Below are 72,089 nucleotides of genomic sequence, written 5' to 3'. Positions count from 1 at the left end.
ATACAACTGCTAAGTAAGTGCAGAATCCATCGTTGGATAATTATGACAGTTGTGTTTACTCTCAAGAAAGCAATTTTTATGTACATGTACACGAGTTTGTAAAAAGTAACACGAGTAAAAGACATAGCTACACATAAAAAACATGACAGTATTACACATGATGCCACATATTTCAGACTAGATAATAAAATTATTGTTTATAACAGAAAGGTTATTTTCACAAACAAAAGTGAAAGTATCAGTAAAGAAATGCTAAAGAACTGTAATTTTATTTATTTTTATTTGCTAAATACAAGCCTTGCCCATGTTTGTTCTTTGCTCACATACTTACAGGTTACATATACACATCAGGACAAAGTATTCTTGAGGGGTTTTGTTGTTTATTTTTTCTCTAGCTTTATTTCCATCTGTTTTTAAAATGTAGTATTTTTAATTAATATGTCTGTACTTACTGCAACAGTACAATAAATCAGGGCTGAGTCTGAGTTGCTGGGATGTCCAGAGGCTGGTAACCTTGGTCAGAAATATTTGCATACACAGTGTTAAGTGTATCTTAAATTTTCAATGAACTGAATTTCCTGTAAAGTCAATGAAAAAAGAAAGTTGTTTATGTCATAGTTTAAAATATTTCTTCATTGACAAATTCCTGAGAGAACGTAAGGAATCTTCAAAATTGTTCTAATTTCTACTTCCTCATCTGCCTTTTCTTATGTGCCTCTATCATCTGTGCAGATTTCCTCAAGCAGAGATGTATAGTAACTATGTAAAGAGCCATGTGTAGTAGCTTATTAAGCTTCTTCCCTTTTGATGCATGAACATGGAACTCACCTGGTAATTAAGAAGAACCAGTAGTTTCATATAAGAGATCCCAGCTACCCTCTAGTCTCTGACTGTTGGGGGCCTTGGTATTTTTGGATTTCCATGTACCCTGGATCTGTAATTCGGTACCTGAATACTGCAACAGAGACATTGATACATCATTTATATATATCTTTTCCGACAGTTCCTCGTGAGAAATGAATCTAAGAATACTCTTAAAAACAAACAAACAAAAAATCTTATAATAATACCTGCTTGTCAGTCAGTGGTGAGTAACTAGGAATTTGACATGTGGCAGTCTCAGGGAGCTAATGCCAATCTAACAAGTTCAGATGCCAGCAAAGGATGCATGCAGAGGGCAGATGGCAAAATGCTGAAGATTACAATTTTATTTATTTATTTATTTATTTATTTATAGCTTTTCATTATTTGTTTGGTTGGGCTTTGGTTTTTTAGCTTTGGGCTTTTATCCTTGTATCAAACAAACTAAAAATTCTGAACATTTCCATATTTTCACTGAACAGCAACCCAAGAATCCAGAAAGTGAAAATCTTGGTGCAAAAAGCAATCAAATCTACATTATTTAATTTCATGGAAACAAAATGATTCTTACTATTCTAGACTGTTTTCTTCCTTTTTGAGATTTAACTCCATAGATCACTTTGTTTAAACTTCAATGAACTGTGTAACAATAATTAATATCTGAGCTTTCAGCTATGAAAGGAGGTAGACATTAATTCCTTTTTTAAATCTTCTGATGAGAAGAAACTGAAAAAGCTGATCAGGTTGCAGGAAAGAATTTAGGTATGCATCAAAGGTATTTTAGGCATATCCAAAATGAAGACCCTCAACATGCTGTATTAACTGATTCTTCCACTTCCTATTGACGATGTACTTAATGCCAACGAAATAATAAAATACCAGAGAAAAAGCATTCAGAAATAAGGACCTTGATAATTTATAAGATTAAGTTTTAACTGTGTCTCTATTTATCCTATCTGGTTACAGGCAAGGTTCATTGGATGGACCAATTTTTGCAATGAAGTTAATTGAAAACAGTGAAAACCCATTTGGCTAATGAAGTACCATGACTTCCTAGCATTCTGATGGCAGAAACTTGCTAGTGTTAGATAATATTCTTTCCTCTGTCAATGGGCAAAGTGATGGTTGTTTTATTACAAACATACTTCTAACTTATCAAACCTCAGCTTTGCTGAAAGCATTTTGAATTTTCCCATTAATTTCTTTTGGGGACTTAAGTTTTCCCCTTTTGGCTTTTTTGTACAATGGGAATCCTGTTGACATTTACAAAAGGTGAAGATATCAGTAAAAAAAAAAAAAAACAAAAAACCTTATGTTGCAGAAATTCAATAAAATAATGCATCACAGCTGAGTAGAATAGCTCAAAAAGAGCAAATAATTTCCTGTTTAGATATTGAAGGAAGATCTAGGATTTCCAGCACTTTAAAAAATGCTGCCTATAAAACATATAAACATAAAGAATATTTTACTTGTGAAAGTAGTGCATTTTATGTGAAAACAAAAAGTACTTATATTTAATAGGTCAACAGTGTTTGCATACACATTCTTGATATTGCACATTTTGTTTCAGTTCTACACAATGACAACTTTCTTGTCAATCACTGTCCAGGAATGCAAATAAGAAATTGCATCTGTTACTTGTAATTTCCCCAGTCAAACTCTGAGCTCTTTGCTTAACGTTTTCAACAATTCTAGCATGTGGTACTTGAGATAATCCTGAATCCAGTATGTTTTCCTGATGGCTAGATTTGCCTGTCACAAGTGTTTGCTTACCAGCAGTATCATATGAATGAAGTGAATTTTCACTGGAAGAAGCATATTGAAAACGTGTGTGTATCCTGCTTTGTCACATCTGTGTAAAGTTTCCCCCCTCCCAGTGCAATTGTTTTTACTTTCTTTTAATCTTGCAAAGAAATGTAAAAGTGGAATAACTGACCCCATGTTCAAAGTCATTGTCAGAGACAATGAAGTCATAGGCTTCTGTTTTTAATAATGTCTTGCAAAACACAAAGCATCATTAATCATATCAGAGGATAAAAGACACACAGATTTCCTAGTCCCAAACTTTCCTGAAGCCTTGAACATTTCAGTGTTGTAGATTCACACAGATAACATCCTACAATTCTGCACAGAAAGTTCAATCAGTAAAGGAAATGTGAAAAAAAAAGCATTTTAGTTTCACAAAAGATTATGTCCTTTCGTAGGTTTTCCTATGATCCCTTTGAGATGGATTCAGTTAAACTACACCTAGAAACAAACATTTATGTGTTCATATAAGAAATAAAACTGATAACAATCACACATTTTCAATATTCACGTTCTTACTTCCTTCACAAATACTTCCGCTTGTGGACAAGTCTGAGTTGTATCAGTTTTAGATGAATGGCAGAAGATAAGTCAGACTACAAATTCCTTTAAATATTAATCACTTATCCAACTGTCCAGATTTTCATATCAAGCCAAATTCTGCCAAATCTAATTACTTTCAGTTTTAAATAAAATTTTATCCTGAAAAACAGTCTCAGTTCATTTGTGCATTAAGACTTTGGGAAAATTATGATGCTCTAAAAGGAGAGAAATATAATGGCACAGTTGAAATTTGGCCCTCTCAAACTAAGTACATGCCAATTTGGATCCAACAGAAGAAATAAATGCAATGTTGTGTTTAAAGATATTTGTCTGTATTCAGCAAAAGGTTTGAGAAATGGTTTCATTCTGGCTTAAGTTTAAATGTGCTTAAAATACAATTATGTTGGGACTATGTTCTCAAATGAATGTAAACCAGTAATTAAAAGCCAAATATTTATTGTATACTTAAATGTGCATGAGAAGCAAGAAAGACTGTATCCTGCCTAGAGTTGCAGTTTACGTGTTCACATACAAAAGGAGCAAGTCTTTGGAGGGTATTCAGCCTCTGTGAAAGTCCTGGAAGATTGACAACTGATTTCAAGACAACCAAGATTTCAGTGGCACTAGGATGGATACAATAAAGAGTTTCTCAGCACTGTAAATAGTCTACAGAACTGAATTTATGGTGACACTTAGTGAGAGGAAGGGAGTGACAATGAAAAGTTGGAAGATTAATTACAATTTTGAGCAAGCAAATGATTCAGAAGTATTTGCACAAATGATATTCTCCTTCCCCATCATCCAGAAGTCGACACCTCAACAGTTTCAACCTAGCACCTTCCAGTATCCACATGCACTAGCACCGCATGCACCTTCTCTCAGTTTATTCTCTAGTGGCCTTCACTGACAACCTGATCTGTATTCGTGACTTTACAGCAGAAATGTGCCTAGCAGAGACAGATCATTTAGACTACAACATCCTACTCACATCTCTTCAAGGGGAAGGTGAAAAAGAAAACCTTGCATTCCACTGTATAAGGTGTCTGCTGACCATCCATAATACTATCTTGATCCAGACCAAGAAATTTGCAGGGAATGGAAAATATTCTTTTTAGTCTAAAGAACAACACTTATTCACTGATACAAGCCAGGAGTGCAGACCAGAAGTATAGAGGTTAAGTGTGAAGATTCTACTTATTCCCTCCAAAGAGTCAATAGAAAAGAAACTGAGTGTATTTAGGATTCAGTATATATAGTCACAGATTACAATTTGGCTGAATGTGCTTCTCTACATTTACAGCAACTTTTCTAAACATGGCAAAAAACTTCTACAGCTGTCATCAAAAGTCATAAACATTTAGATAAGGTTTTTATATTTATTTTCTGCTTATTCTAAGAAACTATTTAACAAAATACATAGTGACTATTAAAAAATAATAACAGGAATCAAAATTTAAAAATTTTAACCATAATTGTCCTCACTGAAAATCCAGTTCTTAGTATTGTCTTCAAGTGTTAAAGTAGCCTGTGCATTTTATGATCTTTTGTTGAGTCAATTTTTATAATGAGATGCTCTGAAGGTATAATAAGTAAATTACTGTAATAGATTTGTTGCCACGTTTATAAGATATACAAAGCAATATTTGGAAGAAACCACTTTCTTTTCTTTTTCTCATTAAGTTCATTAAAGATTTACATTTTGAATTCATCTTTTGGACTTGATGAATATTTTAAAAGCTATGGTTCACCTCTGATTGAGAAGGTGTGGGAAGAAGACTGGAATGCTTTTTCCACTAGCAGTACATTTATGACAATTTAAAGTGTACTCTGAATCACTTTTTCATTCAAGGCTAAGGAATATCAAAATCAACTATCAGAGTGAAGATGGGAGATCTGCTGCCACCACTTCTTTTGTCATATTGTTAAGTACTATTCATGAATATTGAATAAGTGTACTACACTTGCTTAGATGGTTTAAATAATTAAATTTCTTATGGCTTAAATGTGGTAAGGTACTATTACAGCAGGTCCTGATAATGAAGCTGTGCTGCTATCACATATGTGAGAGAGCTCTTTTTATTCTGAGTGTAAACAGAATAAATACAAAAGTATAAAAATACAATACAAATACAATACAAAAGTAAAAAAAAAAAAAAAAAAAAAAAAAAAAAAGGAAACAAACAAACTAAAAATGCCTCACCTGGGAGTATGTGATGTCTTATGTCTTTCTAACAGAAACTTTGAAATAAGGAGTGTTTTCTTTCACAAATTTTCTTTTGCAATATCTATGTAGAGGAATAGAGGAAATACATCACAGAATCTAGAGTGTCTTTATTTTTCCTTGTTCACTTCCTGAAAGCTAAAAGTAACTGAGATTCTGATTATTACCACTGTATTTCAATATTCCATAATCTTTCCCAAAAATAATAATAATAAAACAAAAAAATGTTCAAAAGGTTTAATACCAAACTTTATTTAGAGTGAGATAAAGTCAAGAGAATGAACGTTTTGAAGTATCAGATATATTTATCTTCTTTTGAGGTTAACTGTGCTTTTCTTTTTCAAATATAAAAAAATAAAAATAAAAGGAAGATTCTAAACTGCTTTTGTGTATGTTTACTGAATTTATCTGTGACAGAGTTGTTTTCTTAACACATGGTAAAATGTCAGCCTAAGACTATTACTTTTTTCTATAAATGCCTGACTACTACTTGATGATTTCTTTAACCTTGAACTGCGTAAATCCTTTCCAGGAGCAGAACCATTTAGTAATGCAATGATGAACATCTGTCTTTAGAAAAACTGTAAATTTATTTTATAGAGAAGAAATTCAGCATAGCTAATAAGTACGATTTCATGCTTTTAACTTTCCAGCTGGTTCTAGGTTCTGAAGTACAGTGAATTAGAAACTTCTGAAATCAATTGTAAGAGAACATGCTACTAAGTACAAAAGAAAAGGTTTCTGAGCGATAGCCTTGTACTTTACAGAAGTATTAAGGTGTTCATTTCTCATGGGTACCACTAATATTCGAGGGTCTGAGTTGTGCTGTACATCATCCTAAAACAATTTCTTAGCTAGTGTAAATTCTAAAGGCTGCAGAAACTATAGTGAAGTGTATTTTGAGATCTATACCACTGAATTTTTCATCCAGACTTTTCTAGCAGTAGAGGAGAACAATCACATCCAAGATGAGCATCATCTTGTCCTAAAGGATATATATAAATATTTTCACTCTTCTGATGGTAGGAGAGAAATGCAATTAGCCCAAATCTATCCCAGGGCCTGAAAAGTGGGCACCTACAGTTGGAGAATATTTCAGAGCATTGAGAATGCAGTACCCTCAGCTCAGTGTTCAAAGAGATGTGCAGTGTTTTAGTGGAGCAAGCTAGAGTAATGATAGCATTTATCTTAGCTCAGTCCTCTGGCATTAATATTTGCTTCCTTGCTCAGATTTCTACAAAATACTTTCATTTTTATTTTTTAAACTTTAAAATACCCTTTGAGCATGAGGAAAGTCACTGCAACCATTATTCTTAGTTTCTATTTTTATGTCTATTGGAGAATACTTGTAACGTCCAATGGTATTTCTAAGGAATCTTGTAATTTATCCTCGTATTATTGTAGGTGTCAGTGTATTGATCTTGACTGAGTTAATACACTTAGTCATGCTGCTCAATCTGCAGGATCATTACCCTAAATTTGTTGTCTTTGTTTTCCCAGAGGTGAGCTATCAATTAAGTGCATACTAACCAGAATAAAAGGATGGACCTGAGGCATTAGCACTTCCTTTCTAAAAAGGGAGCACCTGCTGAGTGCTCAGTGGTAAACCTGAAATGGAGGAGAGCATCAAAATATTTGCTGGATGGATACTTTGGGTAATGGGTGTCCATTAAGCTTAAGTGCAATTAGGGAGTGAGTGACTATCACTTCTCTAAATTCACTAAGAAAACATGAATTCTAATTAGCTTCAGGCAAAGGTGTAAGTTTCCCCAGAGGGATTTTAGGTCCATGTACAAGCTCCCAGTGGGAGACAGTCTGAACATCCTCCAGCAGGATGGAGATAGGTCTTTATTGGAAACATCTTTAACCCAACTGCTCTGCCTTCGATACCACAAATAACAGCACTTTTTTTCTTTTTTTTCTTTTTTTTTTTCTTCTTTTCTTTTTCTTTTTTAATAAATCCTGGTTTCTGCTTGAAAAAACAAACAAACAAACAAACAAAAAAAAAAAGAACAGAAGAAATTTTATGAAAATAGCAACATCATGGTCTCTGTAGTCTTGAAATTTTCCCATACACTTACATAGGTGATTTGCCTTTGAAAACTGAGTAAATAAATTAGTCATATGACTAATATAATTTTCAGATTATACACAAATGCACTTTCACTGCATTATTCTAAGCTATTTTAAGGGGCAGTTATGAACTAATTGTGCTTTTAAAGCTATTCACCCTTTATTTCTTCATTATACTTAAGTGGTATTTGAAATTTAGTGATTGTAAATCCAATGTTAACCCTGTTGTTGACTGAACCTCTACTCCACTTCCTTGTGAAAATGTCTTAAAAAAATATGCACCTAACACTCAAGGAATGGCATATCCACTCATTACCAAATGCTCTTAGCAACTTACATTCCTTTGACAAATCAGATTACTCCAGTCTAGCTTTCCAGAAACTGAAATTTCTCTCAGTTTCCAAAGGTGCTTAAGTATTTTATTTCTATGAACTCAGATATTCTGTGAAGTCTTTTCTGAGTTCTGTCTTTAAGTCTGAGTTCAGATACATCTTTTTCAAAAAGTAATAAGGTCAGCTATTGCCTAGGACTTTAGCTTTAGTAAGTAGTTATTTCTTTAGATTTAACAATTCAATTAGAGTGGTATTTAATCCTAATTTTGGTATTAAACTCTCACCCTTGCCTCAGTAAGTTTCAAAATCCTTGTTCTAGATTTTTACTACAAAGCACTATCAGAATGTTAGCCTCAGCACTCGTGGATCCACAGTGGACTCCATGTGTGTAACCAAGTGATTGCTTTGAAAAACTAAGATGATACAAGGCATTTGCCTTCCCTATCCTGGATTGATTCTGCCCTGGGTGGACAAATAGGAAGCATATCAATGGACTACAATGTCAGCAGGGGAATAGAAGCCAAATAAAAGAGTGGTTAAAATGGAGGAACTACGAGCTGGCTTGCTTAAGGCCACTCTTCAGGGATGATTCTTCACTCTCTACTTTACTTGTTGTAAAGAATAACACTTCCTCTTCTCCTTCCATGTCTGTCCCTTCTTGGAGCCACTGGTTGCCACCAATGTGTGTGTAATCTAACTCTGAACTCGACCTCTTCTTCTCCAGTACACTTTTCATCTTATTTGGGATGCTCAGTGTGCATGTTCTTCCCTTTGTGCATGATGTACTTACTGTCAGGAATGCGACAAGCCACAAATGTCCCAAGTTGATTCTATGAGAAGTGGAAGCATGTAAAGTAAAATGTACAGTAAGTTGCAAGTAACTGTCATTCTTTAAATGCTGTGGGGAAACAACACAATTATATGCATGAAGAACACCAGAAATTAGAAATTAGTTTTTCATGGGTGGAAAATACTTTCCCAGAGGCAATAGAAACCAAATAAATTAAAATGAAATACAGTAGTTCGGCAATCAGAAGGCATAACCAAATCTTTTACCTACATGAATTTTCTGATCAAACTTAATGTCTGTTTAGAAGGACTGCCAAAATAGTCCAACTTGTCTCTCCATAAAGTTATGTGCTATTCCTCCTGGAGTGGGTAGGAAAAGAGGAGTCAAATGAGACGTTATCAGGTAAAATAAATAGTTTACTGTGTTTTGAAATCACGGTCCCTTTATCTGACGGGGAATTTAGTCAAGAATTGACATTAAGAGCAGGAGGAATTTAAATAAAATTGACTTCTAGGAGGCCAGAAGGACTGATCTTTATGATTTCATCCCAAACCTGCAGCTCCACTGTTTTTCTTGAAAATACATTTTGGCTTCTTTCCATCTAAAACTTTTCCTGATCCACTGTATTTGGCACATTCATTTTCTTTGATGATTTTGGCAGCCATTAGACATTGCGAAAAGAAAAAAAAAAAAAAAAAGGAGAGGAAGGGAGTAGGGGAGGGGGAAAGGGAAGGGAAAGGAAAGGAAACATGGATATATTTAAGTGTAATTATTCTGTACTGTTATATTACTGATAGCAAAAGACATTTCATAAACAATAGATAGCATGAGAAAAATCAATAGAAAAGAGATTACAGCCTTCGTGATGGTGGTGGTGGTGGCTTTTTTGACTCAAATCTGACCATCTAATCGCTACTGGATGCTTGGTAAGTAAGTACTGGATGCCTAGTATTTCAAGTTACAGCTTTCCTGTTTCTAGTAGCTAACTCAAGCTTAATACATATGTGTTTTTTTTTTCCGGGTATAGATACAGCATAACTTTCATAAGGTCTAAGTAATTTCATTAACTACTTGGGAAGATCACTGTCCATACTAAAAACTGAAGAATTCATTTATCATTCAACATAAAGATGTGACATTGGGTCTTTTGTTAATGTCTGCTAAATATCTTCAGCACATTTCCATTTCTTGTCTTATCTATTTCTTCCTCTTTGTAGTGCTTGCAAATTCAGGATAAAGCTAGTATAAAAGGACCAATTGCTTGAGAGAGATACAGATGTGCATTAATCATGAAACATTTGATCACTGTTGTATTTCAGAAGCCTGTTAAGTGCTCTCCATTGATCTCCTGTTTTTCATTCATGAAAGACAAACACCAAATCTAAAATTAAAAGAAGGAGAAAAATGGTAAGTCTTTCATCCAAAGTATGAAACACTAGGACAACTGAGTCTAGGATAAAAACCCAGGTTCATCACATTCATCAGTTTATGAAGAAACAAAGAAATTGCAAAACACACAGAAAGAGGAGAAGGAGAGTGGCAACTGGAATATATCTAGAGATCAGAACTGCATTTATTATCAAGCATTTCTGGTGTATCACTGTCTTTTGAATGTGAGTACGAGACTCATACAGAGCACTCAGGAAAAATGAGTGTTTGTCTTCTGAAGTTCAAGTCTGTCAAACAAAAAGTAACCTCTCCAGGCAAGTACATGAATCGTTACACATCTACAGTGTTCCAATAAAGATTTTACATGAGCTAAGTAAGAAAAGCAATTCCAAGTTAAGAAAACAGTTTTAGAAAACCACAATGTTTTTATAATATATCTTGTTTTAATAATAGAGTTCAGTATAACCAAAATAAACCATAATTAGTGGAAAATCTAAAAGATAAAAATGAGCAAATCTGACAAAAAAATATCTGATGTCTTTTATGAAATACAATAAGTGAATATATCAAGATCCCATAGCAGGCTTTAATAACTTTGTGTTGCTAATCAGCTCCTAATTTCCTTGTTGCTGCCATTGTTTTATGGATGTAGTACTGCAGTCAGCAAATACTAAGGGTTTTAATCCAGAACTGAGCTCATATTCTCTCCATAGCAATCTAGCCAACTGTGCATAGTGTGTGGCATCTCTATAAGTATCCTGTTGATTATATGTAAAACAAGAGAAGATCAGTCAAGTAAAACATATACTACGTTTGGACAAAACAATCTGTTATTTGTGGTTTGATTTCAAATTGCTTTATTCAGGCTGCTCATTTTAAGAAACCACCTTTTAAACATCATCAGAGGCAAAAAATAATCAATTATATCCCAAAATATGGTGAAACTGAAAGTGTATTGAGATTTGCACAGCTATTTTCAAACTTATTATTTTCAGCTATGAGAGGATTGAATATTGTGTGTGTGTGTGTTTAAAATCAGTCATGATGATCTATGTCTTAAGTTAATTATTAAGAAAATAACTAATCAAGCCAATAATCTTTAAAATAATATCATTGCCAATTGAGATTCTCAGCAACTAAGAACTGCGGTGTGGCCAGCTAGGTTTTCTTGAGAGAAGCCATGCCTTATAACAAGTTCCTCAGAAACATCACTTGTAATTTTATGTGGAAGCCAGTAAGTATGAGTGAAATCTCAAAATAGCCAGTAGCCCTATAGATAAGAGAAAAATTCCTAAAAGCCAGTATTTTTTTATTTGATAAGGCTGCAAGAGTAGCCCCAACCAGACACACAGTTGGTAGAATATACACGTCATGATTTCTGGTGTAATGATGTGTGCATCATCTTAGAAACTCTACTGAAATTCTGTAAACGTCCAGCCACAGATACGCATCCAACTAAAATCTTGACATCTGCTACCACAAAACATCTACACTAGTAGCAGAAATTTTGACTTAAGCACCTAACATGAACTTGTCACCCTCCTTTTTTATGAATCTAGCTGCTACTAAAAATACTATAACAAGAGTTTCTTACTTAAAAATACAATACACTGAATCAGGACCTGAGGAAAATGTAATCTAATTACAAACCAATGATTTTGACATATAATAATTCTGAAAGAGAAATAACCAAAACTATATCATTTTCATTAGTGCTTTGCCACTCATAAGGTTTTTAGTTTGTTCTCATGTTTTTGTCTTGTTACATCTTTCCTTATGTCTGACAAGCTTGCTGAAGGCATCAAACGGAAAAACTCTACATGACTTTGGTAAACATATATGTATTCTGACTATGAACTCAGTAATGTCTCTCATTAAACTGCCATAAGAAAGAGCAAAGAGCTAACTTTAAAAAAAGAGAGAATGATTGTAAGTGGTGTCTTGCTCTGTGAAAATAAACAGTAAAAAATCTTTTAGGGATATTTTCCATGAATTTCCAGTGTATAATTATCAGCATCTTAAAGAGAGCCAAAATACAAAATCTTGGAAAGGAACATGTATTTCATATTTCCAAATGTGCTTTGATGTCTCAGTAGGAAACGTAACTAGTGTAACTCAACTTATGAATCATCTTTCAAGTTGTTTATGCTCATTTCTTCCTACTCTTTTCTTTTTTTCCCCTTTAATTATTTGTTCAATATTCCCACAGAGAAGTAGATGAGAGGGAATTTTTTATATAATGGGGACCATGTACTACATAATGAAATATTTCATAAGTGGTACACTCACTCTTGTCCTTCATAAGCGTTCACAAAGAATGGTCTTATCCTTCATAAGGCACATTTATCCAAAGTAAGCAATGTTCAACTCAAGGAGTGTTTGTTGATATATTTTTGAAAAATGCACATGGTCTACAAGAGAGATATTGCTCTGGATTACAACTAGAAGCTGATAAAGAGGGATATTTTCACAAGAGATGAGGAAAATGGTTGCACTGTGGTTATAACTCATGGTACGCTCATTAATAGAAAATCTTCAGATTTAGGAACAAATGCATCTTGTTGTTATTAATCTTCATTTGGAAGGAGGTACTAAAATAGCATGATAAGTGAACTGTTTGACTTTGTTATAGAACCAGTCAGGAATTTTTCAAAGTACTGTTTATTCATTTACCTGTTTCTCACTGAGAACTAACTCATGTATGTCTATGCAGCACTGCACTGTATCATCCAGTACATCTATAATATCTCTAATTTAAATGAAAATTAACCCTTTTTCCACACCAGTCCACTTTTGCAGTAGTTATGTTCTGTGTGTTTAGAAGCAAATTCTTCATTAGGTGGCAATTTGTGGTCAAGATGAAGATTATTCTGCAACTATAAATTGTAATATCTTTGAGGAAAAAGACTATTTCATACAGGACACACATAAGTTCAGTGATTATTTTTAAAACAAAGTCTTCTTACATAAAGTTGCATCTTTGGAAATATAATTCTTCACAGAATTGTGTTAGTTCTGCAGCAAATGTAGAACTAAATAATAAAAAAAAAAAAAAGTTTTGTCTGAATTTCCTATGCTACTACTTTAGAAAGATGAATATTTTTCTTTTTTAGTAATCTTCACATTGTGATGAAACACAGAGTACACATTCAAACAAAATATTTTAACTGAACAAAAGCAAAAGTTACCTCCTTCATTTTGTTTTTATAGAGAAGACAGAAATACTGAAACTTTTCCTAGAACAGTCTCAAAAGCTAATCTGTCAAATGACATTTTCATTCCCCTGACAGATTTGGTAGATTCCAAAAAATATTTGTTCAAGTCCTCCAAATTGTTTTACATATGTTCATATAAACATTATTTATGTTTAATTATGGAACTTCAATTATATGTAGCCTAAAATTTATCCAATCATATGCATAGGGTGTTTTTTCAAAATTTTAAAATTTTGTAAATTATGTACAAATGCCATATGAAGCTATATTTGACTTTTCTGTCACAACTTGAACACAAGTTCATTCAAATTATTGTTTAGCTTGTAACTATAATTAATCATATAAGGAAATTACATTAAGAAATCACTGAGTTCAGGTCAGTCCTACAATTCTCTGGTTTCAACTTTTTGCTTTTCATAATCTTTCCTTTAATCCCATTTCAGAATGCTATACACTACGAAGTTACCTTTTTATCACCTCCAACAGTATCAAGTTTTGGATGCATACAGGAACGTGAGAAACTTCATGATTAGAAATATCATCAGAAATGATAAATTTAAACACCTCAAGAATATAACAAGAATTCAAATATCTACATTTTGAGTCTATTTTTCTGCAGGTATATGAATGCAGCAGAAAAGCATTTACAGTTCCTTGGTCCTGCTGCAGTCCTCTGCCATAGCCAGATACTATATTGGGGCAAGAGCCAGATGTGAAACAGCTGCCCTCACCGTATATTCCTATATAAGGAATACCTTATTTACCCTGGAATGCCTTTTCTGGACTTGGTGTTCAGTAGACAGTCATAGTGCACTCCAAAATTTGACTGATCTCGATGATCAGGCATCTAAGAATGTGATTTATAAGCCACATTGTTAATATTTGTTTTCAGCTTAATGTTCGGGACAGCTCAGTTCCTTATAACTACAATGCAAAAAAACAAAACAAAACAAACAAAAAAAACCCCACACAACAAAACAAAACAAAACAAAACAAAACAAAAACTTCCTTGGAATTAATGTTTAATATGTAATTTAAGCACTTCACCTATCTTTAACTAAGTCTAGAATTCTGAATAAGTAAGTCAGGTATTTCATTCACACATATAGAGAGAATTTTGTCTTCTATATTTTTCCTGGAACAGTGAATATTCAGAGTGCTTATGGTGGGAAATATATTTATATATGTATGAAATATACTTCACAGTTTAAATTAAGAGAAACAAATGTCTTGAATTGTAACTTAGAGAATGGAATCAGAAGCTAGCTGCAGTGTGTTTGGAAACAAAACTCTTAACTAGGATATAATTTATCACAAGATAGATTGTTATTATTTATCATAAGTGGATCTGGAGTGATAACAGGAAAAAAAAAAAAAAAAAACACTCTAAAATTAGAAAATATTATACTGAACACTCAAAGGGACAGATTGAAAGATATAGCCCTTTTACTGCACACAGTATCGGTTTCACTTCCTGATGTAGCTCACTATAGATCTGGATTGGACAGAAAGACCTTCATAAGACTTTCTTGATCTTTGTTTCACACACAACAAAGCTGAAATTTCCAAATGGAATTAAAAGTATGAGAAGCCCATCTGTTAGACAGAAATCCTTATGGTGCCTTCCACATGGGGCTGAGATTCACTTGATGCAAATAACTATATAGCTGCTGTAATTAGCAAAAGTTTCTGACAAAATAACAAATGACAAAGTTCTCTTATTAGATTAAATTTTTACAGTCAGCAATTCAGAATATTTTATGTGATGTGACATAGGTCTTTTTGACCTATGCTTCTGATATTAATCCTTTGCACTGAAAACAAATATCAAACAAATATCATCAGATTTATTGGGAAAAAAATAAAAAAAATAAAAAAAAAATTAAAAAAAAAAAGTAGACTCCAGCCATTTAGTCTGAGGTGAAACTCTTGATTAAAAAACAAACAAACAAACAAAAAACCACTTTCTTCGTTTTTTTTTAAAATATTGATGTAATCATAACTACCCAAAGCCATCAAGTAATGAACATCTGAACATCAAGTTTACTGTCCTGGATGTACAACCTCATAAATAATAGTTTTCCTACTTTGCCATTTCAACTAAGTCTTATGTAAGATAATTTTATCTCATTCATACCTTCATACCTTTGTGAATTCATTTGGAAGAGAAAGACTCAAAATTAAGCTTTAGTTCCTTTATTTTTTCTAACTGATGGTCTACCAAATCTTAAAAAAAAATGTATTAAAAAGCGCTATGTACTCTGTTATGAAGTGTTGTCATAATGATTTTCATTTACAACCAAATTCCCTTTCAGAGTTTGTTTATTACTTTTAAATACCCTTAGATTGTTTGTTTGCTTGTGTTCATGTGGAGGAATTTCTGTATATAGTTTGGAGGTGTTTTCTGCATGGGAAGGTTACATGTTTTCAGCATTTTCATGAACTACCATCAGATGTCTTCCAGACCACTACTTGTTTCCAGAGCACAGACTGAGGAATATTGCATTAAAGGAGACATTTCCTTTTTACACTGAGGTATTCCAGGGGGATTTTGCACCTTAGTCTAAGGCTAACTGTTCTGAAAATCATCTGTTGTTTAATTTTAGACACATATTTTATGGATGGGTGCAGTATGATCAGAAAAGGTTAATGTTCAAGGGTAGACACTCCTTAAAAATCAGAGTTCATATTAAGAAAAAAGATGCAACAAAATGGGGCAGTAAAAGTGGTTGCACAGTGCTTGGCCGTTATTGTGACCTTATTGAGGTCTTTGTAAGACCACAGACAAAAGTGACTAAGGCAGGAAAATTGTACACTGGAAGTAGAAGGCCCATCTTGCTTCTCTTCTTGAATCCCTTACATTTAGCTTTTGGGGACCCTCTGAATATTTATGGACTTTTTGAAGATGCTAGAACAGGGACCTTTTCTAGGATCTGTACTATGTAGCTTACAAATTCCCATTATTCTGATAAAGAAATTAGCATCATCGTTGATGTGCCATAGTAGTGGTGTCTTGTTTTTTGCCACAGCAAGTGATATTGTAAGGCTATTATTATAGCTTTCAGAAGATTAGAGTTAGTTTCCAGAACACTTCCATCTATCTTCCAGTGTTAGTTTTCAAACTAGAGGGATAAGAAACAAAACCAAATACATCTGAAGAAGCAGAAACCACTACCCCCAAGCTTCAAACTCTGTTCTCAAGAGGAGCCAAAGAAGCTAAGTCAAAATGGCACAGTTGGAATTGTATTTAACTCAGCATGAGTGCCACAGGCTCCCAACAATAATATTTCAGATCAGTATCACTTAAGGAAGAAAGGAAAAAACTAAAATTATATAAGGGAAGAGGTAAAAGATATTATTCGTAAAGGAGTTTTACCCATGAAAGGGTAAAACTGCACTCCTTTTATACACAGATTGATTTTGTTGTCTAACTGAAATAGAGAACCACTTAAAAACACCTAATGATATGTATGAGTGGTCAGTAGTGGACGTGTATATCATACTCAGTTTTTCATTAGCATTTCTCATTTTTCATATACTTTCCCTCCCACCTCCTGCACCCTCTGGGTTTTTATACTAAGCTCTGAAATGCTGAGATAGTTACTCTGCTGTTTCAAATACCCACTTCATCTAGTCAGTAGCCAGAAATATTCTGCAAAGTTCACAAGCATGACATGAACTGCTCATATGGATATTTCCAATAAAACAATGACTTTGGACTGATTTTCCAGCTCTCCTATTGCATTAAAGGTTACATTTTCACACAACTTTGTGTCAGAGCAGCTAACATTTTCCTAGGAAGGAAGGGTTGCCATGCATAAAGACCTGTACAAAATATAGATCACAAAGCATACAAAAATTAGTACCTCTTCTGCATACATACACAAACTAATCCTTCTTAACTGACTGAATACATATGAAAGTATAGTTTGTATGCAGTATAATACAATAATAATATACAGAACAAAATCAGACTATTATTTGACATTTTCAAAAAGAGAGGAAGCATGAGATAGGTAGAAAGTGTTGAGGCAGTGCAACTGTGTCAGAGCTGACCAAGTTTCAAAACCTAAGCCACAGAAGAGAGGGACAAAAAATATTTGGATGGTTAAGCGAGTTCCAAGAAACCTAATAGTGTACTGATTATGGGTAGAATGATTTGAGTAATTCTCTAAATCACTAACAAAATACCATGCTTGCTATGATACTGGACATTAAAGCAGGTAAAAGAAGAAAAAGGAGAAAAAAGAAAAACAACAACAAAACACGATCCCTTGAACTTCTCAAGAAATACCTGATTTCTGCTGGGCTGCTGTTTATTCTCATGACTCCTGTTTTTAGAGACTGCCCCATCTCGCCTTTTCCAGCTAACATGTCAGAGGCAAGACAGATGGTGCAGGTTATCAGTGGCCAATACAGATAAGCTAGTGCTGTCACACACTCTTTGTAGCTACATCATCCGAAACTGCATTTCTGGGTTTCACTGAAATCTGGACATGCAACTTACCATAGTTTCAAGACACAACATATCCAAAAATCAACAAATAACCAGCAACCAAATCACTAGTATTTGAAAATGTTCTAAACTATCTGCAGTTTCTTTTGAAATAATTAATAAAATCCAAGGCAAACTTCAAATTTTTGGCTAGTGGAATTGTTTCTAACGTAAATACCAATGACATATCTGAAGGGCTCGAGGTCCATTAAAGGAATGGAAAGTTATATTGTGAGATGCTGAGAAGAGGGAAAGTGTTATCATTCTGACTTAGGTTAAAGCTATTAGAGAGCTTGAAACTTTGAAACCAACTGAAAAGTTAAGTCAGACTCCAATATTACTTCCATAATTGCTTTTGTATGTACTGAAGCTACATGCTGTTCTACTGACATAACATCATACACAAAGGTGTTTCATTACACTGTAAGAGCTTCCATCCAGGAGGCACCATTTTCCTACTCTTTAACATGTGCGTAACTTTTATGTGCATGAGTAGGCTTACTAATCTTTTTGGTATAATCTGAGCCAGGATGGGATCCTGAGCAGGGATATTTTCTCCTGTGGTCCTCTTTTAGGTGTATTTTATGTACACTGAAAGAATTTCCATTTCCACAGCCCTTTCCTTCCTTATTTACAGCAAGAAAGGATAGTTTTTATACTGAGGGGAAAATATTTGATCTGAATGATGGCAAATAATTAGATTTCTGCCCAGCGTTTCCTTGAGTAATGTCACTTTGGTACATATGTACATGTTTAAACTCTATCAATTTATAGATGAAGCAAAGCAATGATTAAGTATTCAAGAAACATAAAACAGACTTTTAAAAGAGACTCATTAAAGACAAAGACAATTAGTCAGACTTAAAAAAACAAAACACCGAGATATATATGTCTAGCCTAGATACATACAGTAGTTGTAGTCTGGAAGCATTAATCATTGGATTACTTTTTATCTATTAATAACATTTGAAAAATGATGCTTCCTCTCAAGTTATTTTCATGAGTCAAGTACAAGGTAAAATCTTATACTGTCTCAAATTTAACATGAGCTGTGTACAGTACTTGCAGAGCTCTCTATCTGTTGCTGTCTCTGGACCTGAATAATTTTATTCTTTAAAATCTAGATAAACATCAAGTTTGACTCTTACGAACAATAGAGAAACTATGGGTTAATCTTTGCTGTGACCAGCTTAGCTAGAGATGAAGTAATGAACAATTAGGTGCACAAGGAATAACCTAAAATACTGCGCCCTGAAAAATGCATGTTAAACCTTGTCACTCATCTGACTAACTGCATTTTGCTTTGGAGACTTAGCTACATAAAATAAATAAATAAATAAATAAAATATTAAAAATGAAAAAAAAAAAAAAAATTAAAAAAAAAGACAAAATAATGCACAGTTGACTGCTGATGGTTGATTTTCTTTTTCCTGGGTCGTAAGAAACTGCATGATCAGATCAGCAATGAGAGTATAGTAACGAGACTGGTAAGGGAGAAAATCCCAGGAGAATATATAATGTGACAAGTCACATTCATTAAAAGATCAAAAACAAAGGAGAGTGCATAAATCAAGAGGCAGCCTCAGTTTGAGCTCTGGCTGTTAATGCAAGTTTTATTGCAACTCTTTTCTGTGACTTTCAATAAAAAAGCATCTGCTGAACTATCAGCAGGATTTGATATGCACACTGCCCCCAAGATATAGAGCACCTTTTGAAAGAAATGTGATCACCCCTGAGCAATTTGAACTGTTGAATCTTTTACTGCATTTTAAAAGAAAAATATGTTCTATGTAATTCAATCATTTCCCCACTTCTTGCTTTTTTTTTTTTTTTTCTTTTCCTTTTAATGTTAGGACTTAAAATGTTATTGGTTCCTAAATCAAAAGCATACATATTGTTCATAAGAAAGAACAGCCTGCAGATGCAGAGCAGTAGCAATATGAGATACATGGCATTCACATTAATGTTGATATAGCTTCTAAACAACTGTCTATGGAAGCCTTTTCTCACTACAAACATGGAAATAGAATAGAGATATGCGCCTTTCAGCACCTTTGAAGGAAAGTTTTCTATAAATCCAGATATGTTTCCAATTCTACTTCTGCCAAAGTAAGTCTTCTTTGCTTTTGCATCTGTAGCCTGCATAGGAAGCAATGTCAGTAGATCAGAATATCATTGCTATACAGTGTCTGGTGTTTCTTGATGAAAAGTCGAAAAAAAAGACACAAAAAAACATGCTCAGTTCTGAAGCAGTTTACCTTTTTCCTACATGGTTACCTGTCAAATTCTCAAGTGCCTGTTTTGTAATAGGTATATCACTTTCACAATTCTAGTGAAATGAAGAGTAAAACTGCTTTTGTCATCAGGTACCATAGAAGACATAATGTGACTAAGTCCAGATGAAGGAAGAACTTCCATTGGTTCTTTGCAAATAGACCTGTTAATTACACATAACTGAATTGTCATAGTATGTTGCACCTCTAGCTTTTTTTTTTTTTTTTTTTTTTTTTTTGGGTGTGTGTGTGTGTAGACTGGTTTGTAAAACCAAAGACAAGGATAGAATAGATAGGACATTAAACAAGGGGCTGGGGGCTGGGGGACAGCAAAGCTGTTTTCGTCTGCTGTAAAGAGAAATGTAACTGCCAGCAACATCTAGCAGGAAAATAAATGTACAAAAGAATATTGGTAGTGAGAACTACCTCCAATGCAACTGCTTCTTTTTCGATGAGGAGGATGGGTTTAATACTACTTTTACAAACCAGAAGGCTAAAGTTTACAGCAGTAGTAAATGACACTTTGAAATAATAAGTACTTTTAAGACAAACATGAGGTTGTCCTGTAACTCTATTCTCACTACTGCAGACCAAATTAAACTGCGTTATTTATACAGGATGTTCGAGTCTCTTTTTTTCAGTTTCACCATTTTTCATTTATAATAGTTGCTGAGACAAAAACACAAGTGGAAGGTTACTCAGAGAAGTGAGCAGTCTGAGACAAATGTTCAGCAGAAAATAGTGTACACACTGCTTATGAGCTGAGTTGTGAACTCAGATAGAAAATCATAGCTATATGGTCTAAAATAAAGACAGAGGAAAAAGTGCTGCATACCTTAAACAGCTGGTGTTTGCCTTGAGAAGCCATTTTACAGATTGGAGTGCTGGCTGAAATACCTGCTATGTGTACAGAAACCTGATTAGATGTCTTTCACATTTTTAAAGAAAACTGTAATTAATACCTTTCACATTAATGAACAAAACAAAATAAAAGATACCTCACAGCATTATTCATCTATTTCCAACTGGAATAAAACCTAAATTTGTGTGTCAATTTATCTCAAAATTTAAAATAATGTGATATACATTATACATAATTGTAGCTAAATCAGTATACTGGGAACATCTTCAATATTTAGTCAACAATAGCTGATATTAAAAACACCAATAAGTCTCCATGTGTCAAGTCATGTTTTATTCAGAATGAGAGACATTAAATAAGATGTAGGAGTATTACTGTTATAACTATTAGTCTCAAGATAAAAAAAGAATTGTGTTCCTAAAGTGTCCAACAATCCCAAATTTATCAGTTAATTGAATAAAAGTGTTTTGTATTTATGTTTTGTATTTTCAAAAGTTGATGTTTTGTAAGGTGATTACTTTTTCAGCGTAGGTTAAAACCACTACATAACATTAAAATAAAGTACTAAGGAACCCTGCCATTGTCTTAATTAATATGATTTTTTTAGTTCAAATGACTGCATAATAATAACCATTAATTTACAGATCATTTTCTACCATAATAACAAAAAATAATAATGATGTATATGATTATAATATTAAGTATTGTATTATTTCCTTTTTGTTTAGGTCTACACTCATGCTTTACTCTTGGATATAAATAAACTGCTTTCATTGGTTATAAATGAAGTTACCTCCACCCTTTTTGTTTTTCTCTGGTGTCTACAACAAAACAAACCTGTTTAACATGATTAAAAATATATAGTCCCATTACTTCTCATGACATTTGAATTGTTAGAGACATTCTGCTTTCCTCTTCTAATGAGGTGCATTAGTCAAGAGCTAAAGGACCTTTGACCTAGGATCAAGTGCCTACCCTGCAGGGAAAGAGCTTGCATATGGGATTACGGGTTGACAGGAGTCAGCTGGAAGAAATACCTGAGAATTCACACCTAGAGTAATCCCTGAAAATTGAATGTGGGTATGTGGGAATAGCAACTACGTTCTCTAGTGAAAAGCCTTATAAAAACTGAACTAGGGTTTTGAGACTCAGTCAATAGCTGTACTATTGAATGAAGTAGCCACACATGTTTAACTCTATACTAGGTGGGGACAGAAAATTTGTGAATGAGTTTAATCTCCAATTGATTTTATTGCTGACTCCTTTTCTCTGCTAATGATGTTCTGCATTGTACATAATACCATAGGATTTACCCATTTGCAAATAACAAAATACCAGATAGTTTATTTATAAAGGTTTTTCAGAGAAAAGTGTTGACAAATATTTATAGATGTTAGAGATATGTGGATTGATGGATATACGTAGAGGAAGCAGAATAAAAGCAGTATTTTCAAAACCAAAGAGAGATTAATCACTGAAAACAAAATGCTTATATAATGAACACTTAATTTCAATTTAAAAAAAAAAAAAAACAAAAAAAAAAAAAACAGTATTTCTTCCTTTTTATTCACCCATTTTCACTTTATGATAAAAGATTTATGTTAAAGAAAGATAAAAATTATGTCAGAGTACGTTTGAGCAAAAGTTGTTTTTTTTTTTTTTTTGACTAAAGGAATGCAAATACGAAAATATATATACTTTTGGCTCAACCTAAGAATGAGTGTGTCTCCTAACCAACATACTTAAGTGTTTATTTTGAAATAAATAAAAGAAAAAAATAGCCTTCTCAATTTTTCTTCAGGTTTATTTTCTATTACTACTGAAATCAGATGAAGTTTGCCAGTTCTGCCAATAATTATCTCAGTTTTTCAATAGGAAACTAATTACATGAAAATATTCCTAATTTTTTAAGTAAAATCTCGGCAACAGGACAAGACAGTATTAAGATCTATTTACGTGCCTCAGCCAAGGCTCTTGTCCCTGTTCAGTGCTTCAAATGTCCTTACGCTGGTTCAGACCACAACAATTACTAAATGCATCAGGAATTTGAAAGTGTAGTTGCTCTGATAAAAGGTGGGAATATTTCTTTGTAATCATTCTATTAAAGCAGAAGGAAAGAGATTAGTAGAATGAGGCTGTCTTTCTGTCTTTCTTTCCTTTTTTCCCCCCTTTTCTTCCTTCTTTTTCTTCCCCCTTCTTTCCTTCCTTTTATTTCCTCTTTTTCTTTATTTCCCCTTCTTTCTTCTTCCCTTTTCTCTCTCTGTTTCATTCCATACACACATCTGCACAGTGCAGATCCAAACTGAGATGATTTTATAGTACTTGTATAGGGTCCACAGAAGTAGTATGAAGCCATGATAAATATCACCTGAGAAACTACTGAATGAAAAACTGACAAAACAACAAAAACAAACATTATCAATTCATTAATAAGAAAACATGTCTATTTACATTAATGGTACATATATATATATATGTATATATACATATATATATTATTTTTTTTTTCCTCCAGTTCAGACTTGAATAAGACTAAGAAAAATTACAATCATGTTGCTCATTTTCAAAAGCTACCTAAGCCTTGAAGGGTTCCTTCAGTTATTACATGACCCTAATCCTGCCTCCAACTTTTAGAAAAGAAGTGATACAAAAATAATTTGGCTGCGTCAAAGAAACCTGAGGTTCCAGAAGGAAATCTGTTCCCTTATCAGCACATTTTGGTCTTTTGTATCCAATAACTGCACGGCTGATATAGTTTTATCTTGATAGTACTCAGATGTGATCACCATGAACTAGTACCACTTCCCATGGAAGTGTACATCATTTTTCATATCTTGTATGTACTTTGTAGTTGCAGTTTTTAAAATGCAATTGTTTTAAAAACACAGTCAGGATTTTGTCTTGAATGACAAATTACAATCTAAAACTAAGTGAACTTGTTTCATGATAATCCTGCAAGATCAACAGCTGCCTGGCTGTCTGGCTTATATTGGCTATAGAAACCTAAAAACAAACACACATTGGCCATTATTCTAATTGCAGGGAAAGGAAGGAAATCTGTCCTGCTTTCTGAAAAACAAAATAAATTTGTGGCAAGCAGCACATTTATTTTTACAATTTAAGTAATCACGAGAATAGTAACAAAATAAATCCCGTAAACAATGCAATTACTCTGTTTATCGTAAACTTGGCATTGCATTTAAGAGAGTGCTCCTGGGATCTCATTTCATCCTTTGATTTCCCTTCCACTACTACCAGGATGGATATTTTTTGCTCACATGAAATGAAAGTTTCTATCTCAGCACATATACATCATAGCATGGGTAGATGGGTGTGCCTAAATTCTTCTTACAAAAACAAGTGGGTTAAGAAGCAGTGAATCTAAACTAAGTTAACAAAATTTCCACAGAATAAACTAATTGAGTAACTATAATTATTGTTTTAAAGACAAAAATATTTTTTTTTTCTGAGATTATTCTAAGTTTCTGAGTTCCTGGGAAGCAAAAAGACAGCTGCTCTACAGCATTTTAATACATTCTAATCTTCACCAAAGGACCAAAGCACTAAGAATTCAGTGAGACAAATTACCTGGAGATTTATGGGTTTTTGACTGGTTGGGTATTTCAGGCAAGTAGAAATATATAAAAACACGTGCTTTCATTTATTGGATCAACTCAATCACAGGCATAAATTGAAAAAAAATTTAAAATACCAATTAATTTCTCATAGTTTTGAAAGTTATGTTTCTAAACATTTACGCATATAAAATTATTAATGATGTAAGGTAGAATGATACAAAGATGATAACACATATTCAAAAGGTTATTTATAAGGAAAGACTCACCAATATGGATGCCTTTACTGTGAAATAGTAAGGCAATCTCCAAGAAATGCTGTCTTAGTGGTGGTCAGCCCTCAAATGAGGTCTAGAGGAGGTGGAGTCAAGCTCCACCCCTTCCAGGAGCACAGCTAAATTACTCTCACCTGTGCTCCTGCAGCTGACCCAACACTTGCCTCAGCTGATTAATCAGAGGTTCAGGCTGTGATTACCAATTTCCCATACAAATGAATAATACCTTAGAAATACCTTTTTTCATAATCAAATGTTCCTATCTTAAGGTCAGGTATAACCTATAATGATTAGGACAATCACAAAATGACTGAGAATGGAACCTCATCTACTATCTTATTATAAACCCATAACTTCTTGCTGAGTTACAGCAGCTTTTAGGAATACATTTAAAACTGATCACATCTCTAAGCAAATTTTTCCAGTTGCTATTTCTTTTCTGTTAAAAACATTTATATTTCCAGCTAGTGAAAGAGAATGTGTGAATCAGTGATGGCTGCAATTACAAATGTGTTTGAAACAATTACATTTTATAGGTGTCAGATAAACAAAGAGTGATATTTGAGATTCTGATACTATCGTAGATTGTTACATCATTTTGTTTGTGCATTACAACTTGAAAGATGGAGCTCTCTAATTGTAAAAGCTTTAAAACTTTCCTCCCTCCCTACTCCTTACCCCATTACAAGGAAAGGCGTATTTCCACTTGCCTTATCTGTTTCACAGTTTCATGGAAATCTAGGTAAGAAAAGCATTCACAACAGGAGCAATGTCAAAATCAGAAAGAGATGTGGAAAGACTTTAGTAGTATTGCAAAAGCAGAAAGAGCACTCCAACTAACTTGTGTTTTAGCATAGCATTCTCTATGTACTTTAAAATTAAGTACTTCCTTTGTAAATATAAATGGCCCCATTTTTCTTCTTTCTCCAGTTTTTAGTGATTTTTTCCCCCTTGGTTTGCCTTTTAGGACTGATGTAAGTGCAGCTGTGATTTTTTAAGAGGTGTTTACACCATTTCTTGCCCACAGCTCATCCATCACTCTGCTCAGATACAGCAAGCATTCAGAATGTAGCCTGAGAGTAGCACAGCCATTTGCCTTTCACAAAGTCGCTTAGATGAACCTTGAGCATCATAGTGTGTCACCAGGAGTACATTCCTGATGTGAATGTAGTTGTCTTTCCAGTGTTCCAGAATATGACAAAGAACAGAAAGACTCACATTTGCGTACACTGTAATGGAACTGGAGATTCATACGCTGCAGTAATACCAGTTGATACTCACTACAACTCTTTTTCAAGTGTCATCCTTGGTGTAAGAAATTTTCCTTGGCTCCAGCTTCTCTCTCTTAACTACAACTTCACTTTATTCTGCCAACAAATAGTCTGTTTTTCATCCATATGTAAGAGTATTTCTCTGGTTAAATACTAGTTTCATAATAACAACATAAATACCAACTTCAGACATTGCTCTGCTTCCTTACAGCTTGACCAACTCAAGTTAGAGGTGCTCATATCTGCTACTTGACTAGGCCAGCCAAGTCCAGACATCATGATATTTATGCTTGCTTTACTTTTAGCACATCTTGCACTATACTGATTAAGAGATATAGGTTTAATTTATACTTGAAACAGCAGTTCGCAAAAACACTCCTTCAGCCTTATGAAGTTTTAAATGTGTGTTTACAGGAGATACTGAATTTTAACAAACAAACACTGGGAGAAGATAGAGGAAAATTCTGTACCTTTAAGATAATGGATATAAAAATGAGCCTTGTAGCAGCCCAAAATGAACATTACATCTAACCCTGAATGCCTCAAACCACGAAAAAGATGGAATTTTATCCATCATAACATAAATTTACATCAGTACTGAGGAAAAACAAACAAAGGAAACAAACAAACAAACAAAAAACAACAACTGTATCTAGGTAGTCTGATTTTTTTCTAAGAATACATAATTAAAATATATAAATTTTCAAAATTAATTTTAGATATTTGCTAACGATAATGTAATTAAAAAATCAGTGGTAAACATAAAGATATATAATATTATATAGCAGTTCATAAACAATCTATTATCAAATAACTCGTGGGAAGTATAATGGGTGTATAAGACACAAGTTAAGGAAGTGCAAGTTGCAACATCTTTTTCTAGGCATGGGATTTCTAGTTAGGACCCGTAATGGATCTGTTTTGCTTCATCTCTGCTCTCAAAGGTGATAATTTTATAAGCACACCATTTATAAGTTAGATCACCTGTAATTCTTGAACTTTAAACTTGCTTACTTGCTTACTCTGAGTCCCAAGAGCTCTTTCCAAAAAGAAAAATCATGGATCACAATTTAAAATAGAAGAATACAAAAGTTGTTTTTCAACACTCAGAACAGATAAGTGTAAATTAGAAATGAACAAGCGTTAAAAGATTGTTTTGCTCTCCCAAATAATCCATGACTGTTATAGCACAATCTAAGGAGCTTAGATATCTACATACAAGCTCTCCTGCTTCAATGCAGGTAACCAATAAATATGCCTGCTGACACACAGGACATCTCTGCAGAAAAAGTTGTATGTATATAAGAATAATTATAAAAAATGAAAATTTAATATTTATGCCATGTTCATCTAAACTAGTTGTAATTATGTTGTATCATTTACTCTGTTTTGATCTTACTTCAGACTAAATAAGAGAATGTTATGAGAGGAAGAGCCTGCATGCAGGAGGAGCTTCTTCACACTGCAAGTGTGAATGACACATCACAGTGTAACATTAACAGGTACCCATGTCCTTATAAAATATATTCTAAACAACTTTTTTATTTATAACTCTGACCCAATCTGCCTAGCAATGAGGTAAAAACTCAAGTCCTAGACCAGTATTCTTAGTTCTTTAAAGATGCCTGAGAGGCACTCAGCAATGTGGAAAAGTTTGAAGAAAATTGATTGTGCAGAAAGAAACTAAGAATCATAGTGGATGCAGAGCTACCTAAGAAAAGAGAAATGTGTGAAATTTGGACTACATGGTTCCTCAAAGCAAGGTGCCACTTCTAGACTCTAGCAGTTCTAATGCTGTTCATTAGCTTTTTAACTGCTGAGCAACAAATTCATAGAATCATAGAGTCATAGAATCACCAAGGTTGGAAAAGACCTAAAAGATCATCCAGTCCAATTCATAACCATATACTGAAGAACTTTTCAAAGAGTCTCACTGGAGCATGGCAAGTGGTTTGCACATAATCAAAGTTCAGCAGTGATGTACAATCCATGTTTTGGAGATCTTTAGTCAAAATTAATGGGATTTGGGAAAAAAAAAATAAAAATGTTCCACCCAAAAAGAAAAGAGGGAGTATATATTTCACTGTATCCAGGGAAAGCCCACACATAAGAGAGGTCTACAAAAAAACTATCTGATGTATAAGTCTGCAGGAGTTTGTGGCCTACAGAGCAAATCATCCTTGGTAGAGGAGAAACACAAAGCCTTTTGCTTTTGGGCAATGGGAAACAGTGAAAACAAGGACAAGGTAGGCAAGACAGAAAAAAATAATATATATATATGTATAAGCACTTAAAAAATAATAATTCTATAGAAAAAAAGTAATCCTAGACCAAAACATGCATGCATTTTGTTTAAGCTCACTTATGAATTTGAAGTATTAATTGCTTTTATTCTTCTACACTTACTTCATGGCTGTTTCTCTACAAAGTCTCAGAATGTATTTCTGAACATGTGGAGGTTCAGAACTCGATCCCAATTTTGGCCGCTCTAGATTTTAAAATGTAACAGAAATGTGTATTTTTGTCCTATAGCTTGGAGACTCTCAACTTCATGAAGTACATACGTCTCTTGAATTGATTACCTAACAAAAACTTCCAATAAAACCTACCTAGGACTGCCATATTTCAGCCAATCTACTAGCATTCTGGAATTTATATTTATATTGTTAATAATGTAATGTTTTCTGGCAGCAGATCTGCAACAACAAGATTTTACTTTCTGTTGCATTTTTCTAGTTGACACAAATACAAAACAACAAGATTACCATTAGAATATGAAGCACTAGAAGACTTTCCTTGCACTGCTATCTGGAGATGGCATGTGTCATCATAATGGTCACAAACAAGTAGTGGGATGCAAACAGTGTGAACTCTAAAAAAAGGAGATCTCACAAGCATTTCCATTGATTCCAGGCAACTTAGCTGCAAGTCACAGGCAAAATCAGCTTAAGCAATTTTGGTTACTGACAGCCAATGCAATTTTTCTTCATATAGACTTGATCTAATTGAGCATTTTAGTTTTCATTTTGGTATTGCTTCAAGGTTTTGTTTGCTTGGATTTTTCCTTAAGTAAAGATATTTTTTAAAACTGGAAAGAATAGTGAACTCAATTATCCTGTCTTTTCTAACTCCTTCTTTTTCCTTAATATTCATCGCCTATCCAGACTTACTTGTTTTGACCCTGTGTAATAGTTTGTAATTATATTTTTGTTTTTTGAAAAAAATTAAGAAGAAAAAAGTAGGAAAATAAAGCTGTGATCAGTGATTTATGGTTCAAGCCATTATCTTCTCACTTATCTCTCCTCATAGATAGCTCATTTCACCCAATAGGTTTACGACAGTTGCATTCGATTCCCTCTGCTCTAACTGAGTAGCAGTTAGCAAATAGACTTAAGAAAATAAATAAATAAATAAATTGTTTCCAAGTTATTGCTGCTGCTTGTGATCATCTGAGCACAGCTTGAGGCCTGCCTGCCTATGGCATAAATTAGTCTGATGGTCTGTGTGCAGCTGACAATAGTAACCTTAAATAACTTCCTCCACTGTTGTCGCAAAGGAGAAACAGCCTCCTTGATCAGCTTTGAGTTGACTAGAGAGTCACCTTACTTCAAAGGAGAGAAACAGACTTTAAGATTCTGGTAAATCAGTGAAGCAGTTGAAAGGAAGGGTATGAAAAGTCTTGTTTCTCTCAAGCTGTCCTTTTACTGTTATGCATGTATGCCACTCTGTATATCTATCTGAATCAGACTTTCATGAAATACATCCTTTCTAGTCCTGTAGCTGTTAATCTAAATTGAATATGTGTGATATCCTCAAAATATGCTGTGCCTGACACTCATTTGCAGCAACTACATTGTTTTCTGTGTAGGCACATGTATTTTCCTTGAGGTAGTAATGTAGCATTCCTTTCTCCAAATTTTCTTAGTGAAAAATGAAATGAAATGAAATGACTGGGCACAGAAACTAGGGGAAAGAAAAGCTTCAGGTCTATAACTTTTCACTTTTTTTTTTTTTTTTTTTTTTTTTTTTTTTTTTTTTTTTTTTTTTTTCAAGACAATATTACTTCTTGAGGCAATGTACTGTTTGGCCCTGACTTAATGCTGGATCCCTAGCCTCTACTTTGCTTGGTGTCTTCTAAGCTTGCTTCTGTAACTCAGTAGCGTTTTTAACCTTTGACAGCTGGAAAACTGAAAACAAAACAAAACAAAACAAAAACAAAGGAAGATTGGACAGATAGTCAAATGTAATCCTACGTACTTAATCCACATATGCAAGCTTATATTGTCACCTGTCCTTAGGCCTGGGTTTCTGAAAGACATTGACAAAATATGTGTATATGATTTCTCATGGGAACTTTGAGAGATAGACAACTGTAAAATGAGTCTAGCAAAGTAACAGTGTTGTATTCATTGCTTCAAGAGTCAAAGCACAGGATCAAAGGCTCAGGAGAAAACAAAGTTTCACAAGAAAAAGAAAAAAGAAAAAGAAAAAAAAAATCAGTTGGGAGTAAGGGTCATAGCAAACAGGAACAAAAGAATAAAGAGCAGAAGAAAACATCTGCAAGCCTTGCTTGTGGGGAGGGAGAAGGAAATAGGAAGAGGGAGGAACCTTTCCACATACTTGCCCTCAGAGGTTTGCATACATTTGTGTACTCCGCATTGTTTGAACCTGATTTATAAAATAGTCACATTTTAGAGATAATGAACATCACAGATGACCTCCTCAGAGGGGTTTCTCCTCCCATTAATGGATAGGGGATAGAAAACTTTCTCATCACCAGAAATAAAGTCTTGTAGACACTGTAACTACCTATCCCCAAAATTTTTGAGAGATAGATCTGCGCAGACCTGTGCATACCATTTTTTTAAATATGTTTCCTCATCTCCTTCCTTACTTTCCATCTCAGTCTTCACATATCAAAATCAAATCAAAAAGCCGTAACTGCAATAGAGTAAACCCCTTATGGAATCAGTGAGAGCTTTCTTAGACTAGGACTGGAGAACTTCATTAAGAAACAACATAAAAGTGTTTCACAGCCAACTCATATGCTAGACTTACCCTGCCCTGTAGACATCTGGAACCAGCTGTGTCTGGAATGGGACAACTGTGACCTGGTTCCCCTGCAGCCCCCTGAAAGCCCCAGGGTATTTGGACAGTTGTCACAAGGAAAGGGGATAAAACACAGTGGCTGTTACTATAAAGTTTCAGAACTGGTGCAAAGACATTAAATTGTTAATATTGGTTGTTAATATATGTTTCTGTTCATAAAATCCATTAAAGATACAGTACTTTCATTGCAGAAAGTACAAATACATACCAGTCATTGTTTCCACCTAGCATATATAATTGCGTATACAATTTATCTGTAGCCTTTTATAAATCTGAAAAAGAATATATATTTTTTAATCAAACTCAGAAAATGGATTACAGATCCCACTTTGCAGAAATTACACATTCTGTGCCTTTTAACTGTTTTGTTTTTTGTTTTTTGTTTTTTGTTTTTTGTTTTTTTTAACAGAACACTTTTTACCTACCTTAAGTAAGTAAATAAATAATGGACACAATTTCAATTTTTATATTTAATATTTTACACAAAACTTTCTGCAGAGAATGATGTTTTTGAATATTAAATTGTAAAAATGCATCCTGGATATCCTTAATCATAGTAAAAGTGTTTTATAAATATGGCCATAAATATTAAAGCACATTTGGAAAACAGGCTATCTGAGACTCAAGGTCATTTCCACTTTGCAAGTCATTAACATGAAGAGAGACATCACTTAAAAGAGACAGAGGAAATAAGAGTGTTAGATAGACAGATCCATGTAGGAACTGTGGAATAACTAGAAATTTACCTCTCATTGTATTTGCCTAAATATAAAACTTCAATAAGCCAGTTAAGATAAGGCCTAAGGTGAAAGGTAGCTGTGTCTTCAGCTTTAAAGAACTCATTATCAAGAGAATTCTCTTCTGACCTTGTCCTTACAACCTTTCTTCCTAGATTATAGCAACTCAAAAAACAAAGCTCCCATCTAAACATTTCAGGATTTACAAACTTATTTGCAAAATGTGGATTTTAATTTTCTTACTATATGAAACCATCACACAAGTGGGATTATTATTGGGATCTACATTTTCTGCAACCAGGCTCAGCACCTTCATCTTCCCAAAAAATTCCAGTCATCATTTTTAATCTCAGTGCTATCCTTGCAACAAGACTAAGGTATTTTGAGGAGAAATGCCCTTCTGCTTCCATCTGTTGAAGCCAGAATTTTAGAAAATCATTTTTGCCAGGAAAATAAAAGAGAAAAGGCATGAGTAAGGTTGGCTTCTATCAATAAATAAGTAGATTATTATCAGTAAAAGTTCCTATTCTGTTCCAGAAATGTTCACTAAATTGCATACTCGTGGGAACAGAAATTAGATTTGTACCTCTAAATACTTAATGTAGCAAAATTCCCTTTTATAACCTTAAGATGAATAATAACTTTGTCACTTGTTCTAATTATGCTTTCAGTGTTAAAGAAAGGTTCCTCTGCCTCAGATGTTAGTTAAGTCTTAGACCAGGAGCTGAAAAGCTTCTTCTCACCTCCTATTATCTGGCCAGAGGAAAACTTATTGGGAGAATTCTCAGGGAAGAACGTACAAAAGTAGGTCAAATATAAATAGATTTCCAATTCTACCTTGAAAAGCCTTACCTGTATCTCTTTAAAAGGTGGAAGTACAATACAGCTAAATATATCTTCAGGAAAGATAAGGCAAGAGAAATGTGATAGCTAGGATCTTTACTTAAAATTCCTAAAAGACAAAAAGGGAGATGATAGATCATGGCTATTAAACTAGCAGGAAATCCTTTGTATTCTGTGACATAAGCAAAGTTCATTTGTTCAGTATGAATAATGTATTTAAAAAAACAAATAACTCCCCTGACAGCATGTAGTTCATGCATGTTCTTCTTTTTCCACTAATTGCCTCCCCACATTCAATATAAGAATTTTTTTCATTGTTGATCAGAGAAAGACAAAGCTACATTAAAGTATCTCCTCATGAAATACTACTGTAGTGAAAAAGAATCAAGTACCGTTCCTTCACTGACCTTGAAATTTGCAGAAGGGCAGCACATGAAGGTGAACTCAGATCCAGGGTGATATTAATTGCTTCTCATGGAAAAACACTTAACTTCTGGTTAATTCAAATTTATCATGATTTTCTCACCACTGGGATATTTACAGTCAGTGCATGATGTTGATAAAAACAAACTGCACCCACATAGTAAACACTAAATGGAGGAAGCCTTTCAGTTGGAAACACATATGAAACAGCATTGGCGGAAACAAAAATTGCATACACAAGAAAAATATATTGGCGCATAGATAAAAATCTTTATAAAGACTCCAAGCAAAAGAAGATGCTGGACTAAGGAAGAGAAAGATGCACTTAAGAAATAAAAAGAGGCTGCATAATGACTAAGAGAATTAGTTCATGAGTATCAAGTAGCTGAATAAATGGAAGACAACCATACAGCAGTAAATAAAGATTTTTGGGGAGTGAAAACTAAAAATTAAGAAACTGAGAAGTCTAAGTTTGGTGACATACAAGAATTATTTTACTAAGTTATTTGTGCCAAGCATTGTGCATATAATTATGGACAGTTCTTGCTTTTAGGTTTCCCAGCCTGAACATTTGGGAAAATGAATGATACTAGATCATTCTTGTAGAAATTCATAACATCCTACAAAACAGAGAAGACAATTCAAAAGTACCAATTTTGGATCAATCAAATCATTTCATGGGAGGACTCTTAACAGCCTATCAGGGTTTCATAAAAAAAAGTATATGAGTTGCCACACAGCTTTGCAAATAGTCTCGAAGCAATAACAATGGGTTACAACCAGCCTGCAAATTAACAAAAGAAAGACAAAAACATGTAAAATCTTGAAGACTTGACTTAAAATTTGATTTTGCTTTGACAAACTGGAGATCTAACTCAGCTATTTTATATAAAAGCAAAGAACTCTAGGCTCAAACTGGTAAGTAGCAGCCACACTTTATGTATGCATTTTGGATGCCAAAGAGGAATGGAGGTGGAGAAGTTAAAATAAATAAAATGTCGTATGTAGCAAGCTATTGAAGTTTTTAGAATTCTTGCCTCTGAAAACTTTTGAAGGTCTCCAGTTAAATACAGGAACAGGGAATAAATAGAAAATTGCACTTTTCATCTTAGATAATAGGTTAGAACAGAATGAGTAAAACTGAAGAAATGTGATTGTTCCAGATATTGACAGGACCAAACTGACTACAGGAAAAATATCTTCTCTTTACTAATGCCATACTGATTTTTTAGGCAGATTAAATACATGAGGGTTGATTTCAGGATGTATTTGTTCTTTAAGAAAATAACTTTCATTAAATATCACTCATCTTTAATGTTTGCTGCACGGTGTATAAGTGGAAAGAGAGACAGATTTGGGTTTGTTTCATTTAAGGCAAATAATAAAGCATATTTTTCTTCTTTACAAAAAGTAATACATTTCTTCCCAGGATAATAAACTTCCCAGTGAACCTTGATATTCCTCTTAAAGAGACTAAACAGATGCATACCTAAAAAAAAAAAAAAAAAAAAAAAAAAAAAAAAAAAAAGTCAAGGTAATTATGTTACACAGTTATAATCACTTCTTTGCTGTGTTCTTTTTGTATTTATATATCACACATATTTTCATTGTAATTGTAGTGGATCCAAGGCCCAAGGTCTTGAGTCCATTCTTCCTTACACTTTTGGAAATCAGAGTTGAAGTGTGATAATAATACTGAAGAAATTAATATTGTAACTGGGTCCATCATCTCTGTATGTGACTCAGAAACACATAGCACACGTTGAAAGGGAGAGTGCATTAATAAATAACAGAATAATAACTGTAAGCAGTAGATAGGGGGGATTTTTTTCTCAGACTAATATCAGAATGCCTTGAGAACTTGACCCATTGATGAGTAAGGCATAAATCTGCTATGCAATTATGGATATATGCAGTGTAGTGGCTCCTAAGGACTTGGGAAATTCTTTTCATTGTTCTGACCTCGAGAAGGTCAGTATTTTTATCTCCGGGCAATGAAACATGGTTGAGACCATTGCCTTGTGCTTTCTGAACATTAAAGAGCATCCAAGATGAAGTAGTTAAGCCTTGAACAGAATGTATTTCTCCCTCACAAAAATATGTATGAAAATATTGGCTATTCACATAAGACTACTCATAAACGATGGAGTCTCCATACTTTATGAAAGATCTGAGAAATTTAATGGCCTGAAGCAACATGGGTATATATTACTGTAAACTTTGTGGTAAGTAGTAACTGCACTTTTTTTTTTTTTTAATGCAGAAGATAAATCCAATAGGTAGAGTGGGTCTAAGGGGACAGTGAGTACGTTAGTTAATCACTTTCTATAAATTTTCCATGATTCCCTTTTTGGAGGCTGGGGGAGGTTATTACGTTATCTGGCTCTGCTGACATTACTAAGGTTATTGTAGGCATGTCTAAGAAGTCATAGCTAAATCTTTATCAGTGAAATGTTGCTTATACATTGAGTGAGACTTTCCTCCGCTTTACCTTGCAGCCACCCCCTTGGATTGGCACAGTCTTCTTTTCCTACACAGAAGGGCTGTCTTTGAGCCACTTCATGTCCTTTCTTTTCTGCCTTGCTTATTATTGTTGGGTAGGACATAATACGGACCATTGTACTTTCGTAGCCAGTGAAATGTTATTGTCACTTAAAAATAATATGTGATTCAGATTTGGAAGAAGGAAAGTTAAAATTTCTATCTGAGATTCACAAATCCTAATGAAGAAAAAGAACAAAATAAACAAACAACAACAACAACAACAACAAAAAAAAAAAAAAAAAAAAAAAAAAAAAAAAAAAAACAAGTAGTACAAATGAGAGTTTGGTCTCATTTGAATTTTGTAGAAAGCCGTTGGCTCTTCTTTTCTAAGCCTGGACACACAAAACAAACACATCGAGCTTGTATTTGCTTTCCCAATAATATTCTGATAAATAAACTCTTTTAAATTACTCAATTGAGTAGTGAACAACTGATCAGCAACTTTAAGCAAGAACAAGATAACAAGGTGGATGGATATATTTCTGTACAGCCTCTAGGGAGAGAAGTAACCCTGTTCTATCCCAGTGTTTCTAGGTACATCTGCGATATCTCTCAGCACCCTATATTTCAGGAAGTCAGCATGTTTCTGAAGTTATTGTAAGGTAGCAGTGGGCATAAGTAAAACACTGCTAATATAGTACTTGGCCAAAAGTAGCCTCCCCTGTAGGAGTTTGTTTATAAATTGCTTTGGTCCACTTGACAAGGTCAAATCCATTCTCTTAATGATGAATCTCATCTGTTCTGGTGCAGAAAGAAATGTTTTCTTTCACTTCTACGTGTGGTAAGAGCTCATTCATCTCTATACGTTCTAAAGGGAAATCTAGCTACATCAGAGAGAGAGGGAGTATTCAGAGGGCAACTGATGGCCAGGAAGATATATTGAATTCACTTTCCTGGGATAGACATTCAAATGGTAACAAGTGATAGAAAACAGCTCTATATTTCAGCATGATGTGTGTTCTCTCTCTTATGATTAAACCCCCTGTGGGCCATCTGCATTTAATGGGTTAGAACTACTTTGTAGCTGCAGTTTTTTCTTTCCATGGCTCTTATTTATTTGAGAGGAGACCAAGCTGCACTCTTAAAAGTGCAGCGTGTAGGAAACGCTGCCAAAAGAATGAGAATGAAAAGGCAAATTTATGACCTAGTGTTGTTTTAAGCATTTAGCAGCATAAGTAGGAAGTGTAGATAAATGTGCACTTTTAAGGGATTCTCTGTTTATCTCTAGTTACATTATTTGCTTAAATTCCTGAGGAGAATTAGATGAATTACTTTATATAAAGAGTTAATATTCTGCCTCTGGACTACCAGTTTAGCATATTTGTGGAATTGTTTTCAAATTAAAACTAACAATCCCCTTTACAACAGGCTTCTCTAAAGAGGGAGAAACAAAAACTATATAGTCCATCCTCTTCCCTCTGATACTCACCAGAAAAACCTGTGTGTTTATTACTGCAATCAATTAGATATAAAACAGTAATTTATTAAAGTTCGATGTTTTAAAAATAGCAGAATAGACCACCTAATTAAAAATAAAAAAATAAAAAAAAATAAAATAAAATAAGTGAAGTTGTTCCAGAACAATTTGATTTAGTATTGTAAATCTATTAAGTATTTATTAGGAATCATATTCTGGTCCCAAGTCAAGTTTCTGTCAAGACTTCCACTAACTTCAATTAGGATTTGATTGTAGGGAGATTTTTGAGTAAAGGAAATTTCAGCCCTCTTTGTCAACACTGAATTTTCTGGCTCCAAATATTTAATAAACTCCCCCACAAAAAATGAGTTAATTTTCTTCCTTTCTCACTGTATACATTATCTAAGCATTTGTTAAATATTACTCACTAATTCAGATCTCTACTCCAAACCTCTTTTTTTTTAAAAGGCTCCCAAAATGATTCAGTATTTTATGTGTTCAAGTGACAGCTGAAGTTTTTCCATATTCCATTATATGTTAATGTTTATAAAGATTAATGAAAAAAAAAATTTTAGTACTCTAGAAAGAAATATGCAATTAACATGTTTTATCTTGCCTTTTTCACAGTTCAAGATCTCATCTGTTTTTCATTTTTAATGATTAAAACAAATTCATTTGACTAAATACACCTGAGTAAATATAGTCATACTGATTCAGATACTTGTCTTTTTTGTTGTTGTTGATTTGTTTTGTTGTTTTGTTGTTGTTGTTTTTTAAAGGACACTGCTTAACAAAGCTTTCATTTTAACTGAATTCTTTCTCAAAAGGGCAAAAACATGATGGTGTTAACCAGGACCTCACTTAACCTACAAGTAGTTTATTAATCATTATCAGACTGGATTTTCCAGTGTTTTTAACAAGAAAGGGATCTTTTGTAACTGCTGAATTATAGTAGAAGACTTTGCATTGCTGTAATGACTGTGGGACAAGCATGCATTTTGTTCACATATGGATATTCTCACAGGAGAATGAGGCAGGCGGGATTAAGCCTACTTCTATTATTTTTATTACTTAAAGGACGCAGAGATCATCACTGTTCTCCCCAGCTTCTGAGAGATGAAGCAGTTGACAGGTGTTGGAATATGGAGTGTTACTGAAGTTAGACAATGAGCAAGGAAAAGCACTCATGTCACATCATCTTGTTAGCCATTCAGAAAGTATAAATACTGTTCTGATCCTTTAAAGTGAAGTCTTATTAATGGTATTTATTTGTTCTCCTTGGTTTTGATCAATTCAATTGCCTATGTACTGATGGATTTCTTAGTCTATTCTACTGCTTATTACTGTGGGAATAATCATCATTATGAAAGTGAGCAACACGAGCTCTGTGGAAGTTTTGGTCTGTTTCATATGATGACTCACAGCTACCCTATTTCTATAGAAGATGATGGATTTTGAAAGCTCCACTGTGGGGTTTTTTCCTATTTTGAATAATCATTGACACCTAGAGTGGATTGCATTTGAACACCCTGAGTCTCCCCCTCTCCCAGAAGATTATTCTGCCATTCCCAGTCATCATACCTCCATACTCACTGTATACTGCCTCTCATACACACGCCTAACATTCAGCACTTGCCCAGTCTGCTGCTTATTTTACATAATTTAAATCTAAAATATTTTCTTTCAAACTACTGCATCATTACATTCTGAATATTTAATAAGTTTGCATATGCTCCCAGTATTTCAAGTGATAATCCATCAGTGTACCACAGCTGTTTTGTGTTGCACTGGCAATACAAAGCAGCTGTAAACCAAGTTTAACCAGATAAATACTTCAGCTTCTTTGGGCTGCTCAGAAGTGACATTAAATAAATGGGATAAAGAAGTAGCTAGGACAATAAGCTTAGGGTGACTCCTCACTATCCTTCACATGCCAGATAAACCTGAATAATCATTGTAAAGGGATAAGAAGAGTGTATTCTGAAGATTCGATGGGCGAACCACTTGTTACATAGTTATGAAAGTGCTGGAGGAAAAAAAAAAAAAAAAACACTGTTTTCCCCTGGAAACATTCTGAATTTTAGCAGTTTATGTGATCTGAGATCAGTTTTATCTCTGATCAGACAGGCAAATATCTGGAAATTTATTGAGTTAATCTGTGTCATTTTGAAAACACTGAAACATTTTATTCATTGCAACCATAAGTATTTACTTCTATCATTTTAAAATATCTCAGTATTAAATGTACAGTACTGTATTTTGTTGGCATTTGTTAATCGTATACTTCACTGCTTTACTACAAAGTTTACAGTCAAAACGAAATGCTTTTAACATATTGAACTGGAATTTTTCAGTACTTGACAGAGTAAAATATTATGACATTAAAGAAGTGAAGTAAGAAATATAGTTCATTTCAGTTCTTTCTCAGCAACAAAAGTTGCCTTCATTGATACATTTCTGTGGTGTGTAACACTGCCAATTAAACTGTAGGTAGAAATCATCAGTTGTGTCAAACTCTTCTGACCACCTTTATGGTAAGCGGATGGTCCTTAGCTGCTAAATGCAGTGTTGTCCATCATTCACATGAGTCTGTACAAATCTTAGAAAGCACTTTTAATTTTCATGGATGAATTTACATCTGTTCGAAAATTTGACTTCAAACACAGGCTTAACATTTTCAAATTGTTAATGAATCAATCATGGGAGAAAAAAAATACAGCCCTGCACTATGTCATCACAAATTCTTCTCAGTAATAATTACAACAATATTTCACTTTCTCTTTTAACAGAACAGGGACTCTTTGCAAAGAAGTCCTAGAAATTTACTACCCAGCATTGCATGATGACCACATATCTCAAACATTAATTAAAGAACTTGGCAGGAAGGCTATGTAAATCACCTCCTTTTGTTTTTAGTGCATCTGCCACATGTTGAAGAAGCAGTGAAAAGATTAGTTGCTCACACTGAGTAATCGTTAAGTGGATACAATCAAAAAACTCAAACACAAGTCCTGACAAATGTAGTAGTATAGTCCAGTGAAAAATAAAATCATTTACCTTGAATAGAAATTTATTCTAATTATTTGCATACACAGTAATGCCTCTTTTCAAATTTTTTTTAATAATAAGAGAACCCTACAAATAGACTCTTTGGCTTTATTTGCATTGCTTATGGAATAAGGAGCTACTCATCTTGGTTAAAAAGTCTGAGTCTGGCCTTAAGCCAGTGTGGGCCAGATTCTGCCATCCTCACCATAGCTGAATAGTACCTTAAGCTGGGCCTGATTATGAACCGATTACTCATGTTGTGGTGAGCAACTCCTTGCATGAATAGGGCCATTGTGAATAAACTTTTACAAGTGATTCACAATTTGGTCTATGTGAGTAGTCTCGCTCACATCAATGCATCTACACATGGAGTAAAGCAATACTAAATAAAAGTGGCAGAATGTGACCCTGTTGTAGTACTTGACATCTAACGTGAAGACACTTTTTCATTAGCTAAATGAAATGCTGCAGCCGACAGAATATCATTCATTCTTTGAGACAAGGCTGATGCAAGAGCATGACAAGCTTAATGCAGGTCTGCAACTTATCACACCTCAGGTTTAATGAAGGGTTTAATTCTTGTTTGCTGAATGCATAAAGTTATGCTAGCAACATGTAACAAATAATTTCCAATGCTAAAACTGAGGAAGAAAATTTAATTAGAACTGTATCCCTTTCATTTAATTAGAATCAACAGGAAGATGACATAGTCTTTTATTTTCCCCTTTAATTTTGGTGGCTTCAAGCTTCTAAAAATGTTTCAGTGTTTTGAAAAATGATGTTTATTTTACCCAAGCATTCTGTTACTGTAATAAATTCCTAGAAATTGTTTAATTTTATTGACATAAAATGCCCTGCAAAAATGAACTTACTGGACATCACAAGAAAATAATTACAAATTCCGCTTTCAAAATAAATAAATAAACTAAAAGACAGGCAGCAAGAAAAACAATGGTTAATTTTGCCAGCTTTTGCTTCTTGGTCCAGTAATGATAACCTAATCAAGAAATCAAGATTATCTGAAAATCAGTTTGACGTGTTCTGTATATTGTACCTTAAAAAAATGATTATGAGAAAACTGAAGAAGAAGGGGAAAAAAAAAAAAAAAAAAAGGAAAAACTTGCATTTCCACTACTTGTGCATCTGACACAAGGGTCTAGATAAAACTAGTATCTTTACCTGTACTAATAAAATTACTTTTTATTTAAATCATAAGGCAAATTTTACTTCTGTCTAAGCAGACCATAAAAAAGGAAATGATATGTTCTATCCAGAATACTCTTTCACGGTTACTCAGGCCAAAGTTGAAGTTCATTTTCAGAAGAAGAACAGAATCAGGAAACCATGAATTCAAGCATATGTATGTCTCTTTCCATAGTTTTTCTAAGAATTTTTTGTAAGATGCCCACTTCCAACTGATCCTAATGGTTAAATCAAATTTAAGTCTAATTGTTCCACTGAAAGATTACAGAACAGACCCTTTTCCTATTTTTGTTTTCAAGTTTAGCCTCATGAGTAGAAACAGAGGCAAGCTGGGAGTTTCTGGGAGTGTGTTTTTATGAGTACTGATAGTTTTGCAGTTGCTATGATAAAATGTGCTCCCCTGATCTTCCCTTCTCCCCTCACCATGCTCCTTTTCTAACTAACGTCCAGAGAGAAAAGCAGGGGGTACTTGGAGATGTATATCCTGTTTAATCACAGCTGTGTGAGCCCTTCTTTATTTCAATTAATTTACTTTGCCTTTATGAACCTGAGAGACTGACTGTTGCTTTCAAAGAGGCTGACATTTCACTCATCTGAAGGAGCCTGGAATGTGACAGGGGAAAGGGAGGAGAAGTAAATCAAAGTAGATAGCAGTTCTCCAGATGTAAAGTATTTTTCTTCTCCTCTATTTTTTTTTTCCACCAGAAATGTCAGAAAGTCTGCTGACATTTTAATTCCTTTGTGATAGGCTGGGATCTGAGAGCCAAATCCTGCTGCCACTGCAGTTGAAAAGATTTTTCCTATGGACTTTAAAGGGGGAAAATCAGTCTTACACGCTGAAAAAAAAATAAATAAATAAGCAAAATATCAACAAACTGTTTGTAAAACTAAATGAAATGTGCTCTTATAATATCTTGAGATCAGCCACAAACTGAAATTGGAAAGGTTTGTTGGACTTTTTCAGTTTGACCACAGCATAGCAAAAAATGGTAAAACTGAAGAAGTAGGATTTTGCTTTTGCTGTTTTGTAAGTTTCTAGTTATTCTACCTGAAACCTTAAATATTTCATTTAAAGTCTAGTTGATTTATGCAATCTGTGCATTTCTTTGAAACTCTGTTAAACACTAATTCCTCTTTAAGTAATATATTTATTAAAAATCTCATGATCTGTTATAGGAATATACTTGAGTTCATAAAATGAAGGGACTACCTTCTATTCTCATTACGTTAGTTGTGCATTGCTACAAGTCGTGTGAACTAGCTCTACATGCATTTAGAAAAGCAGCAAGCTGGCTCTGAGCTGCAGCACAGTACTGAGAAAATTAGATCTACAAATTCTGTCTACAGCTCAAGTTATCATGTATTTCCTTCTCTGCATGGTGTGCTTGGAGATTTACATCATGGTTCTAATATAAGAAATGTATTTTCCTTTACAGAGTTCTTCCATTATGAAGTATTAAATTGAAAAATAATAATTTTGTATACAGAATTGCTAAAAACCAATGGTGTAGACATATTTGCTTAACTGGTTTATTCTTTTTTGCAGGTTCTATAATCATATTTCATCAAATTGTACAACAAAACATGTTTCTATATAAAAATCAAAACAAAGAGGGTCTGTTGAACTTGATGCGCGGTAAATCCATATGGTTTATTCTTAACTTTTATTGTTAAATATGATATTGCATTTTTGTAAGCAGACGTCACGTATATTATGATTTCTGGCATTCCACACAGAGCAGCTTATTGTTGTGTCCTTTAAATATGGAAAATAAAAATGCTTTCAGATTACTATTTTAAAAAAGGATATGAAGAAAGGGTACAGCTATATTACATAGCCCAGGAAATATTGGCAGCATGCTCTTTGGCTTTCATCCGTAGAACTGCAATGCTGGAAGATCTCCTTTCAAATTCCGGCTTGGTTTCAAAAGCATGTCCATTGGTTGCCCCAGAAAGTAAAGAGTCAGTGAAAAAATTATTGAGGGGCACATGGCTGAACTGATTCTGGTGATTTGAAAAGCCTGTGTAGCCAGAATCTGTCCGAGGTGAATGGGAATAGGGTGTCATACAGGAGGAAGTATCTCGTGGTATCATGCAGGAAGTAACCACAGAACCACTAGCCGTGTTCCCCGCCCACAGATTGTTCTGAATCTGGAACATATAAAATGAATAAGATTAAATATAGATATTTCATCTTTTGTTTTCCTTCACTACTTGATTTCACTTAATACATCCATAACTAGGTTCTTCTCCGATGTTTTTACCAAATTAAATCCTGAGAAACCTACAAATGAATCCATAAAATATTAACATTTGCCAATACATCCAAGAGTTTTTTCCTGAAGTTGTTTCAGACATGGTTTTAAGATCAAAAAGTCTTTTTGTGCTTGCTTTTTTTTAATATGAAATTACATTTGAGGGTGTTTCTTTTTCAGCTTGCAGCCTGAACAAGCTGTGTTGTACATCGCTGGAAAAAATTGCATGACAGACTAGGAGACAAACTTTGTGGTTACCAGTGATGTCTGCTGAAGATTTGGAGTAACCATATATTTAAGCTTTGATGTGTAATGTTTTCTATACTTGGCAGGCACTTAAAACTTCATTCTGAGCTTCAGGCCTTCTTATATAATCTATGAATAGACACTATAAATAGGTATTTTTTCACATATTTATTACTAGATTAACATACAGAAAGATTTTTGAGGTTCAGCACATCATTATCAGACCATGAATTCTTTCATCCATCCTCTATTCACTTTGCTTCCATCAAACAAACTTCATACTCAGCAGCTGTCCTATCTTTTTAAACTCTCTGCTGTCTATATTTCTCTGTCACAACTGTCTGGATATGCATTCTGGCATACTGAGACTTCCTTAGTCTTTTTTTTTCTTCCACTTACTGTTCTCTTATATGGCTTTTTATTTATTTTCCACTTTTACTTATATGTCTTTCCTGAATGTTGATTTTTTAAAAATATACAAACTGTGGTACACCAGAATATATCACAATACATGGTACCTACTCAAGAGCTGTATACCTTAGGGATGGTTGTTGTTTTTTAACTTTGCTCAATTTTTCTTCATTCTAAAAACCCATTGTCTATTCAGAATACCATTTCTCTGATGCACTGAGATTGAGCCCAAATATTTGTTCTCTGCTTTATGTTGGAGTAATTGCAATTACTACTTGGTTAGCACTATAAAGTGAATTCCCCCTTCACACTTAATTTTGTTTTCATGTTGCAAATGCATAGACAAAGGAATTGGGGCTTTAATAAATGTGGGTTATGCTTACTGATGATTATTTTACTGTCAGATTTGAGATCAGTAGAATTAAGGAATAATGAGAGTCTCACACACACACACAGAAAGAAATTCTTCTGACTCTCAGAGCTCTTTTTCCCATTATCCTAATACTTTACAACAGCACATATCCCCCATACCATGAAAAGGTTAAAAGATAAATTATGATTCATTGAGCTCATCTAGTTGAGATATAGTGCAGAAAGAAAGGATTAGATAATTACTGCCTTATTTTATAATTAATATTTTGAACAGTTGTATTTGCAGAGGCCTTAGAAGCTGACAAAACAATTTAGACTCTTGTAATTCTGGCAGTAGAAACGAATCGGTAACTTCTCTAGCTTGGTATCCTGCAGAAGAGTGAAGAAAAGGCACAGTAGCAAATTCTTGGTTCCCAAATTCTTGGTCTTCCCAGACTCCCTGGTTACACATACAGGCATACGTACACTGACACAGCCCCTCACATGAATGCAGATTACCTTTCCACACAGACACATACACACAACTATTTGGGCACACCTCAGGCATCTTCTCCTGCATATCTTAGGTGATCTGCTGAGGGGTAATGAAGTGAATAAAGTGCCTGAGGGAGCTGATCAAGGATTTTTCTTCCTTCCTGTGGACTTCCTGCGATCTACAGGAGGAAAGACACTCCAGTGAGAGTTTCAGAGCTCTTCATTAAATTATAGAATATCTCAAGTTGGATGGATCCACAAGGATCATCGAGTTCAACTCCTGGCTCCAGATAAAACCAAACCCTATGTCTCAGAGCATTGTCCAAATGCTCCAGTTTGGGGCTGTGACCACTGCCTTGGGGATTATGTTCCATGCCCACTACCCTCCAGTGAAAGGCTTTTTCCTAACACCCAATCTCACCCTTCCCTAATGCAGTTTCACGCCATTGTATCAGGTCCTGTCACTGTCATGTAGGAGCTGTTGGCCACCGTGAGCCTCCCCTCACCTCATTCTGCTCTGGGCTGGACAAAACAGTTCTCATCCTTACCACCTACTTTCAGCAATTTTTAAATTACTCTTAAACATCAGCTTATGAGAGACCCTCCACAGTTTGACATGATTTTCAGCTTACTTATTACCCTACCCCTGAGTCTGTTTTAACTTATAATTAGAAAGAAAAAAAAAAAAAAAAAAAAAAGAAAGAAAGAAAGAAAAAAAAAATGAAGTCCTCATAGAACTAGTGTTTTATCAGGGAGGGTTAGAGTACATATCTTATCAAGACCCATTTGAACCATTGCCTTGATTAAGAAAGTTTGTTGTACTCAATCACACAAAATATTCTTGAAGACATCAGTGTCTCTCTTATGGCTCAGGATTCAGAAATTAATGAGTATACTTTTGCCAAGAAAGTTATTCAGATCTTTTGCAGAATTCGAGAATTTTTGTCTGGACAATAAGGAAATAAAAGACCATGAAAGAGTTGGTAAGTATGGTTTTTAAATGTGTGGCAACTGAAAAGTCATTCAAGACTTACTGCTTATTGTTGCTTGCAAACTTTGAAGGTGTGATTTTGGATCCATGGCACATGATGAGCATATAAAGAAGAGTAGTAAAGAAGATAGCAGATGACAGCCTATAAGATCCAGAGAATATCTTTCCCTTCTCTTGAAAGTCCAAACTGCACAAATTCTATCATGAATTGAGAAAATCATAAACTGCTATCTCTACAGAAGTCTCGCTTTCCTTTTGTACAGGAATAGTAAAATCTTTTAATTGTTTTTTGTTTGTTTTTTTGTTTGTTTTTCATGACTACATGTGCATTAATTGCAGCAACAATGACAAATTATGATTCTTTCCCTTTCTTCCTGGAGAACAAGTTACCCATTCCCACATCCATGCTGATTCATTCCAGTTGGTTTTGCTGTTATGTCTCTACTGGTTTGGAAAACAGTCAAGACTGTTAAAAAAATCCAGGAAAAAAAATAATATTTCATGCAGTTGCAAACATAACACCATTCTTTTTGATGGTGTTTCCAGGCAAAATGGTTAATCTCAAAACATTCTCAACAGGATGAATTTGCCTAGAGATACACCAATGCATCCATGTAGTTTCTAATATGGGAGCTAATTCTGAGGAAGTTCATCACCAGTGTGTGGGACAAAGTCTCATTTATCTGACCTACACAGATTTCTTTTTAAGAAACCCCATACTAGATGCTTCAGTTGGTCAGACTACACAGATGTGATTATGGGAATAGTTTTCCAAAATATATATATATATATATATATGTTTATATAGGAGCATATATGAATTTGCCTTTAACAAGGTCATGATGGGAAGACTTCAAAAGATTCAGTGGCTCAGTTTGAAAGTGCCCAATAACCTATGTGGTCTGGAGGTATCAAAAAATCACTCTTTTCTTTCTATTAGTTTGGTTTTCAGCAAACTCTGTTTAGCACCACTTGTTTTTCTGATATTTTTAGAAAATTTAGATTCCTAGAAAAATCTCTTTCAATTTAACTTCAGTGTGATTGCACAGGTGTAAATGAGAAAAGTATTCAGCCACTAATCCTAGAATATATCAATGTTTTGTTAAAGAAGAACGTGAATAATCTATTCATTGCTAAAATTTTCAAAGTGTCACCCTAGGTTTCTTCATTAGAGGAAGGAATTCATATTAGTTAACTGAACCTCAGAATTACTTTAAGATACTGGAAGAGCTTTACATCTTCCTTCAAGAGACACATGTCTTTCAGAAGTAAACTCCATTCATTTCAAATTTCTGTTCATTTTAGTTTGTTGAATGATTTCCCTTTTGATATTAGATGTTAATTTCTCAGCAAGGGTTTACAACATAAATTACTTACAGGGAAATCTAGGTCCATAAGATATTCCTGTATTAAAAATAAATACAGTAATATTTTACAATAAGTCAAAATTATCAGGCCTTCTTCTGGTATGTTGGAAGGAAAAGGGACATTATGTACATGAATTTAAAGAAAATATTTTTCCTCTTAAGCTCTTGTGTGATCCATGAACTATATAAAAGGCAATTCAGAGTCTGTGAATGAGCCTATACATGCACTACATCTCTGGTTTCTGTTAACATCACAAATAGCTTGAGCTTTGCTCTTGTGTGGTTACCATGAAATTACCAGAGCCCTTCAATATATTTACCTACTGTATATTTTATACACACACACACGCGCACACACCCTCCCAATAGGGGGGAAAAAAATGTAGAATTGCATAGCTGTGACAAGAATATAACTGTAAAGTTATGGTTGTTAACATGATTATGATGTTACTTCCTAAGCCTATGACCTTCTGCTTGACACTGTAGAAGAAAATAAGCTGAAGTAATAGGTCATCCCTCTTGGTCTCTTTGCTTTCTTTTTAGTAAAAGTACCAGATTCCTACGGCTTCAGTCTTCTTTCATCAGACCTGGAGAAACTGCTTAAACTCATTTTTCCAAATTTTCCGAGGTTTGCTATCTTTTACACGGCTTTGGTTCTCCCATCACCAAATGTATTGCATTTTAAAGTTTGTTGGTTTTTTTTTTCTCATGCTATTAGGGCCAGCTGCCTGTCCAGACTGGAGACACACAAATACAAGCACATGCATCTTCTGTTGGATACGTATTTTAGTGCTCCACAGGAAAATAAATAAATAAATAAATAAATAAAAATAAAAATAATAATAATAATAATAATAATAATAATATGTAAAAGCGAACCTCCCTTAAGATATTTAGATATAAACTTATTACATTATGCAATATATATTAAGTTATTCTATTATAATAAATATAATTTATAGTTGTTAATATTATTATTGGAGTAGTGAGACAAATTGCTTTTATTTTTACGATGTTCCTTTACAATGAAAGAGGGACAACAGTGACACTAACTGAGCAGTTAAGGACTAATCTAACTGTAAAATCGTACAATTGTTGAAAGACTGAATGGCAAGCAATATTTCACTCCTTTCTTCATGTGAAACAACAATCCTTGCACTGCCAGAAAATGTGAAACTTTGGCTTGCACAAGTGGCTGCTTTAAGCAGATAAAACAGATTAAAACACAAGTGTTGTTAAACTGATTGAAACTACTATTTTACAGTTTATAATCTGTAGGCTGTTGTCCATCAGCGCAAATAATTTGGCCACTTTTCACTTACCACCAAATTATTTTTTTTCCTGGGGGCCTCTCATGAACATCAAAAGTATGGGTAGAGATGCCTGTACTTGCTAAGTTTGCAAAATCATTGATTAATAGAAAAAAATGAAGCAGCAAATGACTTCTAGAATTATTTCTCCAAATACCTGACAGCAGCTAACTTTGAATTTAAATCAGGTCATTCATGCCCTATTGAATCACATTTTGAATACCTCCAGATATTCAAATTCAGCAACTATTATGGCCAACTAGTTCCAAGGTTTCACCACTCTCATTGTATTTTTCCTCTAAATCTAGACAGAATACTTCTTGTTGTAATCCGTTATTCCTTCTGTACTACAGCAGACATTGTTTCTGGTGAGCTTGTGAAGATCAGCTACGCTCTATTAAGTACAGGCACATATGACAGCTGCAACACTTGATTTTCAAATATGTATATAAAATGTAAATTGTCTCAGAAGCTTAGTGTTACATCTCTAAAATACAAAATAGGCCTATTCAGCTCACATATAGATCTTACATATTATGAACTTAATAAAATTTTTGTATAAAATTCATTTTATTCCATGATTAGTCAGTTTGCCAAGATGCAAAATAGTGCAGGATTTGAAAAGACATCAAGTTTTGTAGATAAACCATAACTTCTTCCCCTGCAGTCTCAGGGCGAGATATGTAAGAATTAATTACATTTCACATCTATGATATAGTTAAAGACAATACCTCGTGCTTGAAAAATATCATTAAAAATAAGATTTTGTCTTGTAATTAACCCCCAGCATCCATTCATCGAGCTATAGTAATGCATGTTTATAGAAATAATGTAAGAAAATACTGATTCCTAGAAGTATCACCACAAACACTGATATTTTAGAATCAAGAATAAAGTAAGAAATGAATGAGCAAACTGCACTGAGTGGAATAGACACCACCCATAAAGATGAGAAGTCCTACTTGTTGGAAGATCAGCCACAGCAATGCAACAGTCAGCACATTTGTGGCGAGCAACATACTACCCAGGTGGTGGCCCAGCCTGAGTTCCATGCTGTCACAGATAGATAGCATGAGTATACAATAAAGCTTCTTTGAAGCTAGCTCAGATATGTGCACCACATCTACTCCTACTTAATCAGTGTACCCATAGCTTTAATGAACTATTGTGATTAACTGTCATTTGTATCTCTACTACAGTTAAAAGAATTTTTAAGTCATTAAACATGTGGTGTCTAATACTTGCCATATGAAAAATTTAATTGGAGCATGTAATTTTGATTATTGTTAATGAGAATTAACCATATGTACTAAGGCTAGAGCAGAACTGTAATGGTGATCGAAGGGCTTAGCACATAACAGATGTATATTGATACCACTTCTATGCTCTTCTATTGCCTAAACAAATCATGTGACACTATGCCCTTCAGCATACTTAATTGATTTATCAGTTTCATGGATGGAATATAAACTTTAACATCTTCTCTTCTATTTTTGAAATTTCAATATTATCCCTCTTCCTATACCCTCTTTCCTATATCTCTTCAGTTCTCATATCTTAAAAATACTTTTGCCTTTTCTTGGGATTCCCCCCTGCACCACGCTGGATTTTCCATGAAAGTAAGCTAAGTCTGGTCCAAATCTTGCCTGCATTTTCAAAAAAAAAGAAATGATAAACAAGCAAATTGTGCACTTTATAGTAGGAAGAAAAGTACAACAGTGTGACAGGAAAAAAAAAATCAGAAGGGCTTAGAAGAATAATGAGAAGTGAACTGGACTCATAGAACTAGCAAAAAAAAAAAAAAAAAGATGCACAGTGTGGGAATAGACTAGATGGAGTGGAAAATGTGACTGCTTTTCAATGACACAATTCAACTATTTATTGTCTGCAACTGAGCTAGGCAACAGAGAGAGAAAAACACACTTTCAGAGATCATCCTACTTATTTTCTATCTACTTTAGGAAGAGACAATTTCACCGACCAGATTTTTATCATCTTTAAAAGGAACCATCTCTGTCATAAAAGTCCTTATGATTAAATTTCCTAAGCATGGATAGAGTTATCCATACACCAACTGCTTTTCCTCTCATAAGCCTTGTTTGTCAGCACCACAGTAGTGTCAAAGACATCCCAAGAGATTTTAAACACTAGACACTGTATTTAGCTGACTGGACCACTGAACCAAGTGCCTCTTGTTAATGAAGCCAATGAATTTCTGGAGTAATACTGGACTCATTCCCCCTTTATTAGGATGTTGCCTCCTAGAGATGATATATGTGTGCAGAATACGAACAGGTTAGGAAATACTTAACTTCTTGACAGTCAACTAAGCCATACAATTTGCACAATAAACAGCAGCTAAAATCCACATCCTAGAAAAATAATTCAAAGTCATTTGAATTAGTGAAGTTTAAAAAACACTACTCTCCGAAATAAAGTGAAAAGTCTTTTTCCTCTTAGGAAAGCTTTTTAGGTTAACATAGTCACACAATACATAGAAGCATCATGTTCTTAATTTGTATGTGAATAAGATAATTAGTGAAGAGATTAAGCAGGGATCTCCACACACTCTGCTGCCCCAATAAAGTATAATGTTTCTGATGGAACACAAGTGGTGTGTCCTTGGGAATATATCCATAATGGGACTCAAAGCAAAAAATCGTCAGAGTTCGAATTCATATAATACACACCAGAAATTCACATTTGTTTCTGTTTCTTCTGCCACACATCAATAAATATCCCAGGCTGATTTTATCCATTTTCAAAAACTCTCTGTATTTTTCAACAGCAAAAGAGGCTGCTTTCCTCCATGTAAGTAGGAGCTTAATAGTCAAGCTAAAAGTGATTTGTGTTCCACAGTCTCCAGGAAAATATAGTTACCTGAAAGTATAGCAAAACCTGCCTAATCTTTAGGGATGTCAGTGTCACAGTAAGAGTTCTTGTACACAGGGAAAACAAAGTATCAACAACAAAAAATTGATTTAGCTTCTTGCATTAGTTTTTACACATATGAGATTTTTCCAAGTACTGAATTAATTGAATTTCCTAGAAAATCAGTGTCTAATGATGATGATTAAACTGTGTGGTGCAGCTGACGCAATAGAAGGAAGGGATGCCAACCAGAGGGAGCAGGACAGGCTTTAAAAATGTGCCCACATGAACCTAATGAGGCTCAATAAGGCCAAGTGCAAAGTGTTGCACTTGAGACAGGGCAATTCCAGAAATGAGTACAGACTTGAAAAAGAATTCATTGAGAGCAACCCTGTGGAGAAGACCTTAAAGTCCTGATGGACCAAAAGCTGAACATGAGCCAACAGTGTGCTCTTGCAACCTCAAAGTCCAAGTGTATCCTGAGCTGCCTCAAACAGCTAGCTGCCCTGGCCAGCTGGGAGAGGAAGGTTATTGTCCTACTCTACTCTGCTTTTGTAAGGCTCCACCTGGAGTACTGTGTCCAGAGCTGGGGTCCCCAGTACAAGAAAGACAGAGCTGTTGAAGTGGGTCCAGAGGATAGCCATGAAGACGAACAAACAGCTTGGAATATCTTGCTTTAGGGAGGAAAAACTGAGGGAGATACACATGGTTATCTTAGAGAAAAAAAGGCTCAGGGAGACCTCATTGCAGCTTTCTAGTACCTGAGGGAGTAATAAGCAGGAGCGGAATGACTTCTTACATATTCTAATAGTGACAGGGCAAATTTAGATTGAATGTTTGGAAGAAATTCTTTACTCAGAGGATGGTGAGGCACTGGCACAGGCTGCCCAGAGAAGCTGTGGATGCCCCAACCCTGGAGACATTCAAGGCCAGGTTGGATGGGGCCCTGGAAAGCCTGATCTAGTGGGTGTGCAACCTTGACCATGGCAGGGGGATTGGAGATGGATGATCTTTAAGGTCCCTTCCAATCCAAGCCATTCTGTGATTCTATGATTCTGTGATACAATACTAAGATCAAACACACAGATCACAATTTTAAAAATCCCTTTCTCCCTGAAATGTAAAATAGATTAATGAGTTTAAAGGCAAATCATATATCAAACATCTATTTTTGATGAATGAGACATTTATAAATGAACATCTAGTTCTAAACATTTGAATGTAAGGCTGTTAGGGCTCATTGTGTTTTTAATATGGATTTCCATTTTTGAAAGTGTTCTCACTGGAAATAAGCTCTGTATACATGACTCATGTATGGTTTTACTGACCACAATGATTTAAGAACATGAAACTGAAGAATTGCTACCAGGCTAGCAAGAATGTGAACTTACATTGTTTATTATGATGGACAGTCGGCTGAATATGAGCCAGCAGTGTGCCCAGGTGGCCAAGAGGGCCAATGGCATCCTGGTTTGTATTAAGAATGGTGTGGTGAGCAGGACTAAGGAAGTCATCCTGCCCCTGTACTTGGCATTGGTGAGGCCTCACCTCGAGTACTGTGTCCAGTTTTGGGCACCTCAGCACAAGAAAGACATGGAGGTACTGGAGCAGGTCCAGAGAAGGGCAACGAGGCTCGTTAAGGGCTTGGAGAATCAGCCTTACAAGGAGAGGCTAAGGAAGCTGGGGCTGTTTAGTCTGAGGAAGAGGAGGCTGAGGGGAGACCTTATCGCTCTCTTCCAGTACCTGAAAGGTTCTTACAGTGAGAGTGGGGCAGGTCTCTTCTCACTAGTGACATATGACAGAACGAGGGGAAATGGCCTCAAGTTGCGCCAGGGCAAGTTTAGGTTGGATATTAGAAAGAACTTCTTTACAGAAAGGGTAGTTAGGTACTGGAATGGGCTCCCCAGGGAGGTGGTTGAATCGCCATCCCTGTATGTATTTAAGAGCCGTTTGGATGTGGTACTCAGGGAGAACCACTGAAAAGAGCCTGGTTCCATCTTATTTGCATCCTCCCTTCAAACTCTTAAAAGTATTGATAAGATCTACTCCAAGCCTCATCTTCCCCACTCTGAACAATCCCAAGTATCACGCAATGGTTTCTGATGTAATTTGTACTAATACACTGTTACATCATAAAATGTTAATGCACAGCGTGATGGGTATCAGAATGTTTGAAATGGTGGTGCCTATATTCTGAGTTGCTGGAACACAAGCTAGTTCTCTCCCTAACACTGAACTTAGTAACAGCCTTCTGACAGATAAAGCAGTTAAGTCAGATAGATAAGACATGAACATGAGGTCTCTAGTCCTAACCTAATCAGATTTAGCAAAGGCAGATCATAACCAAAGCAAACCTATGTAGATGTAGCCGATAATGTTTTTGAATATGAGTATATTCCTATGTCTAGCAGAGGCTCTGTTACCTGATGAACAAGAAGAGCACCAAGATACCAGTAGGAAAGGACTTTACTAGAGGCACACTTTGTTTGGAGCCTTTTCTTTTTTAAAACAATGTGGGAAGCAAGAGACATGACAAGTAATGGTTTCAGTACAAAAGTATTCAGTGTTATGAAACAAAAAAGCAGGAAAACAATGACATGAGTGAGGCAAGGCAAGAAAAGAAATAGGATGAAGAAATGAAATAAACTACTATTGCTCAAGAGAGCTTTATTGTCTTCCTGTCTCCATCTTGAAGCTGTATGGATTCAGTTCTGACCATTGATGGCCATAAAAATGTTTCATGCTAGCAGAAGCCTTATTGTATTCAACTGCCTCTTGAGGTCCATAAAGAAATTATGCATGTTTAACGCATCAGAATGAAGTTGCCTGATGATCATATGCTTTATGGTTCATCTTACCAAAGCATACATGAGCAGAGTTTTTAAGACAGTTATACCTGAGAATAAAAAAATCCCAGAATTGAAGTTCTAGTCCATAACTTATCTAGAACATGTGTATGGACCTAGAGGTTATTCAAATCCCCACATAACTTTATGTGAAGAATGTAATTAGCCCTACAAACATATAGCCAATTATTTTTAGTACATAGCTTGTGTGAAAATGCAGCTCCTAAGATCATTCATTTAAAAGTACTTGTATTTTAGGAATTATTTACTCATACAAGAAGTTGGAACTGTTGTTCACAATGGCCGCACTTGGCAACTTGTCTAAAGAAAATAAAAAGATAAACACTTGAAGGTCTTCATGCATCTTCCATGAAGATACATGCCTATGACAAGCAAAGAACCAAAGTACCACTTGGCCTTCAGCATACCTGAGGATAGCTCTCAGTCCTTGGAAGAACAGATATATCATAAGTGGCAGCAAAATGGCTCTTAGCTTGCTGGATCTGCCCATAGCGTTCTCTTTTCCTCCATTTTGCTCTTCTATTCTGGAACCAAACCTACAAAAAAAGAAGAAAAACAGTCAAGATATACTCATATACTCAATTACAAATGTTGTTATTTCTGGATATTTGTAAAGTATATATCACTACCCTTCTTATGTGTCAAACAAACAAAAAAGCAATCAAACAAAACCACAAAGAAAACCAATATAAAGGAATGATCAGCTGGTCAGGCAATGCTATTTTGGACAGTCAGTTCTTTAGTAGAACATCTCCAAGTAGCAGCAAGTCACATTGTAAAGAGACTTTATCTTAACTTCAAGTGACCACTCACTTGATATGTCTGCCCATGCTCTGTCTCTTGATGGTATATATAGTCTTCATTAATTGCATTAATGAAAAGAAAGGAAAAGCTAGCACCAACACTATCCATCCCAGTTTCTATAAGGAAGGTTCATAACTGTCAGTGAAGTGTCATAAAAAAAGACACTTAGATTACAAAGCAACTTATTTGTGAAACAGTGCCTACTTATCAGCTTAACGCTGCTTTATTTATACTTAAATAACCTTTGAACAGTTATATGATATTTTGAGTGTCACTTGTTATCTCAAATCTATTATGTATATGTTTTCACTGTTAGTTGACATTCAAATTTTTTTCTTTAAGACAGTTTGTTTTGGGTTCGGTAAGACTCATCTTGTTTAATTAAAAAAACTGCTAAGGAAAGTAATTGTCCCTTCATAAAAGTAAAATTATCTAATTCTTTATTGCTCAGCAAATTAATTTTGGTTCTTTTTAAGAAGACATGCTATTAACAGAAAGTTGTGGGTTTTTTTTAAGGGAAACAATGGCATTGGCTAGCCCTCCTCCTAAATGAATGGTTGAACCCATCTGGGTAGGTACATACATTAATACTTCTGTAAACAGTGACTGTGAATCCCATTTTGAGGGCTGGTTTCTGCTCCTTGATGGTAGAAATACATGTTTTGTAATTTTTTATTTATTTATTTATTTTTACTTCAATTTCTGGAAAACTCAACTTTCCTTTGATGCAACCAGAGCATAATTTTTCTCATTTTCATTCTCAAGAATTTGTTGGAAATTTAGTATATACAATCTTTTAAAATGCAGCCAGCAATCAAAGCAAGGCCCATGCATGTAACTGCTGAGTGCATATTCTTAAGAGCTTTGCTGGTAAATCTGTATTATTTATTATGCCTGAGGCTCAGCAAAAAGAAAAGTAAAGGAAAAAAGAATTCTCCTGTCTCCACAGGAGGCACCAAGAACACACTAAGGGAATTTAGTAATGAGGCTCTTTCATTGAAAAAAGACCTTGACAATCTCCTTAAAATGGGTGCCAATTACTTCACTGACATGCAGCAGGAAAGAGAACAACTTAGATAAATTAAGTTCAGGTTGGCTCTCTCTGCATGTATGCGGGACAAATATTAAACTGGATCTTGATGAAATGGCGGTGAAGGGAAATGTGGGCAAGGTATCCAGCTGATCACTCTGCTAAACTAAGTCAACCAATTTGCTTGAATTTATAGTTGTTAAAGGAGAAAAAAATATATATAAAAAATTCCTCTGACAGTCCCCCAAAATGTTTCTGTTTACATCGCTTTACTAGAAACTGACTCTTGGCAGAGATAAAGTAACCATTTGCCTCCACAAAGCAATGTAAAAATCTGCTGCTTGTTATCCTCGAATTGCCAGATGCTTGCCTCTAATGATGTAAGGCTTTTTAAATTGCTTAATCTTGTGATGGAATACTGTTGCTACTCTGAATAAAAATGATCACTATTTCCTTTCATATTTAACATATAAGAAATGCGAAGATCACTTATCTTTTAAGGGGAAAATGTTTATAAAATGTTTATAGTCTGTGAAAGTCTGATGCAGACACATATGTTTTCATATTTACTCTCTTATTTCTAATACTTTCACCATATGAAGATTCTAAGTCTTAAAGAAAAGCGTGAGAGAAAAAACAAATTGACAAATTTTACTCCATTCTCCCCTCCCTGTTCTGTCTGTTAATTTATTCTTGGAGTAGTTCTCATGATTCCAGAATTATGCAATTGTAAGAACAGCAATTTAACACTGTAACAACCCTTTTTATTTTATTTTATTTTATTTTATTTTATTTTATTTTATTTTATTTTATTTTATTTTATTTTATTTTATTTTATTTTAAGACATAATTAAATCCTAATGAATACAAGTCATACTTGGAATACCGTCCCAGATTCGGAGAGGAGGGGTTGCACAGAATCTGAAGAGTTAAAAACCACCAAACTGAGTTCTATTGGCATACTGATATTGTATTGGTGTAACTGACAGATGATTTTAGACTGCTTTCAGATGACAACAGTGAGGATGCCATCTGGTTGAGCAGACATGAAAAGAGCACTTCTTTATAAAATTAATTAGCAGAGTTCATTTCTGAAAGTGATCCTGATTTAATTTCAGTTGTATGCATGTGCGTTGACGTCTATTTCTCTATATGTATGTGAGAGTATGTGTTTCATTACAAGTTGTTAAGTTGTTATCATATTCAAACCATTAAATTGAAAAAATCAATTCCAGTCTGAAAGAATCTATAGTACTGCTATTCCCTAAATTGAGATGTTGAGTATTACCTGAACAGGAAAGACCTCTAAAAACTGTGTAAACTTGCAAAATGCAATTCACACGCTTTTCTAAAGGAAGAACTTTTAGTGGGGAAAGGGATGTATTTCCTGGACGTTTCACTTCTTTTCTCAGCATTGTACATCCAAAGTCACAACTATTATTTGGATTAGTGTACGTGCACATACTGAATGAATCGATTTCATATGCAGATACTGCACTAAGTTGCCAAAAACACATTTTGTTCCAAAAATCAGAATAATGTTACCCACTGGATGCGCAAGTTTAAAGCAAGCAAACGTACTTCTCAACTTTCCTAATTTGAAGTATGCAACATAGATGAGAGTACCATGTCCTTATGTTACATATACATCATGCACACTCACATACAAACTCACACACACGGACATTAGTAAGTACAAGCAACTCCATCACCTACTCTTTGGATATAAGCAAGGAATTTGAGTTCTCTTTAGACTTGTGTTTTTCATGATGTAACGTGCAGATTCCTCTATGCTCAAGTTCTGTATCATCAGTAGTCTGAACTATTTAAAGCACATTTCTTAAATGGGATCTTTACACATTAACATGTAATGCCTTTGGAGCCTGGCATTCTGACATTAAAGCACAACTACCAGATATCAGAAGCACTTTCATACTGATATTGCTCCGTCATACCTTAAGAAAGTTGCTAACACAGTAACAGAAACTATTTTAAATATATATAATAATAGCAGCACATTTTAGCATTACAACACAGCTTATATCTAGAAAGAAAAACAATAGAGTGATCAATTTATGTTAGTTCTGTGGGCTTTTGTACAATCCCAAAGAGTCATTTCTCAGTTCTTGTAAAGCACAAATTGTCAAGGAAATGCTTAAATTTGGTTCCTACCTGTACTCTGGCCTCAGTGAGCTCTGTCCTCAGAGCTAGCTGCTCCCTCACATAGACATCAGGGTAATGAGTTTTCTGGAAGACTTTCTCCAGTTCCTCCAGCTGCAAACTGGTGAAAGTTGTTCTGTGTCTCCTCTTCTTACTGCTGGAGACATTGCTGTCACACTTATCACCCAGTTCATCCAGTTCCCCCTTCTCCTGCATCCCCTTCACCGGAGACATCCTCAGGTTGCTGCAGTTGTCCAGGGGCCTATTCAGCTCTGTGTGAAGAGGCTGTCCTTCCACTTTAGTAATCCCATAGTTCACTGTACACAAAGCAGGGGAGGGAAATAACTGATTAATTAGGGGCATCAGAGTGAAGGGTACATATAACACTGTTTAATAGGGAACCAGATTCTGTGTATGTCTATTTCTATGTGAGATGGTGGGAAAGGAATCTGCGATGTTAAACACAAGTAGAATAAGAGTATTAAATCACAATATTTAAACTGAACACTGTATTTTAAAATATCATCTAAAATATTTCAGTGTAAAGACAGTACTTGAGTGTTTTTACACTTCCACTAAAGTGGGTAATAATCCATGAAATCAGCTTCAACTGAAGTTGAACTACTAAGAAATCTTAGCACAAAACAATGTTACCTATAGGTATATATAAAGCAATTGGCAAATGTTCCTTTAGACTTGGAACCAGATAGGCAAATGTCCATTTGTTTATATGAAAACAGAATAATTTTAGTGTAAAGGAAATAGCTGCAAACTGACAAATCAAGAAGTAAATGAAACTGAAAATCAGCTTCTCTTTACAAACTCGATTCCACATACATTCCCTTGGATTTGTAAAGTGGAATTGTTTCCAATTAAGTTTGTTATGGTTAGAAAATGTAGAGAGTTTCTGCAAAATGTTAACATGTTAAAAGAGATTGTTTCAAATACTTTGTGTAAGGATTGCTGGAGCTATTTGTCTTTAGGTAAAATCTGAGTGGTACAGACAAGAAAAACAACTGTGTAGCGTCTTAACAAGAAATCGAAGCATTTTCTGTATTTCTATTTTTACACATCTCACATAAAAACAAAGACATGCAATGTGTTACAGGATTACAGGATTCTAAAGGACTTCTCTTTACTCTCAGAAACAGGCATTAAAAAAAAAAAAAAAAAAAAAAAAAAAAAAAGGTTTTAAATTGTTGAAATTAGAATTTAGACGGCTGTCACGGCACATAGAATAAGGAGCCTGCTTTGGAGTATTCTTGCCTTCTCAGTAATTTGTCTTCTTTCAGTCGGGAGTGATTTGAACCAAACAGAATTTTGAGATACTTACCATCAATACGTACATAGATAGGAAATGCCCCCAACGCCCCTAGGGCACACATTAAACGAGCTAATTTAGAAAGATTTCAATGTGTAAATCAGTTTTCCACAGGTTTTCTAAGTTGCACTTGCAGAACTCTGTCATTATTTCTTACGGACTGTTTGATACAGAAGGGATGTCCTCAAAGAAAAAGGAAAAAAAAAAAAAAAAAAAGAAAATGAAAAGAAACCAACAACAATAAAACCTCAATATCCATATGAAGCCAAAAAATGTGGGATATGATAAGTCTCATAAGTCTCATTAAGGCAACTGATTTTAACCATTTCCAATACTCCTTTAGAACAGGCTTTTAATTTTATTTTATTTTCTTCCCTAAACGTGAATTCTACCTGGGGGAAATAAAGGGCAAAAATTCTGGGTTGTTTATAAATAAAACACAGCTGCCGAACAGCTACGAAAAATAATATAATAATAATAATAATAAAGAAAGCACAAAAAAATACCCAAAGAACTAATATGTAATTGTGTCGTGTGAGTTACCTAAATCGTTTTCAGTCTGTACAAAGAATCACACACCATGTCGACTGTACGTTATTCAGTGGCTTAGTAAAAATAATAACGAATAATAATAAAGATAAATACTATAATCTCTGAGAGTTATTTAAAGAGCAGAACACGACCAAGTGACCTTCCGTTTCCAACCCGCGGCGGTGCCTCTCTGATCCGGCGGGTTTCGAGCCCACAGACTCTGGCGAGCTCTCCTCCTAGAGCGGTGGAATGGAAACCCCGAGCTTAGTTAAGCGCGGAGCAGAGGGGCGCGGGGCGGACAGGAGGCAGCGCCCGAGGGCTCTCTGCAACCTCAGCCGGGGCCACGGCCGAGCTCTTCCGCTCCGCCAGGCCCCGCCGCTCCGCCGCGGCCCTTCCCCGGCAGACTTGCCCGGCTCCTTCTTCCCTCCGTGCCGTCTGTTCCCCTGGTCGGACTGCCCGTCCAGCGGAGTGGGTGAAGCCGAGCAAGCCCAGTGGCTTTGCTCGGTGCCGGCAGAGAGGGCAGCAGACAGATAGGCAAACAGCACTTCCAACCCAGAAGTTGCCTTTTCTCATTCCTTTTGCATCTCTGTTATCATCATTATTCTTACTGACATTACTGATAGTGTTGTTATAATTATTATTTAGCAGGCTGTACCAAGTATGCCAGCACACAAAGGCTGTGGAGCTGCCCCCACTCTCCAGGGCAGGAGCAGAGACCAACCCGGTGAGGGGAAGCAGAACACAGCTGGACTTCTGCCTTACCGTTGTTGTCCTGGCAGGGCGAAGTCCTGTCCAGCCTCACATGATGCTCAGCCCTTTGCAGAGGGTTGAAGGCCTGAACGCATTTGTTGCCTGACGTTTTGCTGTAAAAGGACTCATTGTCCAAAGTTTCCATAACGTGCTCCAAAGTGCCTCCTGCTCCCATATAAAAGTCACTGTTCTTGCTCGGCTGGCTCTTCAGGGCAAACTTCTCGCTCAGAAAATCCATAATCATCTAAGGCTGCCGTAGAGCCTCTTCCCTAGACAGAGGCCGGACTGTGAGAAGGGAAGGGGGAGTGGATGGGAGGGAAGGAGGGAGGGAGAGGCGTTCGGAGCTCAGGGAGTTGCTTTCCCTCCGAGCCTTTGATTTGTCTTGTCTTGAGAGGGGGAACCTGAAGTTGCTTTATATCTTGAAGCTCAGCGGGACTCCTTACGCAACCTCCCATTTCTAATGAATATGAAAATCGGCGAGTGCCGTAACTCCACCCCGGGTCCCCCAAGACCTAATCCCAACACAGGAGGGAGTTCCAGGCCCGTTTTAGACAGACAGATGTGTTTCAGACACACACACACACATACACACACGAGCGTGCGGGGAGGGTGAGGGGAGACGGGAGGGAGGGAGAGAGGGAGGAACGTGAGAAGGACGTTTCCCTTCTACGACCCATTCTCATTTCACTGGGGATCCCGAAAAAAGAGGAATCTCTCTCTTCCCTCCCTCTTTCCTAACTCCCCGAGAGGCGCAGCTCGGGGACTGCAGGAGCACATACCCTCGAGTGAAGGATCTCCTGTAATCAATCCGACTGACGCTCAGTAGCTGCAGTTCTGCTCTCTGAAGCGGCAGGGAAGAACCGGTGCTCTTTCTTCCCTAAATAGCTCGGCAGTTTGGTCCTAAAGCTGAAGAGAGAAATAAATGTCTGTGCAGTGGGGATGGGAAGCAGAGAAACTGAAAAGCAAAAGTTGCTAAGAAGCTGTCCTGAAAGGGAAATTGACTTCCATGCAGCAGACTTGCAGTTTACTTCTGTGTGTTAGTGTGAGCTGGTTAAACAGAGAATGGCAAAGCAGAACCTAAAGTAGTAAAAAGAAGACACGATTTTGCATGCATGCATTCCTGTAAATATTGAATATGCAGAGTATTTCACCCAAAGTATGAGCAAAGTGTCTCGTTCCTTGGTACACTGGCACATAGGCAGGATTTAAGGCAAAGATGAGGCAGCTAAGGAATTGTTTGACAAGACCCACATTGCACAAAACTGTTAGGCAAGACACACATTGCTCCCTGCTCCCTGAGAAAGGAAGTTACTCATAAGAGTAACACAAATCAGGTCTGCAATCTGTACAGAGCAGTGCTGCAAGACTGTGGACCCAAGCGCATCTGTCTCACTGAGGCTCTTTTAGAAATGAGTTTGGAGAACCCTTCCCCCATCGTGGGGGGAGAAGAGCAGCTTTAACGAGCAACAGAGATGTAGGTGTGGTGATGGTCAGCCAGGGCTACTGAGACCTTTCCTGTGAACCCAGCCAGAGGTGATAAGAAGGCCACTTCGGGTCCGGTACACTTCTCGGCAAGCAGCTCCGCTCCTCCTTCTGCTGATCTCTAGGTAGATATTTTCCAGAAATATATATATTATATATATATTATATATATTAAAATAATATATATTTTTAATATATATTAAAATATATATATATATATATTAAAATAATTAAATAAATAGGGATAACTGAACGAGCTGTCTCCCCGTCGACGCAGCATACAGCTGTCCGCATCACCCTACTTGCATAGCCCCACCAGCACCCACACGGACGCACCGTGCCCTCCCCGACAGTCTCAGAGCTGTACCGCGGGCTGCAGCACCCCTCACCCCGTCCGCCCCGTTCCCGGCGCTGCCTCCGACACCCCCCACCGGGGTAGCGCGGAGGTGGCCAGGGTAATCGGGGCTGAAGCGCGTGTTTGGGGTTGGGGTCTGCTTTGTCCCTCTGTAAATGAGCTCTCGTGGATAAATGGATGGGGAGCGGATTCGTGCAAAAGGGTCCCAGCGAGGAGCCTACCCGGTGCCGGGGTTCCCTCCCTGCTCTCTGGATTTTCTTGAAGAAGCGGCATTTTCCGCCTTGCACCTTTAGGAGCAAAGGCTACTGCAGATCCGAGGAAGCAGATGCTCTCCCCTTCCCCATCCCCCCGCCTCAGTCCCACCGCCCGCATCTCCGTGTGCCGGCGTTCCGGCAGCTTGTTTATAGTTGTGCCTTAAAAGCACTAAATGCCTTGGGGGAGGGAAAAAGAAAGAAAAAAAAGAAAAGGAAAAAAACAAAAAAAAAGAAAGAAAGAAAGAAAAGAAAAGAAAAAGAGAGAGAGAGAGAGAGAGAAAGAAAAAAAAACAAAACAAAACAAAAAAAAAAACTGAGCTCTCGGTGTCTTTTAAATGAAAGACACATGCAACCCTCTTGCAGCCTGCAATCCACTTTTATCCCAATAAACGTCCCTCTTTAAAGGCTGCTAGTAAACCCTAGGGGTGCTGAGGACAAGGAGCATCTCATGTGCCCGTAAAACCGTAAACCCCTGCTCCCAGCGGCAGCAGTACAACAGCGGGGCTTTTTGCAGTGAGACCGTAGGAGCTCGGATGCCCGCCCGGGGGACACGCGAGTCCCGAGAACAGCCTCGACGGCGGAGCCGTTCGCTCCCTCCCGGCGTCCCGGAGCGGCCGCGCACCGACGGCAGAGCTCTCAGCGGCGGGGGCAGCCCCTGACTCCGGAGCCACTGCAGAGTCTTCCGCGCTGGACTGAGACAAAAGCCCTCCCGCAGCGTCTTCACTCCGGGGACGGCTCCGCTCCCTCCTCGCCCCGTCTGCGCGCTCTGAGCCGTGGTTCACACAAAGGTGTCGCACCAAGGGCTGAAGACAGGGAGCTACGCGAGGTATAACCGCCCTCACACAACCACTTTTGGCACAAACAAGCAAATAAACAAACATACAAATAAACAAACCACGGAGCCGCTTCTCAGCGTGGTTACCTTCGGCACCCAAATTCTGCTCTCGTTTACCTCTGCGCACCCCAGTTGGCTTCAAAGGGAAAAAGGGATGCAAGCCGAAGGGAGAACTGGCTCCGAGCGTGGTATTCGTTCTCCTTAAAAGCTTGCGAGCAGAAAGCTGACTTCAGCAAACCAAAACCATTTTAAAAGAGTTTGGACGGGTCCTGGGGGAGAAGGCGGCAAAGATTTCTTTTTTTTTTTTTTTTTTTTTTTCTTTTTTTTTTTTTTTCCCCCATTTTTTTAAATTTTGCGCTGAGGAGAGACAGCTTTGAAAAGCATCTTTCTTCAGGGAGCGCTCCCCTCCGGCAGGCAGCCTGGTTATTAAGGGCTGCGCGCAGATGTGCCGCTGTGTTTCCAGAGATGAAGTATCTCCTAAACCTTCTGTGAAAGGGTGTGAGGTGTGATGGAGAGACGTTTCGTGGCCAGAGGTGGTGTGAAGGAGCGCGCCCCCGCCGTGCTCTGGGCTCCTGGAGGCACTCTGTCCCCTGGGGTGAGCCGGGGGGTTGGGGGGAGAGCACGGCGGGGGTGTTACCGCTCAGCACCCCGGGGCTCCCTGCGGGGAGCGCGGCTGCCGCCTCCTCCGCCCTCGCATTCCTCTGCCCTTCCTGAGCTCAGCACTTATTGACCCTAACGGAAGAATTAGGATCCCGCATAAATCGCACCGACTGCAGGCGTCTCGCTGCTGGAAAGAAAGAACGCGTTCGGGAAAGAAATGTGAGCGCGGGGACGGGACGGGACCCATCTCCCCTCATAGGACGCTCAGCTCCGGCTCCGCGCTTGCCGCTCCCAGCCGGGACAGCATTACCACTCGTTGCGAGGATCTCCGCCACGGTTCCCCTCCCGTTCTTCATTCGTTTACATAAAGTGAAAAAGTGACAGCATCAACACGGCCGGGGGTTCCCTTTCCAAACGGCCCAGGAGCTCCCATTCCCAACTTCCCCCCGCCCCCTATTTCTAGCACCTTTATTTAGCTATGGGTGTCTGGACTTAGAAAATATATATTTTAGTTTTGAATCTATTCTGTTCTCTTCCGCCCAAGACAGTTAAAACACGAAGTGTTCATGGGGGAATTGGAAGAGATCAACATTGCCTGAGAGTGAACTAAACGAATCTGGGGTTATCATTCGCTTCCCTCCGCACATACACCCTTCGGTTATGCAGGAAAGGCTGTGAAGGTGCTTCATGGGAGCTATACTGCACTGGGCAGGGGAAAAGGAGAGAGATCATTTCGTCGAACGGGACCGAAAATGCGAACAACTGCAGGGGGAAGAGGATCAGTGAAATAGGAAGTGAAATGAAGACAGGTGCCTGGGTGGCGAGAAGTTTCCAGCAGCATCCACACCTTTGCCAAGGCAAAGTAACGCAAGGAGTTCTTTTATTTATTTAATTATTTATTTTCATCTCCCCCCCCCGCCCCCCCCCCCCACACACACACCACACACATTTCTTTTTCGCGTTAGACCAGCTCGGGTCAAGGCTAAAGCAAAATCCACCGAGGAATACAAATCCCCATGAATCCCCATGCCCATCGCTCAGTCCCGGCAGTGTCCACCCCTCCCCACCAGGGCCGAGAGAAGGCTCAAAAGGTCCCCCCGGGGCTTCTCCTGGACCTCCCGAATATGCCCTGGAGGCTGCGGCAACTGCAAGTAGCAGATTCACAACCTCGGCTGAGTCCGAATACTCTAGATACCCTGTTTGTGAGAAGCAACCACGTGAAGTATTACTTATTACAGCGAGTAAAAAAGGGGCAATATATTTCAGTGCATACTGATGCAAGTCGGGTTTGGAGAGCTGTTGGGCTTTTTTAATTTTTAATTTTTTTAATTATTTTATTTTATTTTTTATTTATTTTGAATGCGAACATCACCGTTCTGATGTTTAAAAGCAAAGTTTGTCCTTTGTACCTCGGCAGCCAAGTTGCAAAAAGGTCCACATCCAGGTCCCGTTTAACGAACTTTCTTTCTAAAGGGTGCTTTCTGTACACCTAAGAAACCAAAACTCTGTTCTAGTCCAGGAGGGCTGTTTCACAGTTCTTCCACACAGAGGGGAAGTGTTTCATTGACTTTATTTAGAGGGACTTTACCCAAAGCCTGCGACCTGGAGCTTCACACATCACTGAGAGCGCAGGAGCAAATGGGTTCCTCGTTCGTCGGGCAATTCGATGTCGGTGCTGACTGAGCAGAGGGGTACCGCTCACTCCCGGCAGTGCTCAGGGACAGTGCAGGGACAGCGAAAGGCCGCTCTTCGTTCCGCCGGGCCCGAGCCTGGTGCATTTCCCAGCCTCGAGGTTCAGACCCTCCCAGGTATTGCCCACAACCCAGCCCAAACGCAGTGACAGCGGACCTTTCACAGTTCTTGCAGCTTGGCGCTTTGACAATCAATTCCTCAGCTGCTAGGGGTGCTCCCCGTAACACCTGGACAGATAAAATGGATGATTTCAGGGGAAACGGATGCAACTGGTGTACGGGAAGCTTCTCCCGTCCCGCTACCCACGGGCAGGGGAATCTTCGAAGTGTAGAAGTTGGTGCAACTTTGACACTTCTTTCAGTATGTAGTGACACTTCTTAAGCCATCTAACGTTTCTTTCAATAAAAAAAATTGAACGAGTTAATGCTGTGTGTGTGGGTTTAATCTCAGCGCCACAGGAAATCTCAGCAGAGATGCTCTTTAAAAGCAGATCAATCTCTTATCTCGATCTAGTTCAAATTATAATGAAGCCTACTTACATATGTGCTATGAAAACAAATCCGACAGGAGTTTTATCTATGTTTGTGCGGCTGCCGTTACATCTCTTTATCAAGGGGAAGGATTTGAACGTTGGGCCGTGGGACTCTCGGCAACTTGGCACTAAGCAGGAGGAAGAGACCTCGGATCTGACTCTTGCTCAACACTCTAAGTAAAGGGAGCACCCCTTTTCTCACCCGGGGCCACAGAAGAGAGACGCGGTCTCTCCCTGCCCTCAGCCCAGACGGGGCCGGGGGAGGCGGCGGCTGTCACACCGCCTTCGCGAGGCACCGCTGCCGGCTGTAGCCCGTTCTGCAGCGCTGGAGGTGCCCCACAAGACCCAGAGCCCGTCCCTCCGTCCGCCCCCTCCATCTCCAGCACATCATAGAGATACGCGCGGTGTGAAATGTAAACTGCGTTCATCGCATCAAAGACACAGGAAGTTTAGGAACAAAATTCATACGTGGAAAAGAAACTCAGCAGTATGTTAAAGCAGAAAATTCCTGATCTCAGCATCCTCCTCCTGGGAACTGATTTCCTATGTGATTTATTCCATTTGCTTGTTTGCTTGCTTCACCCAAATGAACTCGTAATTTTTAAGTGCAGGAGACATCTAAAGAACTACAGCTGATTTTCTTTCTTTCTATTTCATTCTTTCCGTCCTCCCCCCCCCCCCAACCTACCCCCCCCCCCGCTTCTACAGCCCCTTTCTATCTCCCACAGCGCACCCGCTCAACTCCGACAGCGAAGCACCGAGCACTGCCGCACCTTTGCAAACGAGCAAAGCAGAAGCAGGGTGCTCCCCTGCGAGTAGCGCGGTGTTCCCTGTTGGATCCCCGCTGGCAGCTTGATTAATATTGAGACAGTTCTGAAAATATACGGGCCGGATTGCCGCAGAGACCCCGAGGCTCCGACTGTATCGAGGGGCCTGAAGAGTGCGTGGGGGCTCCCTGTCATCCCAGATGAATTGATTTCTTTTAGGACATGAAATATGGGTCAACATTTTGGTTTCCAAGCACGAAGCTGAAGAAAGGTGTGAGACAGAAGGGACAGGGGTTAAGAAATAGATCCCTGTTCAGGTCAGAGGCACCAACAAACGGATGCATTGAGCTGCTTTGACAGGGACTGCTAGTTTTTAAGACTAGTTCGCTTGAAAGAACAGTTGCTATTTTATTTTATTTTTATTTTTTTCAATGCAATGTGTGCTAGATCCGATTAAAGAACGTGTAATTCAGCGATGCTGAAAGCCGCAGAGCAATTTTGTTCCCGTCTTTCAGCAGTGGGCTCTGTACAGTCTCTGCCTTATTTTGTCCTTTGCTGAGAGCCGCCTGTATCTTTGGGAACGTTCGTTTGCATTAAGGAACATCTATCCCCGAGCCTTCAGCCCTCCGCCCTTCTCACCAGAAACGTCCAGATGAATACAAAAAAGGACTTAGTGGTTAACCGATATGCTGCTAATATTTCATCCACGGGCCTCCCCCTCCTCCCCTCTTATAGCTCCAGCTCTTGGAAAAACAACATATTTTAAGCTTTCCACATAAATATTGGTATTGGCAAATAAGGTCGGCCCCCAGTCTATGCTTAGAGACAGTCTTCTTTTTGTTTCTACCCGAGCAATCAAAATTAATCCACTGTATTACAAATTGCTGCGGTGTATTTCACTTTTCCTGACAAAACCTGTACCTGGGATATGTCACCGCCAGAGACCTTTTCCATGTCTGTGCGGTGCTTGTTTCCAGGGGGTACCAAGGAGCAACGGGCGTAGGGGGGTGCTCATCAAGTGATGAGGCGTCGTGGTGCCTCACTTCTCCTTCTGCTAGCAGAGCCTAGGCTGCCCGCCAGGATGAAGCCCAGCGCCTCGGAGCGCCCAGCGGGCAGCGCATCCTCCCGCACCGGCACGGCCACTGGCCCCGGCGCTCGGCTCAAGCACTCAGCGACCCTCGAGGTGCTACCTGCAATTAAAAGAGAACGAAAAGGACACGAGCATGCAGAGGCTGCTGAAAAGGCAGCTCTCCGCTATTGGCTTTTATTCAAGCAAAAGTTGCGCAGAAATCAACGGGACCGAGCTCGCAACGAAGAATGAACCCGCTGCTAGTAAAATGGAAAAAGGATTTATTGAAGGAAGTCAGTGCACAAACACAGATTCCTCTGTGCTCTCTCTGTGACTGGTGCACAGCGCTAAGGCTTCGGGGGACCAACACTGTAATCAGCAGCAACAGGCGCTAGCAGAAAGATGACTGTCACAGGATCTGCAAATTAAGAATAAGCCACTACAGAAGGAAAAAGTCACCAGCAAATACTGCTTAGCTGAGACTGCACGGTCTAAGTATTCACATTTCCCGTCACCCGAAAAAAAAAAAAAAATCCTCATGCTTTCTGTGGCAAGCCTTCTTTTCTCACATGAAGAAGATGGCTGTTCAAAGGAGAACAGCTGGAGAACTGAATTAAATCTCGTGGATGACAACGTATTGGCCAAATCAGAGTCAGATTCATGGCTTTCTTGGGTTCTTGCAATGAATAACCTCTGGAATCCCTTACACGTGGTAATAGTGGCAGAAAACATGCAATTTTGAATGGACAGCACTCACTTAATGACAGGAATTTAGCAGGACAGGAAAGATTACTATTATCATTATTTTAAACGTTGTGCTTTTCAGAACGTGTCCTCACAAGAGCAGCAAATTTGCACTGATTTGAAATGGAAAAAATCATTCTTTATTAGAAATTTACTTAAATAGCTATAGCAGTCTCTCCCGGTTTTGTACAGACATCTCAGGATAAGAAGGTCGGGCATATTGCCTATGGCTTGGCTATTTGGAAGTGCTTGTTTGTGTTCAAGTCTGAAGCAGTATCACAGATAAATAACTAAATAATAATAATCAACCAACCTCCCCTCCCCCCCCCAACCCCACCCCCAACCTCTGATTTCTTTGCTAAAAGTAATTTACCAAATGAATGAATTAGGAATAAAGAAAATCTGACCTTCAGTCACTAACAAGCATTTCTGATCATATCTTAAATTTGTCAAATCATCATTGGTAGTATTCTATATAAATATTTTTGGCTGTATCTTTTATTAAAGAGATAGCAATTGCATTTCAGCCAGAGGTTGTTTCATATCTACCTGGGTATTTGGGCTTCTTTAGTATTTGGATTATAAAAATAACAAGCTACATAAACAACAATGAATCAATTAAGAAATGAAGAAAAGCTTCTTACTCATGTCTATCAGCCATTCAAGTGAAGATTAGGGGAGGAACAAATCCTAGTCCTTTGCAGGTAGGTGCATGCTAACCCACTGCATCATCACTGACATCATCAAAATAATCAACAGAGTTCATCAGTGCTCAAGAACAATTAATTTGTCCATCTACTCTCCAAATAGCAATATAGTTCACAATGTCATTCATTTCAACTTCCAGTCCTCAAAAGAATGATCAGTCTGAGGCAATTACACAATATTTCTTCTAAAATCTTTCCCTAAACCTGGTCTTTGCCCACTGGCTATGATGGAACTTTATAAACCAATCAAATTTCATCTCAGCTTGGCACTCTGAAAGCATCTTGAGGATGGATTCAAGGTGTTGTTAGTACTTTTCTGTCCATCATCTATCTTGAGAACAAGCTATTCTCTGGAGACACTAGAATCATAGAATCATAGAATTGCTCAGGTTGGAAAAGACCTTACAGATAATCAAGTCCAACCACTACCTGACCATACTACCCTAAAGCTACTACCCAGTAACTACTTTTAAACAGTTCTTTTAGACTATATTGTTACGTGAAGGCCATACATATATTTCTTTCCTTTGCACATTTTTCTGCCTCTCTGTAAGATGAAAGTGGTACACTGTTGCTTCTGAACCACAGATACACCCATGAACAGGCACCTCATTTTCATACATCTCATACAAGCTCTTAGAAGGGATACAGATAAAAACATGGAACAAGATTTGCTTTTCCTAATATCTATCTCATACAGCAATGAAATCAGGAGTGATGGTAATTTGTCTTCTTTGTACAAACTAACAGCGAAATCTTCAAAGCTTCTATGATGGGGTAATATTTTCTACAAATCCTAAAAGAATAAAATTAGACTTTATTATTATTATTATTTTTAAAGTTTTTCCTTTCACCCCCCTCTCCCCCACCGTTCCCTCCTCTCAGCTACTACAGTTAAGTATAAAAAGCTATGATCTCAGATATGAAACTGATTTCATATCCTGAAGTTTCTTACATGACTTTTTGGAGCCATTCAGTAATAACTATTTTTGAAGTGTGTTTTTCTCATACAGAATAGCATATTAAGATATCACAGCATCCCAGACTGTTAGCCCGGCTTTCATCAATGCTAACAGGATTAACTTCAGTGTATATCAGGGATAGGCTGTGTCTACAGAAAAATAAATTTATGTTATCTTTCTGACACTAAAATAATATGGATGTTATTGCTATGAATTCCTTATTGTGGGTATAATTGTTGTGGTGAGAAATAAAGTTGTCGTTTTGCACCATGTGTCTGAGATAACAACTGGATGGCGCCTGTGGCATGCTTTTGGAATGATGTAAACATTCTATAAGCAGATCCCCATTAGATGAATGCATGATCGAATGCAGAGATTATTAGCACTTAATTATGATGATTTGCTAAGTCAAAATTTAACACCAACTCATCCTGCACCAAAGCAATGTATATCCTATAGGCATATTGGTTCCCCACGTTTTACAGAACTCTTAAAACCAGAAATCAATTTGATCAATACTCATTTGAGTAAGGACAGCTGTTTTAAAAAAGTCTCTGAAGATGTGAGTGAGGAAACCATCCTGTTATTCATTGAGAAAAATTTCATCATGCTGTTTTCTCATTCAGATGTGGGCCACCCCTGAGAGCCATTAACACCTCATTCTGATTCAGACTATGAGTTCTGGGAACATTTATTTTTTCCTTTTTATTTTTATTTTTTGTTTTGCACCCTTCAAATGCTTAAGTACTTAAAGAAGACAGACTCTTGGTCAGAACTCATGTACAGAAGTTCATGTAAATCACCTAGGGTAACCCACTTCAGTGATCAGATCTGAGGAAAGCTTACAAAAACCTTTTTTATTTGATGTGGTGAATGATGGCCATTAGAGGTTAAATGGTTAAACACGCTTTGGTTCTCTCAGTTCTTGATTTGAATGAATTATATTCTACATTTCCAAAGTCTGATCTTCATAAAGTCAAGGAATATATTTTCTTAAAGTGCTTTTGACATAAAGCCTTCATCGT

The 72,089-nt window shown here is 36.6% G+C and overlaps 1 protein-coding gene across 2 annotated transcripts; it reads right to left on the bottom strand.

Moving 5' to 3' along the window:
* Positions 1 to 43,135: 43,135 nt before the first annotated feature.
* On the bottom strand, positions 43,136 to 61,963 carry ALX1 (ALX homeobox 1). 2 transcript variants are annotated; one of them, XM_072356287.1, is made up of 5 exons: positions 61,845 to 61,963; positions 61,078 to 61,334; positions 58,476 to 58,780; positions 54,877 to 55,005; positions 43,136 to 43,456 (listed from the first exon to the last, which is right to left on the bottom strand). In XM_072356287.1, the coding sequence occupies exons 2-5, from the start codon at positions 61,307 to 61,309 to the stop codon at positions 43,136 to 43,138; spliced, it is 987 nt and encodes a 328-aa protein (XP_072212388.1). In that variant the 5' UTR covers positions 61,310 to 61,334; positions 61,845 to 61,963. The 2 variants fall into 2 exon arrangements, with proteins under 2 accessions (XP_072212388.1, XP_072212382.1); XM_072356281.1 differs by lacking the exon at positions 61,845 to 61,963 and having other exon boundaries at positions 61,078 to 61,489.
* Positions 61,964 to 72,089: the final 10,126 nt, after the last annotated feature.

The sequence above is a fragment of the Excalfactoria chinensis genome, chromosome 1, assembly GCF_039878825.1.
Source record: "Excalfactoria chinensis isolate bCotChi1 chromosome 1, bCotChi1.hap2, whole genome shotgun sequence".
NCBI classification, from domain to species: domain Eukaryota; kingdom Metazoa; phylum Chordata; class Aves; order Galliformes; family Phasianidae; genus Excalfactoria; species Excalfactoria chinensis.
This window is presented reverse-complemented; position numbering and strand designations above follow the sequence as displayed.

Bases quoted from the DNA above. Each gene is read 5' to 3' on its own strand.
- ALX1 (XM_072356287.1), bottom strand. From the start codon at position 61,309: ATGATTATGGATTTTCTGAGCGAGAAGTTTGCCCTGAAGAGCCAGCCG. The intron at 55,006-58,475 runs GTAGGAACCAAA...CTTTTTTTGTAG, and splicing joins TCACTGAGGCCAGAGTACAG to GTTTGGTTCCAGAATAGAAG. The intron at 43,457-54,876 runs GTATGCTGAAGG...TATATGTTCCAG, and splicing joins GGACTGAGAGCTATCCTCAG to ATTCAGAACAATCTGTGGGC.